Source organism: Osmerus eperlanus, chromosome 7, assembly GCF_963692335.1.
Source record: "Osmerus eperlanus chromosome 7, fOsmEpe2.1, whole genome shotgun sequence".
NCBI lineage: Eukaryota > Metazoa > Chordata > Actinopteri > Osmeriformes > Osmeridae > Osmerus > Osmerus eperlanus.
The window spans coordinates 21502608-21570855 of NC_085024.1; the positions used below are offsets into that span (position 1 = coordinate 21502608).

The window sequence follows — 68248 nt, forward strand, 5'->3', positions numbered from 1 at the left end:
CACCACTCAGCCAACTGACTCCCTAACACATGCACATGTTAGACACGTGCATGTGCTTTTATGTGTGCGTGAGTGTGTTTGTAAAGCATGTTCAGTTCCCCATTAGGTGGAACAAGACTGGGGACTGTGTGTGTGTCCATACTCCGGGAGAAGGTACCAGGACTGACCCAGACCAGGACTGACCCAGACCAGGCTGGGCTGTGCTAGGCTGTGCTGGGCTGTGCTGGGCTGGGCTGGGCTGGGCTGTGCTAGGCTGTGCTAGGCTGTGCTGGGCTGTGCTGGGCTGTGCTGGGCTGTGCTGGGCAGTGCTGGGCTGTGCTGGGCTGGGCTGGGCTGTGCTAGGCAGTGCTAGGCAGTGCTAGGCTGTGCTAGGCTGTGCTGGGCTGTGCTGGGCAGTGCTGGGCTGTGCTGGGCTGTGCTGGGCTGGGCTGGGCTGTGCTAGGCAGTGCTAGGCAGTGCTAGGCTGTGCTGGGCTGTGCTGGGCTGTGCTGGGCTGTGCTGGGCTGTGCTGGGCAGTGCTGGGCTGTGCTAGGCTGTGCTGGGCTGTGCTGGGCTGTGCTAGGCAGTGCCTCACTGGGACGCACTGACAGAGACCACTCAGAGAGAACTACAGAGACAACTTACCTTTTTCTTCAAAGCTTTTGTCAGGGAGGATGTGACGACCACAAACCCCCACAACACACAAAGCCTGTAAGGAGAGAGAGAGAGAGAGAGAGAGAGAGAGAGAGAGAGAGAGAGAGAGAGAGAGAGAGAGAGAGAGATGACAAAGTGGGAGATTAGTAGGGAGATAAGGATCTGAATAGGAAAATCCAGGAATTATGAGTTTGTTGAGTTGTTTCCTAAATGACAAATTCAAACTAAAAAGTTGTGACATTTGGTATTTTCCAGGCAAGACCGATTCACAGAAGGTGGCCTAAATAAACAGGCTGTTTTGGGAGGAAATTCTTTTAAATGTTCCAGCGGCATACCTGCGTTTGGGAACACATGCCTCGTTCTTTCCCAGGCAGGCGCGCGAGTTTTCAACAGAACAGTTTGTTTTCCCTTTCAAGCGTCTGAAGTAAACAGCTAAATCAATCTGGAAATGCCGAGGTGTTAACAAACTAATCGGTCCTAACCCCATGTTTTCCAAGCATCTCCCTGAAGCGTCCACACCACGAGGATGTGGTTTACATTTATATCCAACCATCATCACACATCTACAATCATCATGTTTAACCAGGCGCTCGCGGAGGAGAGCTTCTGGGTTTGGATGTGGTTGTCGTCTCGTGACCATGATTCCACGTGCTTGACACAAACCACAGATTGATGCATGAACAGTAGCCCACGGACCCACCACAATTCCATAAACCATCACCACAATCACAAATCCACAGGCCACATGCAACCGCTGTAATTGGTCTCGTCATCCCAGTGTGGTGCACCGCCGCGGTCTCAGGACCTCTCCCCACACTAGACTAAACAATTATCCCCAAAACTCAGACAAAGGTCTCGCGCAGCCACACACAACAGAGCCGATGAGGCCGTAATAACGACCCCCTACACGGCGTCCACGTTTCTCGCGCTGGTTGCTACAGTGGCACATTGTAGATTAAACGCAAAGACCCGAAGCGATGAAACCGGAAAGGAAACGGGGTAAAGTTCTCAAACCCAAGCAGAGAGGGGGAGCTGTGCTCGCCCCTACCTCGAGCCCCAGGGTGGATTCCGACCCCGCCGTGCAGGTTGTCGCGTGGTTTCAACTTTTACGCTAACAACTACTATAACAACCTTTCATTGAACATCGCGGCATATTTGTAGCATACGTTACTTAAATCCCCACGAAACACTGTCGAGGTAACTGGGGGGCAATTTCGGACGCGAATAACCCACAGGTTGTGGCTGTTTGGGTCAGCTTGGTTTTCTCAACAACTCACCTGAACAAAACGCCGACCCGCATACTACCACTCTGATCACTCTGAGGAGTTCCTGGGATCAATTAGCTGCTTTCAGTCTTTACCGGCCAGGCTCCTATAGTCCGTTCCTATCGGTGAGGAAACCGCTGTGCTGCGGTGTTGGGTTATTCGCGTGCGCTCTCTCTCTCTCTCTCTCTCTGTTTCTTTCTGTCTCTCCCTCTCTGTCCTCCTCGATCTGTCACACTCACCGCCCCGGAGTTTGGAGAAAGGGGAAGGTCCGATTTTTTTTCTGTCCTATACCCGACAACTTTGTTCCTATAATAAGCTGGTCTGACGTCCAGGAGATGTTTGGCCGGGAGGATGGGACACGGCACGCACCTCTCAACAGTCTCTCTCAATTTCTCGTTCTCTGTCTGTCTCGCGCCCTGACACTTTTCTTTCCCACTCACATACGTACCCTACAAAACACCGACAGCCCCATCACACACAGGCCTGCGTACGAAACTCTCTCTCGGACACACGCTCACACAACCGGAGGCACCTACTGTAAGTAATAATTACACTGAAACTCAGAGCCGCTTTCTCAGTTGCACAATCCTACACAAGAATGCTCTATTGTGCGAACTTGTTCTGATCAGTGTAATCATTTGCGCATTGTTGACAACTGCTCTGAGCTGGCAGTTCTTGGCAACAGAGCCCTCTGTGGTGGACACGCAAATGCCCCCAAAACATAAGCCTTGTTGTTGTACAACAGCAAGCATGCGATAAGAAACCCCCCTGGTCTAACTGCCCAGCAACAACACCAATGAACCATCCTGAACCACCAAACTGGTGATGAATGATTGATATAAAAGTCTTTGATGAAATCATTCTAATGCAGATTGATCTAGACTTTGAGGGCTTCTCAAACACATAACTCCACTCTCTTTCATCTCTAACAGTGAAGTGTAACCCTAACAAGTTTTTTTTATCGCTGTTTATTCCCAGAGAGGAGACCATGGTCCAGTTAACAGACTCTCCTCAGGGGGATGAGGGTGCCCGGGGCTGCCTGTCTGAAAAACCACCAAACAGGACCCCAGAGGTACCACATCAAAGAGGGAGGGGTGTGACAGGTCACGGTGGTGTATTGGTGTGTGTGTGTGCGCGCGTGTGTGAGTAGAACGTTTTTGAAAAAAAAATCAGCTCGGAAGCCTATGGGAGGAATTGCAATAAGTTTAATGACAATCTTAGTTAGGGGGGAGATCACCACTCAGAGAGCCCAGAGGAGAGGGGAGGATGGAGGGAGGAAGGGAGGAACAACAGGGTGGAGAAGTGGAGTGGAGGTGAAACACTAGAGAGCAGGGAGAGCAGAAGAGAGAGAGAGAGAGAGAGAGAGAGAGAGAGAGAGAGAGAGAGAGAGAGAGAGAGAGGAAAAAAGAGATAGAGAGAGAGGGGAAGACAAGTAAAGTGTGTGATGCGAGAGGAAAGGTTTGATGAGGTGAGGAGGAAGAGGACAAGGAGTAATGGACAGAAAAGGAGTGGGGAGGAGGGAGAGAGGGGGGAGGAGGGAGAGAGGGGGGCTGAGTTTGTGGTCATGAGCTAATATAGGGCTTTACTGTAACTCTCCCAGGAATGGCTGCTTTTCTTAGACAGCAGACATACAACACGAACACAGAGATGGTGATGGAGATTAGCTACTTCAAAGAAGCATCTAAACTGACAACTAAAGCCTAGACTAGGTTATAACCAGAAGACTTACAGTTCAGTCTGTCATAATAACATGTGATTTCTATTACTGAGAACAATGAGGACCTTACAGAATAAGCACACACACATTCACAAGACACACACACACACATGCAGTTGTTTAGGAATGTGTTTGACGATATACAAGCGTAAGAGTTTGAGTGTGTGTGGTTTGTTCAGTTACATGGCAATTACTCTGTACCAAACACCATGTCTATCAGCGAGTGCAATTAGGTAGTGGTCACTGCCATGACGAGCCACTGGGCTGTGTCACGCTCCCACCCCTGCCCGTTCATTACTGCCCCCCTCCCTGCCCACCACATCTCTAACTCTCTTTCACAATCTCTTTCATTCTACTTCCTCCTTCTCACCCTCTCCCTCCAGTATCTCAGTCAGTAATCAGAGTATGGAGGCCTGCGCTCACACACAGCTGAACACAGCCTCAAGCTACATGTCCTTATCAAACAGTGTCCACTACACACAGGAGACATGTGTCTGTCTGTCAGTACCTCGGTGTCTGGGGAAGTCTATAACTGTCGATCTGTTGTTGGTTTCGAGCTGCTGCAAAGAGTAACGACTGTGTTCCGCCTCTAGGGAGCGATAAGTCATACCAGGACTCCCCTCTCCCCCCTCCCTTCCCCCCCTCTCCCCCCTCCCTCCCCCCTCTCTCCCTCAGACGACCCCCCCACCCCCTTGAGGGCCATCTGGCCATGTGCCCTGACCCTTCCACTGCCAGATTGCTCACGCTAACGAGGTCTGGTTGAACTGGGCTGTGGGGCTGGACTGTGGGGCTGGACTGGGGGGCTGGACTGGGGGGCTGGACTGGGGATTGTGTTTGTCTGTGTTTTCATGACACCCAGAGTACGACACGCGGAGGTGGGTCTCGAACAAACACGAGTCTCTGGTGATCTTGTGGGCCCCCTGGTTAGAAGCACTCACAGTAGGAGTTGTGGAAGTGACCCAAGAGAGGAGGGGACTGAGAGAGAGAGAGTTAGATGTGGTGGGAGGAGCAGTGATTTGTCTGGGTCAGTTGGAGTCAATATTTGCTCCATTCCAGTGACCTTATAGAGTCAAGCATCAAAGCAGAGTCTGTGTGCTCTTAACAGAGTGCCCAAAAAAAAATGGCAGGAAACCCCTGATTCAGGAACAGAGAGTGTGTCTGTGCCGTCACAGGTCTGCCACACAGACTGCACCTTGAAGGTGTTGGTTTGGGGACAGGGGACAGGAGGGCAGAGGTGAGAGAGTGGGAGAGTTAGGAGGGCGGTAGGTCAAAGATGAGAAAAGAAGGGTGAGGAGAGAGGAGAGAGGAGAGGAGAGAGGAGAGGTTAAGAGGTTTAGAAGAGCAGTGTGAAGTGGAGGGTGGGCGGGTGTGTTTGTCAGGAGGGCTGTGCTGTCCTCAGAAAGGTCAGAGGGGTCACCTTCCAGTCCATGCCAGGGCAGAGCCGGTCACACCAGCAGCTTCCTAATTGGCTAACAAACCGACCCGAATGGCCTTGTTCCAATTATTCCTGACAAAGAAGGCCTTATTGGTTCCCATTCAGCACATCCATTGGGCCGTACAAGAATACTGTACATAACAACAACATACTACTCCCCCTCTCTCTCCCCCTCTCTCTCTCTCTCTCTCTCTCTTTCTGTGTGTGTGTGTGTGTGGTTATAGAACAGCTCTATTGAGCTACATATTGGGGATGAAACTTGGACACGTATAATAAACACAGGTTTTATCAATATGACCTGCTCACGCCCACTCCATAAAGTTCTACTGCTAGGTCAGCTGTAGGCAGCACCTACGAACGGCCCTGTTAAACAGGAGGATTTTGCAAGCCAGTTAATAAAGAGGGTATCCCTGCACCTGCTCCCTGTTAAACACACATCCAGCACACACACACACACATCCAGCACACACACACACACATCCAGCACACACACACACACATCCAGCTGGTTCTACTCATTGTCAATCAGTTGCGTTATGCAACTCCCCAAAAAACTCTCTCTTTTTCTCTCATATATACATACAGAAAAAGTTATGAAACAGATGACAGTATCTTAAAAAGGGTTTTCTATGTCATGTTGACCTTTAACAAATGTAACTACATGTTGCTCCAAATACCTCAGACCCAGACCAGTATGAGCCTAACAGACCCAGACCAGTATGAGCCTAACAGACCCAGACCAGTATGAGCCTGTCCTCCCTCTGTCTTGCAGGCTCAGAAGACACTTGGTCCCATCACAGTTACAGGATCAGGTTACCCCCTCCAGGAGAAGAAACACTCAAAACAAGCACAGGTCAGCGTGTGAGGTCAGCTCCTCCCCCTCCTCCTCCTCCTCCTCCTCCCCCTCCTCCCCCCCGCCTCCTCCTCCTCCTCCCCCTCCTCCCCCCCGCCTCCTCCTCCTCCCCCTCCTCCTCCTCCTCCTCCTCCCCCTCCTCCCCCCCCGCCTCCTCCTCCTCCTCCCCCTCCTCCCCCCCGCCTCCTCCTCCTCCCCCTCCTCCTCCTCCTCCTCCTCCCCCTCCTCCCCCCCCGCCTCCTCCCCCTCCTCCTCCTCCTCCTCCTCCCCCTCCTCCCCCCCGCCTCCTCCTCCTCCTCCCCCTCCTCCCCCCCGCCTCCTCCTCCTCCCCCTCCTCCTCCTCCTCCTCCTCCCCCTCCTCCCCCCCGCCTCCTCCTCCTCCTCCCCCTCCTCCCCCCCGCCTCCTCCTCCTCCCCCTCCTCCTCCTCCTCCCCCTCCTCCTCCCCCTCCTCCCCCCCGCCTCCTCCTCCCCCTCCTCCTCCCCCTCCTCCCCCCCGCCTCCTCCTCCCACACCCAAAGGCAACTCAAGTCTGAGCAGCACCGAGCCAGACTAACGGGAGCTGAGATCATTAAAGCTGGGTGGGGCTGCAAATGCAACAGTGCAGCAGTGCAGCAGTAAAGTGCAGGTGCAGTGTGTGTGTGTGTGTGTGTGTGAGTGAGTGAGTGTGTTTTGCTGGGCATAAGTAATGTTGTCTTTTCACTGTCTGGTGTACCGAAACACTGTGAGGACTTCATAAATGTGCCTCCAGTGTGTGTGTGTGTGTGTGTGTGTGTGTGTGTGTGTGTGTGTGTGTGTGTGTCATTTGGACGGCGACATGAGAAAGATCGGATGTCAGAACACGAGCACTTTCCACGCACGTTGGCATGCTCTCACGCAAGCAAATTCAAAACTGATGCAGGCCCCTCCAGCCTCTCTCTCACCTCAGTCACTCTCTAGCTCATCCACCCCTTCTTTAGCTGTCATAAAATGACCGAATTTACAGTCAGTTGTTGCAAGAGGGGTGCTTCACTGTAAATATTTGTTAACAGGATGAGAGCCAGTTTGTTCGCCTTGTCTTGTCAAACTTTTCACCTCCCTCTGAGCTTTCCCTCCCTCCCTCCTCTCCCTCTTTTTCTCTTTCCCTCCTTCGCCCCATACCTCCCTCCTCCCTTCCCTCCCTCCCTCCCTCCCTCCCTCCCTCCCTCCCTCTTCTCCCTCCTTCGCCCCATACCTCCCTCCTCCTTTCCTTCCCTCCCTCCCTCCCTCCCTCCCTCCCTCCCTCCCTCTTCTCCCTCCTTCGCCCCATACCTCCCTCCTGACATCCTTTCACCACATTTGGTAGAAAAATAAACTGCACACCATGTGAAGACACTCTCCCTGATCCAGCCCCTTCAAATCCCTCTTCCCCCCCTCATCTCCTCTCTCTCTCTACTTCTCTCTGGTGAGAGGAGGATATGAATTCAGGTCAGCTTTGTGTGTTGAACATAGCAGACATAGTATTTGAGAGTGGCCTAAAGCCAGCATTAAACTGTACTGCTGCATGAGGCATTGTGTGTGTGTGTGTGCCTTCTCTAGGCCCCCTTGGCATCTTCCTTTACAAGCTATACGTATGTGTTTATGTGATTGTGTGAGTGTGTGTGGCGCTTTCATTACCTGAGGTCCAACCAGTGCCCAAATCAAAGCAAACATCCCCATTGAAAGGTGCGAACAGCTCAAGGGAGGATTAGCATGGCGACCGAGTGACTGGGAGAGGCAGCAGCCAGACTGAGATTCTGGAGGATCTCTGACACTTTCATATAAACTGAGAACTGAGATTGTGCTGAGCTTGGCCATGCTTATTAGACTCTGAGGAGAAGGAGAAAGAAAGAGAGAGAGAGAAAGAATGAGAGAGAGAGGGTAGAGAGAGAGAGAGTAGATGTGTGTGTGATCTGTATGGGTGGGCTCAGGGGTTATAAAAACATTTTTTTTGTTATGTCTTCTTCATTTTTTATTCTTCAAGGAACTAAAGTGTAATAAATATTAAGGAATTCATGTGATTGAAGCTTTGGAATGGGCAGTTGAATTACTGTGTCTGTTTGCATCCCCTCTTCGCATTGAAGATGTGTGTGTGTGAGTGTGTGTGTGCAGGAATGTGTGTGTGTGTGTGTTTGCTAGAACGTTCACAGGAAATATCTGCCCTGCAGCCGGCGCACCTGTCAGATGAGCGGCTACACATCAGCTAATTGCCTGGCCCAATCAAACATTAGCAGTTCACACAAACGTAGACATGTACACACACCTCTCGTCACTGTCCCAGACACCCACTCCCTCAGAGAATAATCTAGAGCAGCTCTATGTGTGACTAAAGAGGTTTTTGACCGCTGGGTTCTTGATGCTGTTTGGCACCAAGTCTCACAGACCTCCTGTTATTGTGTTCTGTGGTTTTCTCTCTAAAGCTTGGCTATCAACACACACACACACACACACTCACAGTCATCCACACACACAGTCATACACACACACACACACACACACACACAGGACTTGGGGTGGGTGGGTATTTTTAACACAGTGTAAGGGAAGGGCAGAGCAAGCACACAGACTATTTTGGGAGGGCAACCTTCAATCACAGGCTGTGACAGGTTCTCAGCGACACCAGGGACAACAATGCAGCAGGAACCAAGCTTCTCTTCCTCTAGAGGGCCGGGGGTCACTGTCACCCTGCCTCCAGGAACCAGTCACCCTCCACGAGGGTGTGATAGGTTGAAAACTAACACCACTTCTGGCCCCATTTTGTGAGAAGGCTCTCCATTCAGGACAGCCCTTCCCACCTGGTCCTGGTTTACGTGTTTCCACCACCCGGAAGGCCCTTCCCACGGGAGCCCCCGGGTCAACACTGTCCCTGGCCTTACAGCAGGCTAACGCAGATACTTATCAATGCAGTACCTCCCTCGGATCCCTTTGTTTGGGTCTCTACTAACAGCCAAGTAGTCTCTCTCTCTCCCTCTCTTTCTCTCGCTTCCCGCCTGCTTGTCCCCCACCCTCTCTCTCTCTCCCTCTCTGTCTTGCTGTCACTCAAGCCCACTGGCTAAAAATAATTTCCGATGAACTCTGTGCGACTCCGACTGTAGAATGAACGATAGCTTTGTGTGTGTGTGTGTAGAGAGAGATAGGGAAGGGGTGTGTGTGTGATGGAGGTGGGAGTGCAGAGGGGGGTTGGGGGGGCAGGGGGTGGAGAAGGAATGTGAGTGGGAGGAGGGAGGCTTGATATCCTTATCAGACAGCAATGGTTCCAGCAGTGTTGGTGGTTACTAATGGTCTGTGTCACCACTGTGGCACTACCGCACTGCGCTGGCCAAAATCACCCGAAATTCACAAGAGCATTCAGGCTCCGAAAAAATAAACATTTGACCGAAAGATGAGAGAACGAGAGCCAGAGTAGAGAGATGTGGAGGCATCTCTCCTCCCCAGGCTCGGTGATGCGTCACTGGGAGGACGGAGAAGTGGATCCTCCCTGTACAGTGTCCGAGTCTCTTCCTGTTACGCAAGTCTGTGTTCGGTCAGGTCACGTGTTCAGCACGAACGCGCTCAATCGACCCTCTCTGTGTTGAACCGGAACAGGGGAGCCAAAGCCCTCTCCACCTCTGCTCCCCAGCCCAGCAGAGACAACCCCTCACAGCCCACTGAGACGACCCCCCTCACAGCCCACTACCAGCCACCCCTCACAGCCCACTACCAGCCACCCCACCAGCCACCCCTCACAGCCCACTACCAGCCACCTCACAGCCCACTACCAGCCACCTCACAGCCCACTACCAGCCACCCCTCACAGCCCACTACCAGCCACCCCTCACAGCCCACTACCAGCCACCCCACCAGCCACCCCTCACAGCCCACTACCAGCCACCTCACAGCCCACTACCAGCCACCTCACAGCCCACTACCAGCCACCCCTCACAGCCCACTACCAGCCACCCCTCACAGCCCACTACCAGCCACCCCACCAGCCACCCCTCACAGCCCACTACCAGCCACCTCACAGCCCACTACCAGCCACCTCACAGCCCACTACCAGCCACCCCTCACAGCCCACTACCAGCCACCCCTCACAGCCCACTACCAGCCACCCCTCACAGCCCACTACCAGCCACCTCTCGCCAACACGATCCGGTGAAGCGGTGCTTTGGTCCGTCCTGGTCCATGTGTGACCCCCCCTCCCTCCTCCCCCCCCACCATCCGCTCCTCCGTCGCTGTTGTGACTCATGTCCTTTCCGTTCGGTCGCTCTGCCTCAATTAAAAAAAGAGGAAAAGCTGACCTCTGCCCTGCCTCTACTGTTTCCATTAAACACACACAAAGTTTTCTCCTATTTTAGTCAAACGACCCCCCCATCTCTCTCTCTCCCCCCCCTCCCTCTCTCTCTCTCCCCCCGTGTCCTCCCTTCCTTCCAGTCTTTTAAAGGTATGGTTGCTTTTCTATTCTGATATTCTTGACAGTGAGGATTAAATAACAGGGCAGTTATCTGATTTAAGGGGTATTAACCAATCACATCTGATGCCTGACAATGCTGACACTGCATCCTGTATAAAGACACCAAAGGGGGATTACACAGAATTTGCCAACTGAGACGCAACCGAAGACTCTGAATAAAGTTACATTTTATTATAAAAATCCTCTGGGTTATTCTTTAGACTGTAACCAAGTGTGTGTACCTCGATGCACGGTTATTCTTCGTGTGTGTGTTTGTATGAGAGTGTGTGTGCACCATCATGAGTGTGTAGGTATGTACGAGTGTGTGTGTGTCTTCAGAAGTCCTCCTGGTTGCTCTGTGCGTGCGTGTATGAGAGTGTGTGTGTATGTATGTATGTATGTATGTATGTATGTATGTATGAGACTGTGTGTGTGTGTGCTCCTTCATGAGAGTGTGTAGGTATGTACGAGTGTGTGTGTCTTCAGAAGTCCTCCTGGTTGCTGCGTGTGTGTGTGTTCAGAAGTCCTCCTGGTTGCTGTGTGTGTTTGTGTGTTCAGAAGTCCTCCTGGTTGCTGTGTGTGTGTGTGTTCAGAAGTCCTCCTGGTTGCTGCGTGTGTGTGTGTGTGTGTTCAGAAGTCCTCCTGGTTGCTGTGTGTGTGTGTGTTCAGAAGTCCTCCTGGTTGCTGCGTGTGTGTGTGTGTTCAGAAGTCCTCCTGGTTGCTGTGTGTGTGTGCGCGCGTGTTCAGAAGTCCTCCTGGTTGCTGTGTGTGTGTGTGTTCAGAAGTCCTCCTGGTTGCTGCGTGTGTGTGTGTGTTCAGAAGTCCTCCTGGTTGCTGCGTGTGTCTCGTAGCTCAGTGAGCGATGTGAGGACGTCTCCTGTCAGCCTGCTGCCCAGCTGTGTGCCTCCTCTGGTCCTCACACTCACCGTCCCACTCACACACTCATTCTGCCCCACCACTGCGCACACACACACGCACACACACACACACACACACACACAGATGGAAATCTATTTAAAAACAAGCTATGGTAGGAAGTGATTAGGACATTAAAACAGGTCATTCATGATTACCGAATATGTAGTTGTACTGAGAGAGCTGTGCTGCCCGGATTTTTTTATTTAAGGTGGATCCCTGTCCACAGTCCAGGTCAGCCATGAAGCCAGCCTCACGAAACTGCCCAACCACCTTAACAGGAGACAAGAATTCAGAAGGGCTTCAGTGAGCCAGGATCAGTCGCACTGCTAACATGGAGCACAGCACCATGGGGAGGGGGAACATCAGCAGGAACAGCAGAAAGATGCGGCGGGGAGGACACTGGAACAGCCAGTTTGATTGGTGCTGACCTGCTGAGCATACGACTCGCTGTTGCCCCCTACAGGAATAACCATGACCTGCGCTGGAGACAACCACAGGGGCCTGAGAGAAAGAGAGAGAGAGAGAGAGAGAGAGAGAGAGAGAGAGAGAGAGAGAGAGAGAGAGAGAGAGAGAGAGAGAGAGAGAGAGAGAGAGAGAGAGAGAGAGAGAGAGAGAGAGAGAGAGAGAGAGAGAGAGAGAGAGAGACAGCGAAGTTACTGTGAGGACACCATGTACAGCACAAGCCTATCAGGTGTCTGGGTTAGGGTTAGGGTTAGCCTATCAGGTGTCTGGGTTAGGGTTAGGGTTAGCCTATCAGGTGTCTGGGTTAGGGTTAGGGTTAGCCTATCAGGTGTCTGGGTTAGGGTTAGGGTTAGCCTATCAGGTGTCTGGGTTAGGGTTAGGGTTAGCCTATCAGGTGTCTGGGTTAGGGTTAGGGTTAGCCTATCAGGTGTCTGGGTTAGGGTTAGGGTTAGCCTATCAGGTGTCTGGGTTAGGGTTAGGGTTAGCCTATCAGGTGTCTGGGTTAGGGTTAGGGTTAGCCTATCAGGTGTCTGGGTTAGGGTTAGGGTTAGCCTATCAGGTGTCTGGGTTAGGGTTAGGGTTAGCCTATCAGGTGTCTGGGTTAGGGTTAGGGTTAGCCTATCAGGTGTCTGGGTTAGGGTTAGGGTTAGCCTATCAGGTGTCTGGGTTAGGGTTAGGGTTAGCCTATCAGGTGTCTGGGTTAGGGTTAGGGTTAGCCTATCAGGTGTCTGGGTTAGGGTTAGGGTTAGCCTATCAGGTGTCTGGGTTAGGGTTAGGGTTAGCCTATCAGGTGTCTGGGTTAGGGTTAGGGTTAGCCTATCAGGTGTCTGGGTTAGGGTTAGGGTTAGCCTATCAGGTGTCTGGGTTAGGGTTAGGGTTAGCCTATCAGGTGTCTGGGTTAGGGTTAGGGTTAGCCTATCAGGTGTCTGGGTTAGGGTTAGGGTTAGCCTATCAGGTGTCTGGGTTAGGGTTAGGGTTAGCCTATCAGGTGTCTGGGTTAGGGTTAGGGTTAGCCTATCAGGTGTCTGGGTTAGGGTTAGGGTTAGCCTATCAGGTGTCTGGGTTAGGGTTAGGGTTAGCCTATCAGGTGTCTGGGTTAGGGTTAGGGTTAGCCTATCAGGTGTCTGGGTTAGGGTTAGCCTATCAGGTGTCTGGGTTAGGGTTAGGGTTAGCCTATCAGGTGTCTGGGTTAGGGTTAGGGTTAGCCTATCAGGTGTCTGGGTTAGGGTTAGCCTATCAGGTGTCTGGGTTAGGGTTAGGGTTAGGGTTAGCCTATCAGGTGTCTGGGTTAGGGTTAGGGTTAGCCTATCAGGTGTCTGGGTTAGGGTTAGGGTTAGCCTATCAGGTGTCTGGGTTAGGGTTAGGGTTAGCCTATCAGGTGTCTGGGTTAGGGTTAGGGTTAGCCTATCAGGTGTCTGGGTTAGGGTTAGGGTTAGCCTATCAGGTGTCTGGGTTAGGGTTAGGGTTAGCCTATCAGGTGTCTGGGTTAGGGTTAGGGTTAGCCTATCAGGTGTCTGGGTTAGGGTTAGGGTTAGCCTATCAGGTGTCTGGGTTAGGGTTAGGGTTAGCCTATCAGGTGTCTGGTGGGGGTAGTTGGGACTCACCATTTCCCTCCAAAGTTCTCCGCCAGGATGGCAATCATCCTTTCCAGAGAGCCCAGCACGGCTCTGTGGACCATGACCGGACGGTGCATCTCTCCATCAGTCCTGGGAGACACAGGGAGGTTAGACCTGCCTGTCTGTCTGTCTGCCTGTCTGTCTGCAGGGAGGCCTCAGACACCAGGTAAGACACGCTTTAGAGCAGGGGTCTTCAACCCCAGTCCTGCATGTTCTAGATGTTTCCCTGCTCCAACACACCTGGTTCAAATGAATGGGTCTTTACCAACACCAGAAGAAGCCTGGTAATGACCCATTCATCTGAACCAGGTGTGTTGGAGCAGGGAAACATCTAGAACATGCAGGACAGGGGGGTCCCTGAGGACCAGGGTTGGAGACCACTGCTTTAGACAACACAGGATCCTCAAATGTTTCTTCACAAGGCGAAGAAAATACTTCTCAAAAAACAAAGACAAAAGTTATTTACACTTCATGTTACTGCAATTGAGTTACTCAATTGGATAAGAAGGATGATTGTATTAAGACGTGATACTCACCCAACATACTGGAGGTCAAATCTGATTGGAAGCTGGAAGTCCAACTGGATTGTGGCACACTGGTGCTGTCGACCAATGGCATCCTTGATCTGAATATCGATCTAGTACCAGCAGGATGTGAGCGTGTCAGTAACAGGTCACAGGTCAGTTTGAGCTGAAGCTAGTCATTGCTAAAATGGCAATATGGTTATAAAAGATTTAGCTAAATCTGCTGATGTTCTAGACAACTTCATATTGATTAAGCAAACATGGACACAGTACATTAATATTGAAGGCGTTTATGGCCAATGAGTGAATTCTGACCAATCAACTTCCCAGATGGCTCAAGCCCCTCCCCCTGACCTTTGGCCCATAAAAGGCTCCGTCTCCTGGGTTGAGTTCCCAGCGCTGGCCGAATTGCTGCAGACTCCTTTCCAGCTGCTACTCAGACAGAATGGGAGGGAGGACATCTCCGTCAGGGCGACCACACCACACAAAACAAGTGCTCCTTGAAGACGGTGCTTCAGAGCTAATTTATCTTTATTTCATCTCAACTATCTGGTCTAATCAGGCCCAGAGCTCCTTCAGGAGGCCTCCTTTACGGTGTATTTCACATCAAGATGGTTTCCTAAGAACAGACAACGGCTCTCATCTGTGAGCTAGGCATGACACATTCCAATGCCTGCATGCTGATTGGCTAAGTGGGCTCCATTACTCAGCATGTTTAGTGTGGAATTATCCACGAGGTGTGAGTTAGTGTGAAGACCCAACTGTCTGCACACGCACACATTTACACAGCTGGGCCAAGGGCTCCCCTGTACTTCATCCTACATTCCAAGTGTGTGTGCAGGACTCGCAACTAACGTTTTTTCCTCACTGTCCCACATTTTTTCAACCTTTCAAAACCAGTTTTTTGAAACTTTTTACAAAATATATTTTTTCAACCTTTCAAAACCTCTTCCTCGAAACTTAAAAAAAAATGTTTTGGGGAAATAAGGTTTGAAAAATATTTTCTACAAATTTTCGAAAGGTTTTAAAAATATTTCCTCTCTATTCTCCTGAGCCTCCCTAGTGTGTATCTAAGTGTGTGCACCTCCTCAGTGTGTATCTAAGCGTGTGTATCTAAGCGTGTGCACCTCCTCAGTGTGTATCTAAGCATGTGCACCTCCTCAGTGTGTATCTAAGCGTGTGTATCTAAGCGTGTGCACCTCCTCAGTGTGTATCTAAGCATGTGCACCTCCTCAGTGTGTATCTAAGTGTGTGCACCTCCTCAGTGTGTATCTAAGCGTGTGTATCTAAGCGTGTGCACCTCCTCAGTGTGTATCTAAGCGTGTGTATCTAAGCGTGTGCACCTCCTCAGTGTGTATCTAAGCGTGTGCACCTCCTCAGTGTGTATCTAAGCGTGTGTATCTAAGAGTGTGCACCTCCTCAGTGTGTATCTAAGCTTGTGTATCTAAGCATGTGCACTTCTTCAGTGTGTATCTAAGCGTGTGCACCTCCTCAGTGTGTATCTAAGCGTGTGTATCTAAGCGTGTGCACCTCCTCAGCAGTGTCCCACAGCTCCGGCTGGCCCAAGTACGGGGAGGGGCGCGTGGAGAGCAGGCAGTGGAAGGAGAAGCCAAACACCTCGTACACCCTCCTGACGAAGTCCAGACACCCCAGAATCTCCTGCTCCAGCTGGGGGGAGGAAGAGAGAGAAGGGGGGAGAGACGAGGGAACAACGTTAGCATCGGAGGACAGGCGTATCGCATGCTGAGCGAGCCAGTGTTTCCCCTAAGGGGGCGCCTGGCCCCCCCAACGGCACCCCCCGCCCCCTCTGGAAGGTCAAGTTAATTTTGTATGTTTTTAAAATTTGTATTATTTTTATTTATTTTTATATAGCGCCAGATCACAAAATAAGTCATTTAAGGTTACCTTTCCTATAAAACAGGTCTATAGCTTACTCTTTTATTAAACAAACTAAATGGCCTTATGTCATTTCTGTCTCTACATGGTCCCTACACTGCGAGCCAAAAGCAGATTCTGGGAATCGCGAGGGTCAATTCTCAAGAACGAGCTGGGAGGTTCTGTCGCCGTAGCGACGGTCTATTCCTAAACGCCGGGCTGATTGAATTAGCTACATGGAGAAAAACTAATCGCTGGTACACGATCACGGGACTGGGCCACTAACAGAACCACTAACAGCCCAGCACAGACCCACTCTTCTCCTGTCGTCCCCAGGGACTTTTCCCCTGGGGACGGGCTTTAGCTTACAGGGTGAAACAGTCAGGAGGTGCACCCTATAGACGAAACAAAGCTCTCCATTCAGGAGGACTGAGGCCGTAGAGAACGAGAGTCAGGAGATCTCCTTTCAACACCTTCCAGTCCAGTGCCTCTACGAACTGACTGCTTCTTCACTTAAATCGATTTCTTCAGGTTTAGATAAAGTTTTGACCGAGTGTGTGTGTGTGTGTGTGTGTACCTGCTCAGGCGTGCAGAAGATGTGCGCGTCGTCCTGGCAGAACCTGCGGACCCGGGTGAGACCCCCCAGAGCTCCGGAGAGCTCGTTACGGTGCAGCGCCCCGAAGTCGGCCCAGCGAAGAGGCAGCTCCCTCCACGACCTGACCCGCTGCTCGAACATCAGGCTGGAGGGAAGGGTGTGAGGACGTGAGTGTGTGTGTGTGTGTGTGTGTGAGTGTGCGTGTGTAGGTGAGTCAGGTGGCTGAGCGGTTAGGGAATCGGGCTAGTAATCAGAAGGTTGCCGGTTCGATTCCTGGCAGTGCAAAATGACGTTGTGTCCTTGGGCAAGGCACTTCACCCTACTTGCCTCTGGGGAATGTCCCTGTACTTACTGTAAGTCGCTCTGGATAAGAGCGTCTGCTAAATGACTAATGTAAATGTGTGTGGGGGGGAATACTAGCATGCGTGTGTGTTGAGAGGTACAGTCACGTGTGTGTGTTCTCACCAGTGTGCGGGGCAGTTCATGGGTTTCAGAGCATAGGTCTGTGTGTTTTCTGACGTCACAGTGAACATGTTCTCACTATAGTGCTCCCAGTGCCCTGAGCGCTCCCACAATGCAGTGCTGTACAGGGTAGGGGTCACAACCTCACTGAAGCCCCGCCTCCGATACTCACTCTAGCAGATGGCAGAAGGGAGGTGAGGGAGGAGGAGGGGGAGAGTGTTATTTTGGGTAATGTAGAGTTCAGACAGTGAATAAGCAGTAATTGAGGAGTTGTTAGTATAATATCCTGACTACTGATGAGAATACTGCTGTGTTGAGGATGCAGTTAGACCTGAGTGTGTGTGTGTCAGTACCTTTATGAAGTCGGTGAGTGTGTTGTAGATGTGGGCTCCTTTAGGCAGGAAGAAACAGCTTCCAGGGCTGACCTCGTTAAAGAAGAACAACTCCTGATCCTGAGGGAGGAACAAAGACAACATCTCTCTCTCTCCCCTCCCTCCCCACGTCCCTCCCCCCTCCCCTCCCCCCCCCTCCCCTCCTCCCCCTCCCTGACGTCCCTCCCTGACGTCCCTCCCCCCTCCCCACGTCCCTCTCGCGGGCCGCACCGTTCCAATGCGGCGGTGGTCTCTCTTCCGCGCCTCTTCCTGTTCCTTCTCCCACCGTTCGCGCTCCTTCGCTCCTGGGAAGGCCACGCCCATGAGTCGCATCACGCCTGTGACCCCCGCCATCGTCACAGGAGACACCTGGACAGGGGAGAGAGAGAGGTGGAGGGAGAGAGATGGAGAGATTGGCAACATCAGAAAGAAGCAACGGGGGGGGTGAAGAGACGGAGGAAAAAGAGAGAGAATTGAAAACGGGGGGAGGAGATGGAGAGAGAGAGAGAGAGAGAGAGAGAGAGAGAGAGAGAGAGAGAGAGAGAGAGAGAGAGGATGAGAAAGGGGCAGCAGCTGATGTGTGTGTTTCCAGCGCCCTGTGTTTACAAGTGATCAGAGCAGGAAGCTGGGCCAGTGACAAAAACAACATCCTGCACCAGCTGCCGTTTCCATGGAAGCCCAGTCCGCCCAGCACCAGAGCAGTACGGAAACCCCAGACTGTCCCAGTATCAGACAGGGAGGATATTCCATCCTGCCCTCCAGTCCAGTGGTCATCACAGGGGAGAGGAGAGGGGGGGTTGAGCACACAAGCCTGTGTGCATTGGGTCTTCGCCACAGCCCCAGTTGTGGGTTTATTGTAGTTGGGACTGAACTGCCAGTTCCATGTTTGTTTACCATGTCTGACTGCCAAAGCACAATGTGCAGAGCCCCGACAGTAGAACAGACAACAAAGATAAACAATGTCTACATTCCAGGGAATAAACAAACAGTACTGCTAAGCACAGCTGGCAACAATGAATAGAATAGTTTACTAATCTAAGGTGGACTGCGATTAGCATCCAATGGAGTTCTACATCATTAGAGAAGGAGACAAACACACACACCTGGAGCATCTTGAAGGCCTTGATCAGGCCTGTGTGTGGGAGGAGAGGACCACTGCACACTCCTATGCTGTCTCCATACCTAACACACAAAACAACACATGGGACTGAGTGAGTGTTTTATTAGAGAAGTGAAGTCTTGAAAGAGGAGCAACTGTGTGCATGTGTGTGTGTGTGTGCGTGTGTCACACACCTGTAAACTGGGATGGTAGAACCTACAGTCTGCTCGTCGATCAGCTGGAGTCTTAACTTACAGTCCTAAAAACCAGAAAACAGTATTTAGACACCGTCAAACACGCACAGACACAATACACATCATCGAAGCCTGTACAATTCTATTTAGGAGTAAACACCCAGTCAAATGATAGTGTTTCACAGACACACCTTCCACCTCACATTCCTCCATGGTGAGTAATATCAAAAGATAATTACCAATGTCAACATGTTTAAACACTCAATTAGACACGCGGCAACAAGCACAGTGTTACAGAATACAGTCTAGCGCGTCATCACTGGCACTGCATTCCACTATCAACACAGATGTCGCTTCACCCAAATATTCAATAGATAAAATAACAAAATAATCACAAAATAAAGAAGGGCAGGGTGGTGTGCACTATAGAGCAAACCCTGTGTTTTATTAGAATCGGTCAAAAGCCAGCGTCATCGCACACAACCAGAGATGAATGACCTCTGACCTGGAAGAGTTCTTTGGCTTCCTGCACGCTCAGCTCCAGTCTGGAGAGAGGAAGTGGAAGCGCGGCGGCTTGCCGGCATCTCTGCTCCACCTCAGTGAGACACAGGGCACTGGGGGAAGGGTCGCAGGACAGGGCAAGAGGCAGGTCATCGACAGGTCAGGGTGGAAGCTGTAAACAGTCCTTCACTCACCTCTGACCCCTTTATGCAGATTAAAGAGGAGTGGCTTCACTGGGTTAAGGTGACATGCTGTATGCTGACTGGACCCTCACACTGTGAGATTTACTGCTTTCCCAGAGCCCTGCCTTATCCAGGAGTGTCTCTCACCTGTTCTCCAGCCTGTGGTCGCAGAAGAGCCCCGTGTCTGACGCTCCTTCCCTGCACAGCTCCGCCCCGAAACTCCCCTCCAACACCCCTCCCAGGACGCACGCCCCTGTCCTCCACAGCACCTGGAGGAGAGAGGGAAGGAACAAGGTTTTCTTCGGGTAAATGAGACCGTTCCTCGGTTTGGTGGAGCGTGAGAAGGTCCCTGAGGGGGCGTACGTGTTTGCCGTCGTCGCTGTCGAAGCCCAGCAGCTGCAGTTCACAGTCGTCCTCCAGGGGGCGCTGCAGTTCCCACAGCTCCCCGTTCACTCTGGACACCAGCGCTCCTGTAAGCCTGTGGGTGAGATGGGAGAGGAAGTTAGCAAGAGGGAACACTCAAAAACCACTGACTCATCACCATCGGCATGAGTACCAATACAGTACAGTACAATTGAATTGAATGTGTTTTTAACATACTAGTTATAGTGTATTGTATTGTATATGTTGATGATTGTAAATTTCGGGGCAATTCAGTTTTTACTTCAAGGCCGAGGTGTTCGTTGTATGGTTTCTTATCAATAAATCATTAACTACTACCACACAGGCCCTATTTCACCCTCCTCAGTGTGAATCTGCCTCCTAACAAGTGACATCTGACAACGGCCTCACTCAGGAGTATCGAAAGGTAAAAAGAATAAAAAGATTGGTGATGACAAAATCCAAACAGAAATGAAAGACTCTAAAGGTGTGTGTGTGTGTGTGTGTGGGGGGGTTTAGCCTGTATGAGGTCTTCTACATGTTGGAGGTGAGGACATGAGGGTCAGTTACCGTGCGTTCTGGGCGATGAGTAGAGGTGTGGTGAAGCCGGCTGTGGCCTTTGCTGTCCTGCCGTCAGCCAATCGGACGCTGAGGATCTCCTTGTCGCCGAGTGTTCTCCTCTCATCGCCCCGCCTCTCCTGGAGAGACTCAAACAGCCGCACGCGCTCAGACCGGCCGGGGGATTCCTGCAACTGGGGGGGGGGGGGGGGGGGGGGTTAAGTAATGAAAAAGGGGGGTGAGTTAGATTCTGAGAACCATAAATAATTATAGATAAAAATGTAAAACAATCCGCATCCACACAGAGAGAGAGACTGATGGGCAAGCAGAGAAGTTGTGAGACCAGCTAAGTCCATAACCTAAATTCTAATATGGAAGTATATGCCACATCTTTATGGTTATGCTAATACACAGCAATACAGGCACCAAGCCATGTCACACAACCAGTGCATTCTGCAAACAGCCCTGTGTGAGCTTTCAAAACAGTTCATGACATTCATTGACTGACAGGTGTGAAAGAGTAACGCGTTTGACTTAATAATACCAAGGCTAATTGGCACACAGTCCTATTAATACTACACCCCTTTTTGGTTCGCTAGCTACCCTACATATCTAAGCTGCTGTAAGTAACTGTCAAATACTAGTCAAGACTGATTTCATTCCTGTGATCCAGCTTTGTTAACCTTGCAGTGATCCAGCTTTGTTAACCTTGCACACCTTGCTATACCGCCTGTGAAAACGAAGAACCGCACGTAACGTTCGACAGATGGGAAACCGTAATAGCACAGTAACCACCATCCTCAGTCAAGGAATATCTAAAACTCCACGGTCATAACATTTTACAATCGTCCCCAACACTGCATGCGGCCATAACACCGGAAGAGTGATACAAATGAACGAGAAAGTTGATTGGACCGAACAGGAAGGAGGCGGAATCTTGTGACGCAGAGGAAAGTGCTCGTTCACGAGCCTCAGTTAGAATGCGCGCTCACTAATCAGCACATGCGGTGGATGGGCCAGATTCAGACGAGGACGCAAAAGGGACAGCTTGAAATTAACAGTAAACAAGAAAACAATATTATTTTGGTATCATACATAACTAAATATTTACTTCCGCCTACATACCGCTGCTATTATTACATGGTAATACGCAGAATAAGCCCATCCAAATTACTGTAGCTCACTGAAACGGTGCAGCGGCTAAAAATGACTGGTCATACTGGGCAACTGGTGAAGGGCTGACATCGAGCATCTCTCAAGTTGAGGACTAAGCAAGTGAAATAAAACACCAACGTTGGACTCGGAAAAAGCCAACAGCTTTGATATCGTTGTGACGGTCTTTACATTTTTAATAGCCTGTAGCTAAACTACAAAATGCTGAAACGGTCGCTCTAATAGTTGACTATTTTATTGTCCTGTCAAACTGTCTTCGGGTTGTAATTTTTTTCTCTTTCAAACTGTTTACAGTTTTAAATAACGATTAAATTGTGTTGTACCAACTTTTGTCAGTAAAGATACATTCTGACTGCAGTGGCTGTCAACGACTGATGTAACCAAGTTCTATTCTTTTGCAATACTGAGTGCAAATTATTCTTTAAAATGTTGGAATTATTTATGAAGACACAGTTTAAATACAAGTCTTATTTATAGCTATGAAAAATACACGCATTGATCTAAAGCGTGTATAATTACTTAAAACTAATACACGCTATTCTCACCAATAAACGACAAATATGGTCACATTTTAGGGACCTCGCTGGCTGTATGATCATGTGGAAGGTTTTACTAGGGCCAGTTTATATCCACTTGGGGGCGCTACGGCCTGTGTAACTAAAGCGCTTTCAATAGAGGGCTATGAGGAATCTGTTAGCAATATGACCGTCTCTGAAACAGTCGCACTTCAAACATACATACGGTCTAGCCGTGGTGGGGTGCACTGCAACAGTCAAATGCGGTTCCCAGGCACCATATCCTGCACCCTCAGAGATAACGCAACAGACACGAACTCAGTCTTCAGTAGCAAATACAAAATGTAGGGAAAATGTGCTTTTCTTGTGGAAGCGTCTCGATAGCCAGTAAAATCTATTGGCACATTAAGTATAGGGGCCGATATGACAATGTGATTGTTTAGCTAAGAATTACGTGACCGACTCCGGCTGTTAACATGTAGGCCTAGATGTGCTCAATTTACGCGAAAATTATGGTTTAAAAAAAGATCTACCCTTACACAAACATCTGGGAATCAAGAATATCGCTTTCTGTGCCAATACAGATCTACATATAGGGTGAGCGTGAGATCCAAAAAAGTCACATTCCTGGATTTTTGTGGTGTACCTGCCTTCCTTAACAGTTAGTACCGATCATTGGTAAGACTCATCTACCAGACTATATGATAAAATCCAATAATATAACTAAAGCCACAATATTAACCTACAGGATGAATAACAAATCACTGCTCCCCTCCTCTCAAATGTGCTTTAACAGCAGTCTTGTTGTTTGATAAACATGTATGATCAGGGGCAAGGACAGGAGATTTGGACCAAATGACAATATCTTCATGTATGTTATACCAAGTGTGTCAAACCCTGAAGTGTGGTAAAGGACTGTCCAACCGTGTTCATGGAGACATCGCCATGTAGGGTTGCGCTCCTACCCCAGTTATGACTAGCATGATTCATCTTGTGATCCCAGCTAAATGATTACAAACAGGCTCACTAGATTAGAGTTGAAGCTAAATCCTCCAGGGAAGATTCTCTCCATGAACAGGGTCGGGCAACACTGTTCTAGAACACAGAGGACAATATGGACGAACGTGACAGTCATTTGTTCTGTCTGGACATCACTGGATGATCTTGGCAAGAAAAAAACAAACCAAAACAAAAGACATTGTGAAGGGTGTGTGTTCACTGTGACTGTGCGAGGTAAAGAGTGTGACTTAACTAAAGAGAAGAAACCTAGAGCACCTGAAAGGACTGGACACTCAAAGATCTGTGATAAAGCATCATTGATGACAACAACAATAATATGCAATGCATCTAATCAGTAGGAGAGAGAAAAAAAAAAAACATGATACACTCAATTTCCTCACATCTTAAGCATTTTTCACCCTGGAAGTTTTCCAACAAACTTCTCAGGAACTCAAGAGTACATGACTTATTTACAAACACTTTTCAAATACATCCATCCGTGGGGTCAGTAGCTGTTAACCCTAAGCTGCAGCAGGGAGGGGGGGGGGGTTGGGGAGGGTCATCTACAGAGGGTGGATGATCTGCTACAGCAGAGGGCCATGCACACATCAGACTGGCCAGGCTGGCACTAGTTAGCTGTCACTTGGGAGGAACCAGCGTGAATCACAGGTTACATTGTTGTACAAACTGTAGAAGCAGGTTGGTGGTACTGTAGGACCAATTCAACAAAACACTGCACACATACACATTGTACTGCGGTCTTCGCATTTCCTAATTTACATTGATTTCCATTCACTTCAATGAAAGCTTGCTGCCTGTCTTCTGGTGGCATGTAGCATCTGAGTGCAGGTGACAGATCAGCATTGTGGGACAGGGGCGGAGAGACCCTCGTCCTAACCATGAACACTTGACATTGACCAAGACTTGTATGAGCATAATGGATGTTCATTGGATTCCTATCAAGTTTGCTAAATGGCGCCGTTTCCATGAGGCAAATACACAGGTGGTTTGTATTAGTTGCCTTTTACATCAATCATGGTATAAGGAGCAAGACAGACTGAAGCATGGGTAGAGTTAAGAAATAAATCGAATAACGAAAAAAGGAAAATGAAAACAAAAGGGTGAATGTGCATGAGCAAAGTATCCAGCCAATCTCGTTCCTCTCTGCCTGTCAGGCAGCAGCAGATATACGTAGAGGCAGCATGTGGAATTGAGTAACTTATTTTTTTTCTTTACACTTGACATGAAGTTCACAGCCCTCCAAAAAAGAGAAAAATGAACCAAAGTTCTAAATAACAAAGCAGTGGTGAGAGATCACATGTCAGCATATTCAATTACTCTACTTGAAACAAAGAAAAAAAAAAAAAACTGTGACCAGATGTACAGTTAAGAGTCCATGAATGACAGCGACGTTCTCCAAGAAGGTACCTTCCTCTCGTTGGGTTGAAACTCTGGATTTTATTTAAGTCAATGTACACACAGTGACCCAACTGGAGTCAGCAGGTTGAAAAGTCAAACCTACATACAGGACTCAGCTTTCACTAGGGAGTTTCTTCACAACTCGTTTTCACCTTAATATCTGTACCAACACACCTAAAGTTCACTCAGCAGAGGAAGAACTGTTTTGCAGTTTGAGTCTCAAGCTAGATGAGATGATCATCGTCCTCTTGGGAAAAAAAACGAAAGGTTCTTGAAGCAATAAAACACAAGCGACTCGGTTCAGTCTGCAGATCTTTAAACTTTAGATAATATACATGAAAAATAGACTGAAGAGTGGAAAGTTGTAAATGACGAGGAAGAAGGTTACTATCAACAATATGATACAATCTGTGAGGTGTGTGGTGGGGAACAGTAAACTGATCGTTCCAATTCAAAACCTCTTAAAGATAATCCAGACCTACTGAGAAGAGAATGATTGAATTAAGAGCGAACACACGCTAAGGGAAGTAAAGAGGTTTGGAACTCAAAACTCTGATAACTACATTACCGCTTATGACTTCAGACCCTTCATAACTCCCAGACCGCCCACCCACCCACCCACCCACCTCTCTCTCTCTCTCCCCCCCTCCTCTCTTACACTCTCTCTCTTACTCTCTCTCTCTCTGTCTCTCTCTCTCACACACACACACACACACACACACACACACACACACACACACACACACACACACACACACACACACACACACACACACACACTGTGAATGAGTTTTCACATCTTACATCAGACAGAAGCAGAGAGAAGAACTGGAATAAAAATAACCACCTGCTGTTTGTTACTGTCTGCTTGTTGTCTTCTTCCGAGTTCATCTCCCTGTTCTCAACTGAACACCCTGGGGGGGGGGGGAGGGAGGGATGAAGGGGTGGAGGGGGCAGACTTGAGTTGGACTGCATGTTTGACAAGCTTGTACTGTACAGTAGAGTGAAGAGATAAAAGGCTAATTTACATGTAGGTTTGAACATCTATTTACATTGAGCTTAAATGGAAGGAGGGAGGTGTGTCTGGGGCAGGAGAGGGTGACTAGCTGGGTTCATACCAGGAGGGCTGCACGAGCTCGGCCTCTGATGCCTAGTAAGGTGTGGGCTCTTTTGTCCAGCTTGTAGTGGGAGGGTGACACTTCAGTAGCGAGGGGGCAGGAAGGGTCTTTTGGGGGGATGGAAGGGAGCCCCCTGTCCTCGGCCGAAAGGGGGCCCAGGGCGCTTGCCCCCCCGGAACACGTGGGGGTCATGGTTGGGGTGGGTGGGGGGGCCTCGAGCTCTCAGCAGGGGTCTTTGGCTCATAGGGGCTGGAAGGATGGGGGGGCGAGGGGAGGGGTTAGGCAGGCGCAGGAGGGAGACCGGAGGGGAGGGGCGGCGGGGGTTTCGGGGCACAGCCGGGGGGCTCGTAGGGGGCCTCTGTAGAGAGGGGGCCTGTGGGCGGGGAGGGATGGTGTCACCTGAGGGGGAGGGGGGAGGAGGGGTGGAGGAGGATGTGGGAGATGGAGGAGTTATGTTGAGCCCTTCCTTCACTCTTCCTAGTAAGGGAGGGGGGGGCCCAGGGGCCCCCGGGCGATGCAGGGGGGGAGCATGACGGGGGGTGAAATGCTCTTTAACCGTACCGGAGCGGGGTAGCTTCGGAGGTTCCCCAAGGAGAGATAACATGAGGGGCACGGGCCCACCTTTACCCCCCCGCGGACCCCCAATACCCCCACGATCTGCCCCATCTGGCCGGCTGGGGGGAGGGAGGGGCAGGGGCCGGTCTACAGGGACCAGAACTCCACCCACCATGACAGCAGAGGGGGGGCCTGGGAAGTTACGATTGTGAGGCGGGGCTTGGGGCATGGGAGGTGGAGGGGGGCGAGGGATGGGGGGAGGGGGAGAGCTGAAGAAGGGGGAGGGAGGGGGAGGATGCTGGTGCAGGTGAGCGGGATGGTTCTGGGGGTTGTCCCCATGGTAACCCATCTGGAACTGGGTGGGGGGTTGACCGAGTGGGGGGGGAGGATGGCCAAGGAGGGTGTGAGGATGAGGGGGGAGGAGGTGAGGGGGAGGCGGTGGGGGCATGGGGGGGCACGTGTCGGGGGAGGCGTTGAGAGGGGGGGGGGCGCCGTGAGGGTGTGAGGGGGAAGGCGGCTCCACGTAACTCCCTTCTTCATACCACATCCCACCCCCGGGACGCCCACCTGCCCCGCCCCCGTGCCGCATGCCTCGACCAATCACGCGGATGCTCTCCACGGTCTGGATGCGCTCCCCGGGCTGCAGACGGTTGGAGTAGTTCAGTGTGTGGATGGGGGCTCCTTCTGTGCAGGGGGACACCAGGGTCTCTATGCGGTGGTACTGCCCCTCCGCGCCCTCTCGTCCCGGGGACCCACCCTGCCGTCCTCGACCCTTCTCCTCCCTGCGTCCGCCCAGCCCTCCGTCCTCGGAGCCGCTGCTGGCCTTGCGGGAGCCCGCGGACGCTCTCCTCTCCCCGGACGCTCGCTCGCCTGCGTGGAACCTCCCCTGGAGGGGATGCCCTTCCTTCTTAGCCTTCAACTCAGCGAGGGACAGAGACGAACTGCCGGACAGCTTCCTGGTCTTCAGCGCTTGCACCTCCTTGGTCTTGGCGGAGCTCTTCCCAGCAGGCACCTTCTTCCCGCCTCCGTAACTCTGTCCTTGGGAGGAGGAGGAGGAGGAGCACAGGAAGTTGCCGTCACTGCTGCTTCCTGTGGGGGTGATGACGGCGTCCCAGGGGTCACTGCGGTAGGCTGTGGGTGAAAGGTTGTGACCCCCAGGGTCACCCCCCAGGGTGTCCATGATCTCGTCCTGGGTGGGGGTACCCCCGGTCTCGTCTCTCACGGGGGTCCCGTCCACCCCCTCCCCCCCCAAGAGGGGGCTCCCGTCCCCCAGCCCCAGGCTGAAGCCAGGGTTCCCCTGGAGGAAGCTGTTGATCTTAGACTCTAAACTGGGGGGAGAGACGCAGGCAGCAGGGGCGGAGGGGGGAGGGGGGGGCGGACTACACTCTCTCTCTTTCTCCCAGTCCCTCGTTCGCCCCGTCTCTCGTTTCAGGCTGTTCCCCAGGGGGGGTTTAGAAGTGGGTGGAGCCTTCGCTGAAGAGGATTCTGGGGAAGAGCGGGAGGGGGGGGCGGAGGAGGAGGGGGGGTTTCCAGTGACACTTTGAAGCAGAGATGAAAGACCTGGGGAGAGAGAGGGGTATTCAGAGAGACAGAGACAGAGACAGAGACAGAGACAGAGACAGAGAGAGAGAGAGAGAGAGAGAGAGAGAGAGAGAGAGAGAGAGAGAGAGAGAGAGGATTTGGGAGATAATTACAGCATATACACAGTAACAAGAGAAGCCCATTAACCACATCCTTGCAATCTCAGGCATAAATTAAAATGTAAAACAATAAATTAAAAAAAAGACAAAACAAAATCTCTCAACATTTAGTACTCTTATACTGCCGCACAAATTCACAAGACAAACAAAATACAATATCCATGTGTGCCTGAGATTGTATATTTACCCACACCCAGCTCTCTCATAACGACACGCCCTTCAATGTGTGTGTGTGTGTGTGTGTGACACAAGGCCATAATCATGATACATATCCCCCCCCAATATTAAAATCTGGTCAAAATGTTCCCCCCCCCCCCAATATATTGATATAAAAATATAAATGTGCTACGCTACGACAGGCAACCACGCACGCTGTCCCAAATGATCAGAACATTTGTAATTCGGCCCCCCCAATGTTGACTCCATGGCTACGGCCTTGGTGTGACAGAGTGTGTGTGTGTGTGTCTCACCCTGAGTGCTGGTCTTGGACAGTGTGTGTGTGTGTGTCTCACCCTGAGTGCTGGTCTTGGACAGTGTGTGTGTGTGTCTCACCCTGAGTGCTGGTCTTGGACAGTGTGTGTGTGTGTGTCTCACCCTGAGTGCTGGTCTTGGACAGTGTGTGTGTGTGTGTCTCACCCTGAGTGCTGGTCTTGGACAGTGTGTGTGTGTGTGTCTCACCCTGAGTGCTGGTCTTGGACAGTGTGTGTGTGTGTGTCTCACCCTGAGTGCTGGTCTTGGACAGTGTGTGTGTGTGTGTCTCACCCTGAGTGCTGGTCTTGGACAGTGTGTGTGTGTGTGTCTCACCCTGAGTGCTGGTCTTGGACAGTGTGTGTGTGTGTGTCTCACCCTGAGTGCTGGTCTTGGACAGTGTGTGTGTGTGTGTCTCACCCTGAGTGCTGGTCTTGGACAGTGTGTGTGTGTGTGTCTCACCCTGAGTGCTGGTCTTGGACAGTGTGTGTGTGTCTCACCCTGAGTGCTGGTCTTGGACAGTGTGTGTGTGTCTCACCCTGAGTGCTGGTCTTGGACAGGGCGCTCAGGATGCCCTCAGGGGAGATGTCTACTCGAGACAGGATGCTGGCCAGGGCGGGGCTGGGCGGGGCCGGTTTGGAGGAAGATGATTGGCCAGAGGGGGTGGTGGGGGTTCTGGGAGAAGGCCGAGAGACAGGGCTCACTGCTGGGAAGGCAGAGAGAGAGAGAGGCAGGGTCAACTCACTGTTTTAACAACAACACTGACTTATCCATCCATCCATTCTCAATCTCTAACTCTCTGTTCATTTGTACGTTCGTTTGACAGAACACACACACACACACACTGTATAACACCATGACACACACACTGTATAACACCATGACACACACACACACACACACACACTATATAACACACACACACTATATAACACCATGACACACACACTGTATAACACCATGACACACGCACACACACACTATATAACACACACACACACACACACTATATAACACCATGACACACACACACTGTATATAACTCCATGACACACACACACACACACTGTATATAACTCCATGACACACACACACACACTGTATATAACTCCATGACACACACACACACACTGTATATAACTCCATGACACACACACACACTGTATATAACACCATGACACACACACACACTGTATATAACTCCATGACACACACACACACACACACACTGTATATAACTCCATGACACACACACACACACACACACACACTGTATATAACACCATGACACACACACACACTGTATATAACTCCATGACACACACACACACACACTGTATATAACTCCATGACACACACACACACACTGTATATAACTCCATGACACACACACACACACGCACACGCACACACACACACACTGTATATAACTCCATGACACACACACACACACACTGTATATAACTCCATGACACACACACACACACACACACACTGTATATAACACCATGACACACACACACACTGTATATAACTCCATGACACACACACACATACACACACTGTATATAACACCATGACACACACACACACTGTATATAACTCCATGACACACACACACACACACACTGTATATAACACCATGACACACACACACTGTATATAACTCCATGACACACGCACACACACACACACTGTATATAACTCCATGACACACACACACACCTGTGTTCTTCATGGCGGACGTGATGGAGCTCAGTATGGAGCTGATCTTGCCCAGGTCCACATTGGCCAGGTTCACCCCCAGAGAAGGGTCCAGTCCCTGGCCAGCCGAGGGGGCAGCAGCCCCTGTGGGGGCTGGGGCCGGGGCTGGGGCTGGGGCCGGGGCTGGGGGGCCCGTCTTTTTGGAGAAAGGGTCAGGGGGGGTTTTGGTGGGCGTGGGTGAAGGGGAGGGTTTGGAAGCTGCTGCTGATTGGACAGGCTTGGTTGTCTTGGAAGCGCAGGATGTCTTGTCTGTCTTGTTTTCCACTGCTGGAAACAACACAGAGAGTTAGAGCTGCACATCAGTCCTGCGCCGCTTCAAATCACGCTGGAGGAGGAAAACACGTCTGGCTCACAACCAGGAAACCTGAGCCCCGCCCGGACAGCATCCCAGCAGGATCACCCCTCCACCCCCCAGCCCCGACCCATCACCCCTCCACCCCCGACCCTCCACCCCCGACCCTCCACCCCCGACCCTCCACCTCCTGGCAGGATCACCCCTCCACCCCCGACCCTCCACCCCCGACCCTCCACCTCCTGGCAGGATCACCCCTCCACCCCCGACCCTCCACCCCCGACCCTCCACCTCCTGGCAGGATCACCCCTCCACCCCAGACCCCTCCACCCCTCCACCCCAGACCCCTCCACCCCTCCACCCCAGACCCCTCCACCCCCGACCCCTCCACCCCTCCACCCCCGACCCCTCCACCCCTCCACCCCAGACCCCTCCACCCCTCCACCCCTCCACCCCCGACCCCTCCACCCCCGACCCTCCACCTCCTGGCAGGATCACCCCTCCACCCCCGACCCTCCACCCCCGACCCTCCACCTCCTGGCAGGATCACCCCTCCACCCCAGACCCCTCCACCCCTCCACCCCAGACCCCTCCACCCCTCCACCCCAGACCCCTCCACCCCCGACCCCTCCACCCTCCACCTCCTGGCAGGATCACCCCTCCACCCCCGACCCCCCCACCCCCTTCCCCCAGCTCCGACCCCCCAGCTCACCTATGATGCTGGTGTCCGTCTCCTCCTCAGACAGCTCCATGTCCTCCAGGACTCTGTTGTCCCCGGCTCTCCCCAGCTCTCCGTCATCCATGGCCCGGCCGTCCAGCTCGGGGTCAAAGGTCATGCTGCCCCCCCGGCCGGCCCCCAGCTCCAGGAAGGGGGAGTCCGAGCCGGTGGGCGAGGGGGCGTCTTCGGAGGGCGAGGGGACGGGGGAGTCCTCGGAGCCGGGGAGTGTGGACTTGAGGGCGTCGAGCTTCCTCTTGAGGCTGGACACACGGTTGGCGAAGGTGTTGTAAGCCTGCGGAGAGAGGACGGGAGACACCTGAGAGGAGACACCTGAGAGGAGGCACCTGAGAGGAGGACCCGACAGAGGAGGACCCAACAGAGGAGGACCCGACAGAGGAGGACCCGACAGAGGAGGACCCGACAGAGGAGGACACAGAGAGAAACCACCGGAAAACCGTCTGCACTCGTGTGTTTTCGGCAGGTACTCACGTTGGCCACGATCTTGACCTCTTTGTACTGCATCTCGTAGAAGACATCCGCGTTTCCCAAAGCCTCCAACAGAGGGGGCCCTGCGCTCAGCTGGGTCTCCAGGAAGCTCACAAACTCCTGAAGCTTCAGGCTGCTGTCTTCAAAGTCCTTGGAAAACTTGTTTCCTTCTGCCTTGTCTGGGTTCAGAGAGAAACACGGTTTAGGAGTGAGTGAGAGAGAGGGAGTGAGAGTGAGAGTGAGAGAGAGGGAGTGAGTGAGAGAGTGAGAGTGAGTGAGAGAGAGTGAGAGAGAGGGAGTGAGTGAGAGGGTGAGAGAGTGAGAGAGAGAGGGAGGGTAATCTGGATGCAGAAGGAAGGTGTGGAGGTGTGAGCGACATGATGACAGAGCGTGTGACACGGTGACCCCCTCCTGACCTTTGAGTCTCTTGAGGGCTTCGGTGCTGCCGACATCCACCCTGAGAGCCGTCAGCTGCTTCTCCTTCATCTCCTCCTCCGCCACCACACGCTTGTAGCCACACAGCTGCTCTATGAACGACTGAGGCTGGAGGAGGAGACATTGTGTAAAGGTGGGGCAGAGTAAAGAGAGGGAGGAACAGTGACGAGGACAGAGGGGATATCGCTGAGCGTTTCACCTCAAAATAAACATCACCTGCATCCCAGACCACTGTGACTATTATATAGATGATAAAAAATTACTTACTGTGAACTCAGCCACTATCTTGGACTTGAGAGCAGCTTTGGGGTTGGCTGAGGCTGAGGGCAAAGCAGACATACATGAGCTGAACTACATCTGTGTGTCGAGACAAGAACGAGAAACAGACCAGATGGAGCAGAGGACAAGTATGAGGATCAAGTTTCTCTCTCTCGGAGAGGATTTACCTGGTACAGGTGTGGTCTCTTTCTCTTTGACTTTCTCTTTCTCCCTCTCTCTCTCCTTGTCCTTCTCTTTGTCTCTCTCCCTCCGTGCCAGGGTGGTTTTCAGAAGGGAGATGAGCTCTTCGGGGTAGACGCTTCTCTCCTCCCAAATGGTGAAGATCCTTTCCACTGACCTCCGTACCTTTACATCCCTGACAGGTCAGAGGTCACCGGTCAGAGGTCACGGCATGACGACTTCTCAGCAATTATCACCTTAATACATGAGTGAATGGCTACTGTTGACAGATGCGTGCGTTCAGTTTGGGTGAGTGAGTGGGGGGTGCAGCGCACTCACGTGACCAGCAGGGCGGCTCTGGGGAGAACCTCTGCGAAGGCAGGTCGGTACACTATGGCGTTTTTCCTCTTGCAGTTCTGGATGACGTCGTTGGCAAGGTAGAAGAGGTTCAGGCGGTGGTTGGTGTCCGCTAAAGTCAGGACGAGGAGGAGGAAGTTCAGAGTCATGGACAGAGTTCAGACACGAGCAGAGGCCTGCCTGCTTGTGTTTGAGTCCTGAGGGAACAGAGGCCTAATCAGTCTGAAGCCAGGCCTGCGTAACTGCAGACAGCTTGGGAGAACAGCAACCAACAGTTCCAAACACACGTTCTGGACTAAACACAGTCTCGATTGAAAATGACTTCATTTCGAACACCAAAACAAACCTATGTAACTTCGGAAGTCCACATGTCTGTATACATATCAAGCGATCAGACACTCCCTGACACCTCCATCAAACCCACACCCTCCAGCGTGCTGCAACAGATGTTCTGGTCATCACACATCTATTCAAGAACCAAGATTTGTTTCAAAGTGTTGAGATTTTCCACAGACTACTGTTCCTAAAGCCTGGACACCAGGTTTGACAGATTCAGCCAACTTCAACAACACTATACAAGGCCAACTTCTGATGCAAGCAGCTCTGTAGCGAAGATGGGTAGAAGGTGCATAGTTCCTACAGTACCAGACCGTGTTTAAAATGTAAAACCTGCAGGGTTTAAACTTTAAAGATTGAATAACTAAAGTTACATCAATTACCTATGATGTGGGTCAGATGGCTGAGCGGTTAGGGAATCGGGTTATTAATCAGAAGGTTGCCCGTTCGATTCCCGGCCGTGCTAAATGGCAAGGCACTTCACCCTACTTGCCTCGGGGGGAATGTCCCAGTACTTACTGTAAGTCGCTCTGGATAAGAGCGTCTGCTAAATGTAAATGTACCTAGTTTGTGATCCTCCCATTAAGGGTGTAAACATCGCCTCTCCTCCATCCCACCCTGAGACCTGGACCTGAGAGATAACACACAGCAACTATCAACACGAGCAACTTGTGTAATTCATGGTGAACACGTCAGGCATGGTTGGTGATGGTGTACTGTACTAGAAACCCCGCGATATAACACAGACAACAGCAAATCAGGTTTTAAAAAAATGAGAAGCTCCCCTGCTGAAAAGTGCACGGTAATGTAAAAACGTAGCTTGTCCACTGAACGAAGCTTAACACACAAAGTGCAGGCAATGGGTCTGTCAATCAAGCTTTGAGGAAAAGCACAATTCAAAAGGTCACAGTCTATACCCCTGTCAACGTAACCAACAGTGTGCATGGAGACTCCTAATCCCTGCCAATGGAGTTAGCAAAACACATGAAGACAGCTATGCTTGGGTTACGTAAGACCATGACCCCACACAGTTCCGAAGTAAAAGGTGTACTTCAAATGTAGCTAAGAGATAACTCAACCACAGGTGAGCTTCTCTACAGCTGTGATCAATGTCAAAAGCTTGAAATGACACAGCAGGTCTAACCTTGCACCAGAGGAAACCAGAAACGGATCTCATAGCCTGGCCTGCTAATAATATCCGTGTTTAACAATGCCACATTATGCACATTGGCCTTGCAAACAACAACAGTTTGAATACGAGCTGGTGGTGTGGGTAAAAACAAGAGGCATTCATAGATAGAACCTCACGAGTTGGCTATGGATAAATACATGTCGACACGGTCCCCAAAGCCAATTAAACAACCTATAAGATCGACAACGTGGTTATTTACAACGATCGGGATAAGATTTACGGGCCCTGCCACTGTACGAAGAATCATCTCTTGTCAAACTCTTGTCATACTACGTAGTTCTTCAAATGAACATAAACAGAGTAGTATTTGCAGCGATCTGACATAGTTTGTAGTTTGACTACTACAGCTTGCAAAGTGCCATCAATGTACCTCCACAGATACTTGTGTTTGTGAAGTCATGCTCTAGATATGTAGAGTTGCTGTAGAGTTGGGAAATTGATAGAAATAGACTTGAGCAAGCAAGCTCGTAGTTTATTTCATTCATCGTCTTCAATTCAAACATGTTCGGCATGGTGCTGTACCAACAAAATAAAGTATTGTAGTTAGTTTAGCTGCATGTATGGTCGAGCAATATCAGACAAGCACTAACTTTATTTTGCATATCAAAAGCCATTGCTCGTATTATAAAATTAGCTGAAAAGGCATGGCAAGGCTGCAACTGTGCTACCTGATACCAAGTAGAACTACAGGGCAAAGACATGGGGTAAACAGCAGCTAGCCTGCAGCCTACCATCTCAACGTCCTTACTGTGGTCTAGCTAGCTAGCTAGCCTAGCTCACTGTGACTTAATTTGGCAAACTTGTGGATTTAAGTTGGATTGCAATATTAAACAGGTTTGAGAATTTATAGAGACTATTGGGAGATAATGCATATCAGAGGCACCCAGCCCAGTCACAGTTCAAATAGCGTTTGTGGCCTAGACTAGTCCCTGGTACAAATACGATATCGTATCGAACATTCAAAGTCGTATGCGTTGTTTTATATGGTTTACCTGCTTGCATGAATTCTAAATTGCCTTCATAATAACATAAAACAATTACAGAATGGAAAATAAATATTGGATTACAAATGTTTAACGTTTCATTGAATCCATGTCATTTAAAATGTTCAACTCCAGCAATTAGACTGCACCGTTGAGTAGCAGGACGGTACATTGGTTTAATTCATTCTCAATGCGACGTTCGCTCCACATGACCGGTAACAAACACACTTAATTAAGGAGACATTACGACGCACCCCTAATTAAACCGCACACAAAATATAAGTGTAATTTCGCTACAGTCATTCATAAACTACTTGTATAAGATAATTAATGATATATATGCCCACAATGACACAATTAGCTCCGGACCAGTGCACCGTCGGATGGCAAAGTCGACTAAACGTACTAGCTTCCCTACTATGTACCGAGAGCTAGCTAGCTATTTGGCTAGAGTGGATTAGCTAGTTGGCTACTACTCACATTTCTTGAGCCACTTCATCCAGTATCGGACGATAAGGCTGTGGTATTTTTTGTTTTCAATGCACCAAGTAGACAGTCCTTGTATTGACTCCATAGTGTTAGAGACTCCTTGAAATCGGCGGTCCAAAGAAGCTTCCAAACCGGCGGAGGAGCCGCGAGCGCCATGGCCGCTAGCAGCTTCAGAGTCCGCCGCCATATTTCCAGTCGTCTTTGCTGTGCTTGAGCACCGCGTCTCCGTGCAGGGACTCAGCAGTTAGGATGAAGCTGCCCTTAGGTTCTCATTTGATAGTCGGAGACTTGTCAGCAGAAAGACCCAGACACTTTCCCCACATTTACCCTTTATCTGATGATTAAAAACGTTCTGTAGATTTAAAAACTCTGTACGGTGCATTCCGTTTTTATCATTGGGGAGAATAACATATCTGTGACAGACCATTTTACTACAACCCTTTGTCATATTTTTGTGAGACACCAAAAGAAGTTAAGTAAACAATTTGAATTCCCGGTCAAAAGTTTATTGTTCTGTATGTTTTCATCGCCAGCCTATGTACACTTATACAGTAACACACCTGACACAATATATGCAGTCTGAACAGAACATTTCTGTAAACGAAAAAAAAGAAAAAGAACAAATCAAAATGTTGATCGCAACAATAGGTGGTTGTTACTAATTTACATCAGGGAGGCCAAGAGCAAACGATTCATCCTAACAAGTTCACCCGTTATTTCAGCAGAACAGTGCAGAATATTTGTATTCGTACACATTATATATTTTGGGAAAAACATGACTTTGAAACACCGGTTGGAAAATGTTTTGTGTGAGGTACACTAGAGTAACATTTCAATACGACAGGACTGTCAGCCAGCGCTGAAGTTTAACTGTGTTCAAATTAAGCAAAAGCAGGCTACTTATTAACAGAGTGTAATCTGTTGGATAGTCTAAATACTGACAACCGACCAACTGGACAGTCACTCTTGATGAGAACTGCAAGCCTCACATTCACACCAGTCTCCCTCTCTCTCTCTCTACACGTTATCTTCCATTTCCATGCTTTTTAAAAATCCACCTGTTAAAAAGCTGTCAATCAACAAGGACAAGCAGTTGGCCGTTGGGGTGGGGCATGAAGGAGGGGGCAGGTTGACCTCTGAACCCTCAGCCTGTGACCCGTTCTTCAGTCGTCTGTGCTCTCCAACACACTCTGGCTGAGGGCCTGGTCCCAGTAGTGCTCGGTTCCGTGTTTCTTAAAGTGTTCTCTGGCCATGTTCTCTGTGGGACACTGCTTGAACTTCACTTCTCCAAAACTCCGCTCCTTAGCTGTGCCCTAGGGGAGGAGAGGAGAGAGGAGAGGAGAGGAGAGGGAGGAGAGAGAGAGAGGAGAGAGGAAGAAAAAAAAGAAAACTATCAACAATTGACTATCAACAATTTTCAACTAAGGTTTGTGGACACAAGGTTGATCTAGTAGACATCCCACTGAGAAGTTTGAATTGCGTGGAATTCCTCGTCTCCTCTGGAGGGGTAGCCCTGGATCCAGAAGCGCACACACACACACATAGCCTGAACACACACACACACATAGCCTGAACACACACACACACATAGCCTGAACACACACACACACATAGCCTGAACACACACACACACAGCCTGAACACACACACACATAGCCTGAACACACACACACATAGCCTGAACACACACACACATAGCCTGAACACACACACACATAGCCTGAACACACACACACACACATAGCCTGAACACACACACACATAGCCTGAACACACACACACATAGCCTGAACACACACACACATAGCCTGAACACACACACACATAGCCTGAACACACACACACATAGCCTGAACACACACACACATAGCCTGAACACACACACACATAGCCTGAACACACACACACATAGCCTGAACACACACACACATAGCCTGAACACACACACACATAGCCTGAACACACACACACATAGCCTGAACACACACACACATAGCCTGAACACACACACACATAGCCTGAACACACACACACATAGCCTGAACACACACACACATAGCCTGAACACACACACACGGGCGCGTGCACACACACCTCCCAGACCAGAGAGCATCTGTTGTTCCTCTTCGTGTCGTCGTCAGCATCTGGGTCTAACAGCAGGAAAGAGAGAAAGGACACTTAGCTCACCAGTACCTGTAGACCGAGTTGGATGTACAGCACACACACCTTACACCATTCCTACCATCTCTCTTAGAGTTGTGTTCCGGCCACTTGATTCTGTGAAGCATCAGTCTTTTAAACTTCTTCTGGGCTTTGGGACCTGCGAGACCATAAAAAACAACAACATCCGTTATTGTGGCGAGAGCACTCAGTTCCTCACAACCAATCTTCTACACGACGAGATGATGCTTGGTAGGGAACTGGAGCTGAGAAGTGTGTGTTGCTGTCATCTAAACAGTTGTGTACGTGTTGACCTCTCACCTCCCTCCACCACCACGATGTTGACGTCCCGGTGCAGCACCACGGTGCCCGTCAGGTACAGCTGGTTGGCGTTGGCCTCCACCTTGAACTTCTTAGCGGGGTTGTGGAGGTTACGAATCCTGAAGACACACACACGAGCCGGAGTCACACGTGATAGCTTATATACTCAACTGTACGCTGAGGTTTACCCTGTGAGTACACACACACAGCGACACACACATGAACACAACAACACACACCTGAACACAGCGATGTGAACCCCGTGAGTGAGATCCTCCTTGAGCTTCTTGACCTTCTTCTCCTTCCTCTGCTCTGCTGTGAGCTTACGAGCCGCATTCGCCTCCTCGTGAGCCCTGGGAACACAGAGGACACGCAGCGTGAGGGAGGCTGGGCGAGGCTGTGGGAGGCTGGGCGAGGCTAAGGGAGGCTGAGGGAGGCTGTGGGAGGCTGTGGGAGGCTGGGGGAGGCTGGGGGAGGCTGGGGGAGGCTGAGGGAGGCTGAGGGAGGCTGTGGGAGGCTGAGGGAGGCTGAGGGAGGCTGGGCGAGGCTGTGGGAGGCTGAGGGAGGCTGGGGGAGGCTGAGGGAGGCTGGGGGAGGCTGGGGGAAGCTGAGGGAGGCTGGGGGAGGCTGGGGGAGGCTGGGGGAGGCTGGGGGAGCAGCAGCTTGAGAACGCTGATCACGGGGCGACATCAGAAACATCCAGAAAGAGAGAGTGCTGACAGGCAGGCAGGCCTGGTGGAGAGCAGGAGAGAGAGAGGAGAGCAGGAGGAAACAGGGTGGAGAGCAGGAGGAAACAGGGTGGAGAGCAGGAGGAAACAGGGTGGAGAGCAGGAGAGAGGGAGGAGAGCAGGAGGAAACAGGGTGGGAGAGCAGGAGGAAACAGGGTGGAGAGCAGGAGGGGAGGAGTAACTCACTTCTGTCTCTTGGCCATCTGTGCTCTGACGTGGGCCTCCACCTTCGTGGGGTCCTGCACTGCCTCGGTTCCCAACACTCTCATCAGGTTGGAGATACGCACTATGGGGGGGGGGGGGGGGGCAGGGTTAGACAAACTGGCCTGCACATTCACTGGTCTGCACCAAGACTAGCTCACATAGTTCCACACTAACAGGTTGGCATAATGCATAACATACCAGCACATAAACAAACCATGTGAACCTATATTGGGATAGTGTGTGTGTATATGTATATGTGTGTGTGTTCTCTGTACCTTTGGGCTCTGGAGGGGGCATGAGGCCCAGGCGGACCTTCTCCTGCAGCTCCTTCTGGGCCTCCCTGCGGGTCTGTCTCCTCAACTTCTTCTGCTCCTTCTTGGTCAGGTAAACTCCCAGGGTCACCGGCTTGTCTGTGTCCACTGGGGGGAACACAAACCATCACCACTGTTACGTTAATCACGGGCCGGTATGACTCAACTGAGAAGAGGAGATGGCTTATGTGACAGCAGGAAATAGAAGAGCAGGGGTGGACAGGAAGTGGAAGAGAGCAGGGGTGGACAGGAAGTGGAATAGAGCAGGGGTGGACAGGAAGTGGAAGAGAGCAGGGGTGGACAGGAAGTGGGTGTGTACCTGGGGGGCTGATCTGAGCAGGGTGCTCCACCAGGTTGGTGACCCCGAACAACTCCATGTTGACAAACGATATCTCTTTGGATCTGAGAGATAACCTGGGAACCAAAACAGTCAATTACAAAAATCTGTATTAACAAACATTCTAATAACTCTGCATAAAACAGTGAGGATGTGATTCACTGTGTACGGCTGTGAAGGAAGCCAGGCGTCGTGTCTTACAAGTCTATGTTGGAGGGAAGGATGTAGGAGTCCCACCACTCGATGCTGGGCACCTCCCCATCGCCAAGCTCCTTCTTGGGGGCGATGAGAGCCAGCTTGGTGGACGCCTGGATGCCAGTCTTCTTAGCAGCCTGAGCGATCTCTGTCTGCAGTTTCTCCAACTGAGCCTGGGGGGACAGAGAGGAGGGGGGGGGACAGACAGAGAGGAGGGGGGGGGACAGACAGAGAGGAGGGGGGGGGACAGACAGAGAGGAGGGGGGGGGACAGACAGAGGGGGGGGGACAGAGAGGAGGGGGGGGGACAGAGAGGAGGGGGGGGGACAGACAGAGGGGGGGGACAGACAGAGGGGGGGGGGACAGAGAGGAGGGGGGGGACAGAGAGGAGGGGGGGGGACAGAGAGGAGGGGGACAGAGAGGAGGGGGGGGGACAGACAGAGGGGTGTCAGAACCATGATCCTGTCATCATCAAAACCCTGATCCATATATGACAGAGGAAGAGAGACAGAGAGAGAAAGAGACAGAGAGGGAGACAGTAAGAAATAACAGTGCGATTTCTGGATTCGGGACTCCATACCTTGGTTCGGATCCTCTGGGCGATCTTCTCAAAGCGACCCTGCTCGTGGAACTTGAAGCCCTTGCGGGGTCGCTGGGCTGGGGTCAGTGTGACCCTCTGGTCAAAGTAGGAGGTGGACTCCAGGTCGTCTCCCGGCTTCTCCTTCAGCTGCTGACGGAACTGCTCCCTTTTTACCGCTCGGATGTTGGCTACGAAAACAAACAAGCCCGGATGGTGAAAACTGAAGTGGCAGCTCTCTAAGTGGAGGGTGGGATGGTGCTAGGAGGAGGGCCGGAGGGAAGATTGTGCATGTGTCAGTACCTTTAAGAGGAAGAGTATGCGTGTGTCTGTACCTTTAAGAGGAAGAGTATGCGTGTGTCTGTACCTTTAAGAGGAAGAGTATGCGTGTGTCTGTACCTTTAAGAGGAAGAGTATGCGTGTGTCTGTAACTTTAAGAGGAAGAGTGTGCGTGTGTCTGTACCTTTAAGAGGAAGAGTATGCGTGTGTCTGTAACTTTAAGAGGAAGAGTATGCGTGTGTCTGTAACTTTAAGAGGAAGAGTATGCGTGTGTCTGTAACTTTAAGAGGAAGAGTGTGCGTGTGTCTGTACCTTTAAGAGGAAGAGTGTGCGTGTGTCTGTACCTTTAAGAGGAAGAGTGTGCGTGTGTCTGTACCTTTAAGAGGAAGAGTGTGCGTGTGTCTGTACCTTTAAGAGGAAGAGTGTGCGTGTGTCTGTACCTTTAAGAGGAAGAGTGTGCGTGTGTCTGTACCTTTAAGAGGAAGAGTGTGCGTGTGTCTGTACCTTTAAGAGTCGGCATGCGGTGTGTGAGCTCCACCTCCTTGCCGCTGGCGTCCACCGTTCGGCCCAGCTCGTCCAGGATGAGCGGGGTGGGCTTGTTCACCTCCTTAACCTCCACCTTCCTACGCAAACCCACAGAACACACCCAGCTCAGGTTAAATGAGTGTCTTTGAGCTGCAGCACATTTCCCACAGGTTCTCATCTGCCTGGAGACGTGTTGGGCACAGGAAGCCCAACTCACGGAGGAGCGATGCCCATGGCGTGCAGGTTGGCGAGCGCCACCAGGTTATGAGGTCCCGTGCTGCCCAGGGCTCCCAGGATGCCCGGCTTCATCACCAGCTGGGATTGGATCCGGGCCTGCAGCTCCGCAGCCTTGCGCGCCTTCTCGATGGCGTCGTTCATGAACGTGGCCGCCTGGGAGGGGGGGATGGACTGGGAGGCACCAGAGGAAGGGGCGGAGGGAGCGGAGAGCAGGCGCGAGGCTGGGAGGTCTGTCTGGGGCGAGGGCAAGGGCAGTCTCTGAGGAAGGGAACAATAACAGCACGGTTAGATGGTTAAGAGTTGCTCACTGAAAGGGAAAAAGCAGGTGGTGAGAATAGAAGACGTCTCCAGTACCGGTGAGTTTGGGACGGGACCAGAGAAGCTGAGCTGCTTTTTCCTCTCCTCTATCTGTTTGGTAGCTGCCTCCATCATCTGTTTGATCTAAAAAAGGAGAGACACAGACACAGAACAGTAAGTAAACAACAACAACCACACAACACCCTCCACCCTCAAACCCCTGATAGGCAGACGTCTGCCCAGGTGTGGGCCTGCTGGGTCGGTGTGAGTACCTGCATCTTGGTGAGCATGCCCGGGCTCTCTGCAGGGGGTCCAGGTATGACCTCTGGCTCCTCCACCTCCTCAAAACGAGGAACGCGTTTCCTCTTGACGGGCGCTCCCTCCACCACCTCAGCCACCTCTCGACCAACCGTCACCTCCACCTCGTCCCCAAACACATCCTGCCACACACCCCCGCCCGGCTGTGTTAGGGCCCTGGGTCTGACACCACCATCCATTACATGCATGTAACAAGCACAAGGGCATATGTCAACCTTTAGGTCTCTTTTCCGGTTCCTTTCTCCCGCTCCCTTGTTGCCACGAGCGATGCGGCTCTCCTCCAACGCTTCGAACAGCCTCTCCACAAAACCACCCGCCGACTCGTCCAGGAATGGCCTCAGCTGATCTAGAGGTGGAGGATAGTTCAGTGTAAAAAAAAAATATATATATATATATATATATATATATACAAAAAATAAAGTGTCTTTATAGTGTCTTCATTTTTTGGGTCTCACCCATAAGTTCTCGGACTAACCTGTGGTTTTCCTCTTATCCAGGCCCTTTCCTACGCAGTGCAGCGCCGCAGTGACCACGGTGGGCTCCGAGAAACCCAACACCTTCTTCACGGTCCGCTCCACCCATGGCCGGAGCTCCTCCACCTCCCGCTTGGGAAGCGACATCTGCGGCGCACAACAACAACAGAGAAGGCTTCAGTGGAAGCGATAGTTTGCCATCTTGTTCAGTTTTACAACGTGCTTTTCCAACGCAATCCCCGTTATATAGTAAATCGTGCCATAACCACATAAGCCAAGTTTCATAGCGAGTGGAGAAACTTTCAGCTAAATTCCATGTTGTTGACAAGCTAGCTGTTCGTAGCTAGCAAGCTAGTGTGGCTCAAACTTCTAACCTACTAACCAGAGAAGTGTTGTCTGCTAGCACTGCGTTAGCAAGCTAGCTAGTCTAGATAGCAACATCGTGATTACATATTAACGTCTTTAAGGATCCCAAGATAGTTACTGTAGCTAACGACTTTGGGAAAACAGCTTCAAGCAGGTTTCAGAAGCAGGAAGTCAGAATAGATTATAAATTTAACATGATGCACCCCTCGAGCTAAATAAGCCGACTGTATACAACCTACCTCGCTAACTAACGCTAACTAGCTAGAGCTAGCATTGTTGCTGATTAGCGTGGGAGCTAAGCTAGCTATAGCTACCTAACAAAACGAAACAAGAATAATTGTATAAATCAGACACTCACCTAGCAACTCCTTTCTTCGCAACTTGTGGTAAAAAAACAGAATGTCCGAAAACGTGTAACGACACAAGTTTGCTCTGTGCATCAAATGTAAAACTTTCTCACTTGCGGCGTTCGCACGACGTTTAGAACAGCGACCCGGAACGAGAAGTGCTTGGCTTCTTCATTCTATTAGAAATCCCCAAAACTATGCTGCCCTCTTTCCCAAAATCAAAGCACTACAAGAGTATTCAAAACTACATTTATTGGCTCGGCAAAGTCAACTGATTGTGTGCATAGGGACTCCTGCTTGGACCTGTATTTACAGTTGATGATAACAGAAATAAATAGTCAAACAGGCCAAAATCTTGGTTGTTTAGTCGTTAATGTTAACAGATAAATAATTGGTCTGTCATATTTGTTCCCTATGGATAATGTAATGTAACATGTCTTTCTCAACAAAACAATTCTGGAAACGGGAGAGATCTCTTGGAGTTCCTTTTTTCTTTCTTTCTTTCCTCAGCATGATTTGGGTCATGATGGTGTGGTTGGAGTAATGTGGTTGGAGGGCCGCAGGGTGCCCAGGGCTACCCCAGTCAACCAGATTACATGCTGCAACCCCCCCCCCCCCCCTCCTGCTCTGCCCCCTCCCTCTCTCTCACTCTGTCTCTCTCTCTCTGTTCAATATCAATGGGGGTTTTTTCATGAAAAAAGGATGCTCCTCTTTCTGATTCTGGTATTCAAACCAGTAATGCTCACTTGATCTCTCCCACTCCCTCTCTCCCCTTCTCCTTCTCTCCCCTTCTCTCTCTTCCTCAGTCTCTCTCCCCCAAGTCTGTCCCACATCACTGCTGTCCCCACCCCATCCTCAACCCACTTGATCATAACCCCCCCCCCCCTCCCCACCCCCCATCTTCCTTGTTGCCGTGACACCTCACATGCTGGGTGGGTTCTCATTTGCTCTCAGTTATGTAAGATCATCTCAATATGACATTACTACAAACGCACACACACACACAAGCACACACACACAAGCACACACACACACAATGGCTTATTCATTCCGCAACACAGAGTGCATGGCACTGTTTGGAATGTGTGAGCATTAAACACAGCATTCTTTTTAAAGGGATTCCAAGCAATACACTTTTCGTTGGGATTTACTCAGGAAAATTACCGTTGAGTGTTTTGTTTTATTTTATTTGCAAAGGTTTACATGAAAGAAATGGGTTATTCTGTTTTTAGATGCACTAGCAGTCAGTTAATTTCTTATTGTGACATTTGTCGATGTGAAAATGTGTTTGGCTTGACACATGTTGTGCAATTTTACACATTCTGTCTTGAATCTGTGTTACCTAATACACACAGATAGAGTGGTACTCTTTCATTCATCAGATAAGGTGGTGTTTCATCATGCTGACCCAGATCTGGTTGTCTGGTAGGGGCGGTAAATCAACCCAAACAGTTCCAGTACCATGGGACCGGCCTTTATTCCCCACCAAGAAATAGCCGGTGTGTGTGTGTGTGTGTCAGAGCACATGCAAAAAATCAATTTACATTCTGAACCGTAGTCACACTCCACCCCCCTTGCCCCTCCATCCCCCTTGCCCCTCCACCTGCCTCTCTTTCATCCTCCTCCACCCCCTTGCCCCTCCACCCCCTTGCCCCTCCACCTGCCTCTCTTTCACCCTTCTCCACCCCTTGCCCCTCCACCTGCCTCTCTTTCATCCTCCTCCACCCCTTGTTCCTCCACCTGCCTCTCTTCTCTTTTTCCTCATTCTCTCCTCTCCTTACCACCTGTCTTCTTGTCACAACCCCCTTCTGTCCTCATCCTCCCTTTCCTGGGTCTCCCTTTCTAATTTACTCTCTTTATGTCACTTCCCCCATCCCCCCTCCCCCTCTCCTTTAATAATTGAGTGGCCATGTAAGATGGCTGCCCTATGAACAGGCTCAGGATGCTGTATTCAGGCCAGGGGATCTGATGGGGATGTTATTAGCCTGTAGCACGGTTCTGTCCCAAATATCCCACACGTGTGTCCTTGAAAATGTGGCTCACCTACCTTTACTGGGTCCCCTGCTGATGACATCACAATCAGGGGGGCTGTGGGGAGAACAGCCTTCCCACCCCACCAAGGTCCCCCATTCCAGTAAGCCACTGCACTATTCGTTCTTGTTTTCGGCACAGCTTAGACTGAACATTTATATTGTAGATGAAGGTTGTTTTGAAACCAGTCAGCATTTAAGCCTTGGGGACATAGATGAGTAAGAAAAGTGTATTTGTGTGTTGTGTGTGTGCACGCATGCAGAAGGGCAGGGGGAGTTGTAGAATAAGTGAGTAAGCACATCACTGTCTCATTCCCTCCCTGACCCCCCCCCCCCCACACACACACACACACACACACACACACACAGAAAAGGGACACAAACTGTCACCCTAGCAGATGGGAATAGACAACAATTAGCAATGAGTTTGGAAGTACTGATCGAAAAGAAGAAAACCACAAACTCAGGGATTGAAATGACGGTGAGAGTATTTCGTGCAGGCTGATGGATGCACACACATGCTCCAGTAATACGTGTTTGCATTTGTGCTCATGGCTTAGCACTAAGTAATGAAATACCAATGTATTTACAGCTTTCTGGCATTGTGTATGTGTATATATACAAAATTAATTAACCATTATGTAATTTTAAACAACAGTGAAGTCTAAGATAGTGATATGTGATTAAGGTCAAATAAAATACAACAAAGAAAGTAAAATTAACAGAAACATTTTTTTGAAACAACCCATGTTTCATTTCTACTTCCCAAAATGTGAGTGTGAGGTCATGTTGTGTCTTGTTGTCGCCCTCCACACATCCTCCTCCTCGGGGCCCTGGTGTCTATCCTTGGGAGGAGAGGGGGAGGGCTGCACGCTTCTAAAAACTGCATGGATACAAGGGGGGGTCGAGGGGGAGGGAGGCGGTCTTTGTTGTTACGTAGTACAGTCAGTGTGTCAGACACAGGCCCGTCACAGAATCAGCCAGTCAGTGTGTCAGACACAGGCCCGTCACAGAATCAGCCAGTCAGTGTGTCAGACACAGGCCCGTCACAGAATCAGCCAGTCAGTGTGTCAGACACAGGCCTGTCACAGAATCAGCCAGTCAGTGTGTCAGACACAGGCCTGTCACAGAATCAGCCAGTCAGTGTGTCAGACACAGGCCCATCACAGAATCAGCCAGTCAGTGTGTCAGATTGAGTGTGTGCTGTTTGTGTGTGGAGGGGGGGTGGTGTTGCACGTGATTTGTGTGTGTGTCTGTGTGTGTGTCTTTGTGTGTGTGTCTGTGTGTGTGTGTCTGTGCGTAAGAGATCCTCCTTAACCCTCGTGCTGCCTTCGGGTCACATGACCCAAAGGTTCATAACGAACCATCGTTGTGTTTACCCAATTTTACCCAATACAAAAACAAATAAAAATAATTTTCTTTTAACCTTGGCAATGTGGGGGGTCTGAGACAGCCCAACGGTTACATACTGTTTTTGTATGCGGTAAAGTTGTCGCAATACGACGGTGGGTCACAATGACTGATGGGTCAGAACGACCCGAAGATAACACAAGGGTTAAGGGAGAGTTTTATCCTGCTTCAGTAACAAAGAATCAAAACCACACCCTTCCAAACTCTCTGTCTCCCTACACATTCCCCCTGCTACCTGCTGGGATGGGCTCCTAGGGTGGAACGTGGAATACAATTTCAAAACTAGTGTCAGACACTCAGATTCTACGTGCTCCTAGATCTTTCTTTGCAGCTTTGCTGCAGTATTTCCAGTGGTACATTTTAAAACGTGTGAACAAAATTAAGGGTGAAATAAAGAGATTTAATTAGCTTTTTTGTGGTTAACCAAAGGAAGCAGGGAGCTTTGCTCTGACGGTGTCGTCGAGGGAGCGCTGCGTGGATCAGAGGCTTTCTAACCCTCCTTCACTGATCCTCACGTACAGTCTGAGGGATCTGAGAAGGCTACAGATCACAGGGTCACTGTTGCCCACACTGCCGCTGTCCAGGAGAGGCATCCAGCAGGGAACAGACTCAGACTGGGGGGGTATTCAGGTTAGGCTCCCGGTACATCCTCCCTCCTTCCACACTGAGCGTTGCCGTGGTTATTTATGAATAGACGTTTTTGATTGAACTTCCTCTGATGTTGATCAGAGCAGCTAAAATCCCAACCCCCTCCCTCTCTAGAGCTTCCAGGCTAATCCAGGCCCAGCTCAACACGACCCACGACCTCACACTCACAACAAGATAGGACTCTTTCACATCACGAGTGCCGACTGATACACATGTGTAGCACACATGGAGGAATGAGGCTCATGGCAGTGATGTGTGGTCGACAAACAAACAACCAATCCAAATGCACGTGTGTGTGGGTGAGATGGAGCAGCTGGGAGGGGGATGGATGGGCCAGCGCCCCACCCCCCTCCTCCTCCACCCAGATTACTGAGGCTCAGGGTGACACACCCACCTCCCCCCTTTCCTCACCCTGCCCCCCCCGACCCTCCACATTCACTCACACTCCAAATGTACAGCCTCTAATCTGCCCCCCGTGGAGTCACATCTGTTTAGGGAGAGACGTTCCCCTTAACTGTACACACATCCTCTCATAATCAGACTACACACACACACACGCATTCACTCAACAGACACGCAACACACATTCACACACTCACAGGGAGAAATAAACTAGCCCAATCTGTATTTTTGTTTTTCACAAAATGTGTAATTTATTAAAAGATTTCCTTTTTCCATTATTGTTTAAAAAAAGTAGTCTGAAGAATAATACCACAAAAAGATGCAGTGAGAGAAGAGAGGAAGACAGCGAAGGAAAGGCTGGAAGGAGAGGAGAGGCAGGGGTGTGCAGCAGAGGGGGAGGAGAGAGGAGAGGCAGGGGTGTGCAGCAGAGGGGGAGGAGAGAGGAGGAGAGGCAGGGGTGTGCAGCAGAGGGGGAGGAGAGAGGAGAGGCAGGGGTGTGCAGCAGAGGGGGAGGAGAGAGGAGGAGAGGCAGGGGTGTGCAGCAGAGGGGGAGGAGAGAGGAGGAGAAGAGGAGGAGAGGCAGAGGTGTGCAGCAGAGGGGGAGGAGAGAGGAGGAGAAGAGGCAGGGGTGTGCAGCAGAGGGGGAGGAGAGAGGAGGAGAAGAGGCAGGGGTGTGCAGCAGAGGGGGAGGAGAGAGGAGGAGAAGAGGAGGAGAGGCAGGGGTGTGCAGCAGAGTGGGGGAGGAGAGAGGGAGAGGTGGGAGGGGAGACTACAGTCTGCTACTATTGTACAATATGAAAAAGGCAGTCGAAATAAACAAGACTTATTATTTCTGACCAATCAGCAGTGGTCTCTGCAGTAGAAAATATACATGGAGAAGACAACAAAAAAAATAAGTGCAATTGGTTTCTGTCACATGACAGTCATAGAAACCCAGGAGCAGGACAGGAAGCAGCCCTAACAACAGACCCAGGGGCAGATTCAACAGACTCCCCCATCAGTCAAGGATGGGAAGGGCTGGATGCATTTGATCCCAGATCTGATAGGGTTCTGTAGCGACGTCTCTGTACCTATACAGAGCTGCTCGTGACTCCGGATTCAAAAGTGAGTATTGTTGCAGGAATTTGCAGGAAGATGAGATACATCAGAACGTCAATATTTTCACAAACTCTTCCTTTCAAGGTGTTGGTAAATATTTTTCAAGAGTTGTTGTAATTTCAAACAGATACTTTTGTTTTGAAGCATTATCAGGTTAAATTCATACCATATAGCAGCTGAATATGTCGGTGCAGATGTTCCTCTCCCTGCCGCACTCTGCAAGTGGTTTCGTTTTATACACTTCTCAAACATAAAAATGACACAAGATAGTTCTCCATTCAATTATACTGGATGAAACTTACAGCCTGCCCCAGAGATGGGCCCAAATTAACCACAGCACATCACTGCCGTTAATGAGAGTAAAGGATGCAGTCTTGTATTTATGTTGGTGTTTTAAGGAGATTGAGCCCAACAAGCAAATGGAAGCCAAAGTATAGAATGAAGACTGAAGGAGACTAACTGTCTGTGTACTGTCTTTGTATGACATACAGGCAAACAATCACAATAGAAAATGCGTTGAAAGCAATAAATGCTTTTCTGTACATATTCTGTTTGGTAAAGGCACAGTAGTCCGATAGTCTATTCATACATTTTTGTACCCTTCTGTTTTCCCTTGTTAGTGATAAAGACCACAAACTAACCACTACAGCATTGTCCCCTGCCACCTCTCAGAGCCACAAGCCAAACAATGACATGTGCACAGAGAGAACATCAGCTGCCTTTTCGAATAAATACAAACAAATAAATAAATGCAGCATCAAAATCAACAATACAAATGAAATAAATTAAACTGTGGGCCTTCCTGTCTGTGAGTGGTTGTTGTCTCTCTGGCTGGTCGTGTGTGTATGATGAAGCCAGCCCTGACCACAGCGCAGTACTGTTTACCCTGCCCACTGGTGACCGCTGGAAACCTGCCGATGTCTAGGTCTGTTTTTATGATTCATTTTTATCCACAGCAACTGATTCAATAGATCTGTGACTTCCTGTCGCCAGTGTTCTTTGTGATGTCACATCCCTTGTTCCTTTGTCACAAATCTGTCAGCCAGGTCCCAAAGCAGGTCTCGGTTTACATTCTGGGTTGATGACATCATTGATCCTTTGTGTGTGTGTGTCTGTGTGTGGTGTCAAGAGACTCTCAGTCTCTTTGACGCACACACACACACTGTGTTCTGTACAAGACTTCTTCAAATCACTTGAAGACGTTTCATTCATGACTCGTCTTGTCGTTGTCACTGCCACTGCATCTACTTCCTGTCACAGGCGGTGATGTCACACTGATGTGTTGGCATGACGATGTCGGAGCGTCGCTCCTCGGGAACAGAGCCAGGCTGTCCCAGGCCGGAGGGTCTCTCTGATCACCACACACACCCTAACCCTGGCTGTAGCTCTGATCACCACACACACCCTAACCCTGGCTGTAGCTCTGATCACCACACACACCCTAACCCTGGCTGTAGCTCTGATCACCACACACACCCTAACCCTGGCTGTAGCTCTGATCACCACACACACCCTAACCCTGGCTGTAGCTCTGATCACCACACACACCCTAACCCTGGCTGTAGCTCTGATCACCACACACACCCTAACCCTGGCTGTAGCTCTGATCACCACACACACCCTAACCCTGGCTGTAGCTCTGATCACCACACACACCCTAACCCTGGCTGTAGCTCTGATCACCACACACACCCTAACCCTGGCTGTAGCTCTGATCACCACACACACCCTAACCCTGGCTGTAGCTCTGATCACCACACACACCCTAACCCTGGCTGTAGCTCTGATCACCACACACACCCTAACCCTGGCTGTAGCTCTGAAGTAGTCAGCTTCGGTGGAGAGACCACATCTAAGGAGCGGTAAACATTGATTCCATTGATTCCAGGAGGAGATTCTTATTCTGTCTGAAACACCCCCCACTTCCCTAGCAACCACGCCCCCCACTTCCCTAGCAACCACGCCCCCCACTTCCCTAGCAACCACGCCCCAAACATCAATGACCCTGTTTGTTTTAGGGAGCATTCTGGATGTTTTATTTTCCATTTATTGAAGCCAGTTAAACAAACGGACTCTTTAAGCAGGAGCTGCTAACCTTTCCTGTTCTCCTGCAAGGTGATTCATTATGCTCAGAATATTTATATTCTTAATAAATTGTGATTATCAACACAGATTGTATTAACATGGACTCATAATCCTAACTCAGTTTCACCAAATGTTTCATACAAAACATCCTGTCCATCCTTTTAGGAACTATGAACAACTTCACAGTACACCTGTAACCCCTCCATCCTCCTCTCTCCTCCTCACAGCAGCTTTGGTGTGGGCATAGTCACGCCAGCCTGCTCCTTCTGGGCATGCTCAGTGCGTTAGGTCTCACAGGGGGCGGAGCAGACTGTGGTCTTGGGGGCGGGCCGGCTCGAAGGCTTGACTGTGACCGCAGACGGCTGGCTGCGTCCCTGACAGCTCTCTGAGGTCATGCTCTCTGCCTGCTGCCTGGCAACAGGCTGGATGTGGCACCCCATTGGCTGCTGCTGGTTTTGGGAATCGTTGTAAGGTGTGGTGGACGAGATGGAGCAGTCTTGTGTCGCTGGACTGCCCCTGCTGGTGGACGGGGGGAGGGCAGGGACCGTCTGTGTTCCCTTCTGGTCTCTGGGTTTGCCCCTGTGAGAGGAGCAGGGTTTAGTGGGGGAGAAGATGGGCGCCAGGTGGACCCAGGTCAGGCTGGGCTCAGACCAGCCGCTGGCTTTGAAGCAGGACGTTTCTCCCTCTCTTTCTCCCTCTCTTTCTCCCTCTCTTTCTCGGCTCTCATCCTCCTTCTCCTTCCTGTTGTTCCCCTGCCGGCTGGCGCTGGAGAGGTTGTGCGCGGTCTGGAGCCCCCCCTGGAGCCCCCCACCAGCCCAGGGGAGAGCGGGGCGCTCCTCTTCCTCCTCCCCCTGCCCTCCTCCGTCCTCTTCTCCGTCCTCTCCTCCGCTGGGGCGGGGTTGTTTACGGAGGGCGGGGGGAGGGGCGGCGGGCTCGGACTCCGGCCAGCTGAGTCTGCGTTTCTGGAGGAGCGAGGGGAGGGAGAAAGAGGGGGGGAGAGAAGGGGAGAGAGAGGGGGAGAGAAGGGGAGAGAGAGGGGGTTTAAAGAGGGGGAGAGAGAGGGGGTTTAAAGAGGGGGAGAGAGGGGGGGAGAGAGAGGGGGTTTAAAGAGGGGGAGAGAGAGGGGGAGAGAGAGGGGGTTTAAAGAGGGGGAGAGAGAGGGGGGAGAGAGGGGGTTTAAAGAGGGGGAGAAAGAGGGGGAGAAAGAGGGGGGGGAGAGGGGGGGGAGAGAGGGGGGGGAGAGAGGGGGGGAGAGAGGGGGGGGAGAGAGGGGGGAGAGAGGGGGTTTAAAGAGGGGGAGAAAGAGGGGGGGGGAGAGAGGGGGAGAGAGAGGGGGTTTAAGGAGGGGGAAAGAGAGGGGGAGAGAGAGGGGGGAGAGAGGGGGTTTAAAGAGGGGGAGAGAGAGGGGGAGAGAGAGGGGGTTTAAAGAGGGGGAAAGAGAGGGGGAAAGAGAGGGGGAGAGAGAGGGGGTTTAAAGAGGGGGAGAAAGAGGGGGGGGAGAGAGGGGGAGAGAGAGGGGGTTTAAAGAGGGGGAGAGAGAGGGGGAGAGAGAGGGGGGAGAGAGGGGGTTTAAAGAGGGGGAAAGAGAGGGGGAGAGAGAGGGGGGAGAGAGGGGGTTTAAAGAGGGGGAGAAAGAGGGGGGGGGAGAGAGGGGGAGAGAGAGGGGGTTTAAAGAGGGGGAAAGAGAGGGGAGAGAGAGGGGGTTTAAAGAGGGGGAGAGAGAGGGGGAGAGAGAGGGGGAGAGAGAGACAGGAAAACAGGGTAAGTGTCCAAAACCTTTGTCTGTTTTCAACAGTTTTGTCAGCGTAAACATGGAGCAACAGCAGTCCACTGACCTTGACTGGAATGTGCCGCTGGTCCCTGTGCTTGTGTGAGGGGGTGCAGCTGGAAGCCCCTGGTGTGGGGGATCGCTCAGGGGGGGCCGAGACGGCGGGGGGCGGGGGGGCTCGGGGGGACACGTGTGGAAACCACAGCTTCAACATCATTTCCACCTGCAGCAGGGTGTTCAGGTGCTTCTCCCTGCAGAGAGAGAGAGATGAATGCCACAGAGGTTAGAGGGTCTCAGGAGGAGAGGGGGGAGGTGGAGGAGAGGAGAGGGGAGGGGAGGGGAGGGGAGGGGAGGGGAGGGGGAGGGGGAGGGGGAGGAGAGGGGAGGGGGAGGTGGAGGGGAGGAGGAGGAGGAGAGGGGAGGGGGAGGTGGAGGAGAGGGGAGGGGAGGAGAGGGGAGGGGGAGGTGGAGTGGTTCTTACCCGCCATTTGGTCTCCGTAGAACCCCTACGATCCTCTGGATTCTGTCCATAGCAACGCTCTGCTGGAAACTACTCAGACCTGTCAATCAAAGTGATACAACTGAGTCACATATACTGAATATTTTTGCCTGAATCAAACACACAAAAACACACACACACACTGCACAGACACACGCGGAGCCCACCACGATCGAAGCGTCCTCTCTTCAGTCCGTGCAGCAACTCCAGCAGCGGTCTGACGAAGCCTTGCAGCTCCGCACACTGAAGCAGAGAAGAAGAACAGAGTCTAAACACACAGACCACACCCCTCTCCTCCACCTGTACACTGCTGTCTAAACACACAGACCACACCCCTCTCCTCCACCTGTAGCCTGCTGTCTAAACACACAGACCACACCCCTCTCCTCCACCTGTACACTGCTGTCTAAACACACAGACCACAGCCCTCTCCTCCACCTGTACACTGCTGTCTAAACACACAGACCACACCCCTCTCCTCCACCTGTACACTGCTGTCTAAACACACAGACCACACCCCTCTCCTCCACCTGTACCCTGCTGTCTAAACACACAGACCACACCCCTCTCCTCCACCTGTACCCTGCTGTCTAAACACACAGACCACACCCCTCTCCTCCACCTGTACACTGCTGTCTAAACACACAGACCACACCCCTCTCCTCCACCTGTACCCTGCTGTCTAAACACACAGACCACAGACCACACCCCTCTCCTCCACCTGTACCCTGCTGTCTAAACACACAGACCACACCCCTCTCCTCCACCTGTACCCTGCTGTCTAAACACACAGACCACACCCCTCCCCTTCTCCTCCACTCTGACTATCCCACCTTCTGAGTGAAGACCTGGTCTCCCTCTGTCTTCTCCTTCTCCCTCTCCTCATCCTTGGGTTTCGTGACCTCCGACCCCTGGAAGCCCTTGACCTCCGCGTGGCCGGCGAAGCCGTCGCACGCCCACTGTGACCCGGGCCGGCCCAGCCTATCGGCCTCCTCCTCCGTGGCCCCGCCCACGTCGCCCAGGGCGACGGCGTGGGAGCGCTCCGTCAGAAAGACGTCTGCGTCATCTTCCGCCTGCTCCGAGTCGCTGAACAGGAAACTGTCGCTGGAGCTCAGCGAATCAAAGGAAGGCTGGCTGGAAGTGCTTCCTTGTGACTGCATCCCTACAGGCACACAGTTAGAATGATGACACTGCATTAAAGAGAGTTTATTTACTGTACATGGTACACAGAGAGAGAGAGAGAGAGAGAGAGAGAGAGAGAGAGAGAGAGAGAGAGGGAGAGAGATAGAGAGAGAGAGAGAGAGAGGAAGAGGGAGAGAGAGAGAGGGAGACAAAAACACCCTCATCCCCAAATGAAAACGCCCAATTCAAAATGGTGGATGAGGCAGTGGCCTAGTTTAACGTGGTGCAGAGTATCACTGGGATGGGGGGTAGGGAGTGGGCACAGTGGTGGAGCATGTCTGGCTTCCACTGAGGAGAGCAGGCGGGAGGCTGAAAGTAAAACATGAGGGGGAAGGGTGTTTGTAGAGTAAGCAGGAGTGAATTGGAAAAAACGACAGGCAGTCTCTCTCTCTCACACTCATTCATTCTCTCTTTAACTCTTACTTGCTCTTTTGCTCAATTGCACTCTCTCTCTCTCTCTCTCTCTCTCTCTTCCTCCGCCTCAGGCGTCCTGTAGCCCCTCCCCTCTGTCTCGTTCTCTCCACCCTCCCCTCTGAACCACACTCGCCCCCCTCTTTCCCCTCAGTATTTCTGTAAACCCTGCATCTCTTATTCTCCTTTCCGACGCCTCTCCCCACCCCTCCAAGCACTCATCCAGAGGGAGGCCATGCTGCCCTGCTACGCTACGATCTAACACACTGGGAAGCCATACCTGTCCTGTACACACAAAGACACAGATTGTTTATCTAGCCAGGACGCTGGGTACAGATGTCTATGCATACACACAGGCGATAAACTGCAAACATAACGGGACCTTTCCTGCCATGTGTACACACACACACACACACACACACACACACACACACACACACACACACACACACTGGTATTGATCCACTCCTGTTTGAGTTTCGGTGGGACAGAACGCACTGATTTACCAGGTCCACAGAGTAACAACAACACAACTGTCCTCAGACTAGTGTTTTCTTGGAGCATGATGTCTAATCGCTGTTTCTCTAGGAGAGTATAGGGCTGGCAGCCGGAGATTTGAACACTGCTACGATCACTTCCTCTTGAACTGGTAGTGTCAAAATCTACCGCTGGCATTCACTAGTGTTGTTCGTTTTTTTTCCCTCACTCCTTTTCATGTTATGCCTTTGCTTCAGTTCAGATTATTAAACGCATTCTGCGTTGTTTATATTATATTTTTGTACAGCAGATAATAAAGAACCAGAAGATCCCAGTTCTAACCGTATTTCAGCGGTTAGGAGCCCACTAAGGAACCAGACACAGTGCAACAATGTCGAAACTACGATACTACATAATTACATGTAGGCTATATACAGATACGATACAGGCAAGATAAGATTTGTAGTTTTTAAAATCAGATAAGTGGTTTGAATGTAGGCCTATATTCGATTTAGACGAATAACAAATCATTAGGAATCCCACTGGATTTGTCCAATGTAACAAAGCACATTCCTGTGTAGTCTAGCCGATTTCAAAAAGTAATAGTCTGTTACTCACCTATGACACTTCTTCAAAAACCCCAGCAGTTAAATCATCTGCAGTTACCAGAAATGTTGTAACGTCCCTTTCCGTTCTTGTAACGATAATACCGTCCACACTCTCCAACCTCCGGGATCGGGACCAGTATCCCCTCACACACAACCCGGCTGCTCATTGGCTTGTCTCTTCACGAGCTCGTTCCATCCACGGTTTACGAGCGTCAACATGTGCATGGTTACACGTGACCGCGAGTTGTGCGTGCCATATTCGGCCAGTCATTGGCTGCTTGACTGACAGAAACGCATGCTACTGGACAACCTATTCAGCCCGTTACTGCAATACTTGTCGTTGATTGGTGGTTTCCTCAGGCTCTCAGAGTCCTGCCCATACATGTGGCGCTCGTGTGTGTACTACGGCTGAGAGCAGAGACGCTACGGTGGCGTCATCAGAACATAGATATGTTACCCGCACAAGTGCACAATGCTCTGTGAATTTATTGTACAAACAAATGTGTATCATCATTGTACACATTTGTCGAATGTCATGTAATTGTCCGAACTATTTATCTAGCCTAACACTCAATAATCAACGATTCAGTTCATGTGGATTCATCAATAGGCCAGCTCACCAATCCAGGATTCTACTTTCAGACTCACACAGCGGGCCAATACCGAATACCTATTTCCTCACGTGCGGGGTCGGCGAAACCACCGCCCCTGTGAAGGAGACACAGCTGTAATAAACCGTATAGCTCGTGACCCCACACCTTGATTATTTTCTTGATATAGCTGAAACACAAAATGAATGCTAAATGAACAGGTCCACATAACAGGTTATCAACACAGTCTGATTACTAATGATAAAACAATCTTTACTTTCAGTTCAAAGACATTTATTTAGAATTTCTCATAAAACAGCCCTAGACTATTATCACTATTTTACATGACATCAATTCCTTTACTGTTAAAAACCAGCTAACTCAGTTCTAGTTATCAATCCTAGGCATTATATTTACATTTAGTCATTTAGCAGACGCTCTTATCCAGAGCGACTTACAGTAAGTACAGGGACATTCCCCCCAAGGCAAGTAGGGTGAAGTGCCTTGCCAAAGGACACAACGTCATTATGCACAGCCAGGGATTGAACCGGCAACCTTCTGATTAATAGCCCGATTCCCTAACCGCTCAGCCATCTGACCCCCATATATGAGTAGGATTCCTCCTGAGTAGGCCTTACCAAGAGAACAAGATTCTACACGTTGAGGTTTTCTACCTCATACATAATCCAGTGAACTGTGTGAACCCAATGAACCGTCCCCAACAAACAAAACATATCAAATCATCAAAAATACACCCCATCTACCCAGTCCTTATGTAATCTAATATAACAACAAATTATTTTTTCACTGCAACAAAAAAGAAAATCAGATTTAGTTTGGTATCTTTAGATTCACAAGAGAGAAACTCTTGTATGTGTGTTGCGTGAGTAACAAAGTAGGTCTTTACAATCCTCCCCCCACACAACCATCACTATGGTGTACAAACTTACTGACCTCCTTCTTCAACATATAGCTTCAACCAGAGCCACGTAAAGAGACCGCTTCAACCAAGCCTGTCATTGTGCCTGATGTCAAAAGCCTGGCTCATGTATATTACCATACAATTTAACATTCTCCGTTTTCCTACACAGATTAAACTATGATTAGGTATATTAATAAAAAAATATGAATAATTAAAAAACAATATTAAAGTTTAGACAGTGCATTAACTGTTTCGTAAGTGCAGATACGACTTCACCTTGTATTGTTGACTATTGGGATTACAATAAAGAAATACTTGAGATGTAGCAGTATGTTTTGGGCCAGAGCGTTTAATAACCTTTGTGTGCTGTTCTGAAAGGCACGAGGAGCCACTCAGTCAATTTACACAAGCAGTCCTCCCCCTAACAGCATTCCAAAGCAATACGAACTCAGTGACCCCCTTCTGGGTTCCTCTGGGTTCACATGGGATAAAGACCCCCCTCCCTATCCTACCACCCCTCCCTACCCTTTCACCCTTCCCCCATACTCAGAGACAGGGTATTTTCCTCTTGTTGCTACAAGGGTTAAACTGGTATATACTGGATCATCTGGTAGGATTCCTCAAGAGCAAGCTGGTACTGCAACCGACCTTGGTGAGAGTTCAACACACCCAATCTGTCTTGGGTGGAATGCAAATTCCAAGAGTTTCAACCAGGTTCCATGAAAAGGAGATCATTCGTTTCAAAACAAGATAATTAGCCTATAGATATGAGAGTTCTGGTAGCCTACATGACGCTGTGACAAGGAGGAGTTTTGGCTTAGGAGAAACTGTTATGGTGGATGTCCTCAAACACCCTCACTGGATAAATGCCAGTATAGTGACCATGAGTGACCCTTGAAACATGATCCCATGTCATGCTTTCCAAAACAAGATAAGTAGTCTAGTTACTTCTATCCTTAACTTTTACCGTTCGTTGGCTATTTTGCAACAATATGTGTCATTCGCACTCCTGAAACAACATTTCCAAGAATTTTCAGATTACTCAGTGTCCGTCAGGACTGTGGCAACAAAGGGTGGTGTTTGTAGGTAGGAAAATATAGAAGGCCGGGTCGCCAGGTGTAAGATTACATCTGTAAAAAAAAAAACGGCCAGTTAAGTAGGCAGGATTCATAAAGTCGTTCTCCCCGTCTCGGATAATCACAACCTATACTATTCTTTCCCAGAACAGACAGCATTTAGGAGAACACAGCATCTAGATTTCCTCTCACGTGTTGTCAGCCGGCCACACAAATCTTGAACGTGCATGAATGCTCAAGTCTGCGCTTGTGAATGGGAGAGAAGTAGCCTAACATAAAAAATTATAAAACCGGAAAGCCGGAAACACAGCAACCGCCTATCACTGTTCTTTTAACATCTGATTCAACTGAAAATACGACATGTCATTACATACTGTATATGTATGCAAATACATTCAACAACATGGTCACTTGAAAATGAAGCGCTTTCTCTGGAAACATCGGGTATGTTCGCAACAGCCATTGTAGCGTGGCCTACAAGACTAGTGGTAGGTTCTGCTGGTTTTGTGAATGAAAATAATCCACGCCTCTCATGTGAATTCTTCCAATAGTGTTGGCAGATAAACATTTGTACCACCCCCTTAACAACCTGACCGACCAATGCGATGCGGTTGAAGGTCTTCTGCGTTGCATAACATCATGTCAACGTTTTCACGTTTGAGAGAACCAGCGTACAGTGTGGCCAAGAGATTCATATGGAGACACAAACATACATATTCAAACGGGTTGATCAATGGATAGAAAATATGTCCAGCAAACTTAAAAAAAAATATATATACTTGAAAGACCTAGGTACACCAACCCCCCTAAACGTATAGCCTAAAATCAATCTTTAAGATAGCATTTTGACACTAAAATTGTAAAGTGGAAAAATTGACCTGAAAAGACTATCAAACATCGATCTTAACATATTTTAATACAGTAGACCCAACACTTGCATGCGAAGAACAGCACGCTCAATAATGTAGCTACGTTTTCTGCTCTGCTCTGGAGCCTCTTGGTCTCAGAGACAGGGTATTTTCCACGTCTCTTCCAAGTTTCCCCTCTGAGGTGACAGACAGGACATGCTAGTCGATGGATAGAAGTAGTCACTGTAGGGTCTAGTAGCGGCGGCTAAAAGCTTTTTTTTATTAAATTTTGCGGCGGGCAAAAGCTTCTCTTTAAACACTAAAATGTACTGACGTGGTCTACTCGAAAGTTTAGTATTTTGCTGTGGTTGTGGCGCCCCCGTGTGTCGAGGTTTGCCCTTGTAATTCACTCCTTTTATTATTTGCGTCAATTAATTACAAAACACCCATTTTGTAATTTAAGTAGTAATTTAAGTAGCAAATTTTTTTTTTTAATTTTTATTATCTGATTGTTGCAGCCTACTGGCCTAGCCAGCGCTGTCCACAGCATTAATTGTAGCCTACATCCAATAAAACTAGACCTGTCCAAGACCTGTTTTTACCAGCACTCAACCAATTAAACGTCAACAATTTAATTACTAGTAAGCTTCATTGTGTCATTTGTTTGTTCGTCTTCTCACTAAGGGTACTTATGGTCTTGTATAATTCGATTCCAAAATCGATGGTTCAATTTTGAGTCCTCGGACTTAACAGCTGATCGCCCAAAGAACCAAGCAGCACTTTAGCCCAGCACGTCACCCAACCGCTCTCGCGGTAATAGCGTGGGTGTGCAGTATTTAGACTGATGAGTGAGTTTAACTAATGCTACTCAGCTACTCAACTCCTTTAGTACGGTAGAAACAGAGCTTATCCTGTGTTTGCCGGCGTCACCCCCTCCATGGCTTCACTGCCTCAGTTCTACTGATCAGGGCCTCATGACTGACTCAGAACTTGTTCACCGCTTAACTGAACATGCGCTCAGCTGGAAACGAACGAACGTACATGTGGCACGCACACGTTTGTGTGTATGTATAGATATAGTGTATGTATACATACATACACTACATGTCTTCCCAAATGTATGGATGAGCCTGTGTATTCACAAATACACACACACACACACACACACACACACACACACACACACACACACACACACACACACACACACACACACACACACACACACACCTCTACAAAACGTTTCTGCTCCTATTTGAATTATTCATTTTCACTCAGGGGTCATCCTGTTGAGAAACTAATAATCAATTCAAAATAAAATGTAAGATATTAAATCTATCACTTTCCCTTGATGTGTACTTTATTTTTCTTTCTTAACAAAGAAAGCAAAATTGCTTTCTTATTCACTCTGTCACACACACATACACACACACAAGTCTCTATTCTCAACTTCATTATTCTCACTCTCCCCCTCTCCTCTCACTCTCCCCCTCTCCTCTCACTCTCCCCCTCTCCTCTCACTCTCCCCCTCTCCTCTCACTCTCCCCCTCTCCTCTCAGGCTCCCACTGACCCCCCTTTCCACCCCCCTCCCCCCTGCCCTCACCAACTGTTGTGTCACCCTTTCTGTTCACTGACTAATGCTGGATTCATTCCCGCACACTTGCTTGCTTCGGCATTCCTCAGTTCTCTCTCTCCTCTTTGTCTGTCTGTCTTTCTCCTTCTCACTCTCCATCTCTGTTTCTGTGAGGCGTGCACTTGTTCCCTGAACATCAGCTTGATCAGCACACTGGCTGCTAGCTTGAAGTTATTTACAGAGTTCTAGAAGCAGGCGGGAACCCATTGGACCTGATAGCCTCTCTTGCTCTCCTCATCCCTCCATCTGCGACCAACTTTCTACCTCATTTGTCTGTGTGTGAGCTGTCATGGACTCTGTGGGACTCTCTCTCTCTCTAATACTTCTGGTTTTGCAATGGACACACATCCAGGCTGTTGGTAAGATGTTTATCACTATAATCAATGTGAGAACGGTTCACTTATCATTTTCGTTGGGGTGTGATGCTGTTATCTTTTATTAATCTAGTGGTACAAAATAAGTAGCTTTGCAGTAATAGCATTTACATTTTTCATTGTAAAATGCTGACTTGCTAGTAGAAGTTGTTTTCAAGATAGGGGATAGTAATGATTTATTTAGTAGTGAAGTTATAATTTAATGCTGTTGAATTTAATTTGTTTAGGGGGGATTGAATGAAACATTAAGAATTAGTGAAGAACTTCATTGAGGTGTATCATACAATCTCAATCATACAGACAGCATGCAGTAAATACTGATACAATCCTCTCTCTTCACTTTCAGAGACTTACTGGGCCTACAGAGGTACATTCTTGTGTGTGTGTCTCTCTCTCTCTCTCTCTCTCTCTCTCTCTCTCTCTCTCTCTCTCTCTCCGTCTCTCTTTCTTCCTCTTTTTCTACCTCTTTCTTTCTCTTTTCTACCTTGATTTCTCTGCATTAGTTACAGTTGACCATGCCCGTCTCCCAGACACACGGGAGAGTAAACAGGGTGGGGGAGCGGAGGAGAAGAATAAGAGGGGGAGGAAAAAAAGAAAGAAACGGCAGGTGCATGAGGATGGAGAGATGGACGGGGGGGTGGAGGTTAGAGGAGAGAAGGAGGGAAATGGGGGGGTGGAGGAGAGAAGGAGGGAGATGGGGGGGTTAGAGGAGAGAAGGAGGGAGATGGGTGGAGGTTAGAGGAGAGAAGGAGGGAGATGGGGGGGTTAGAGGAGAGAAGGAAGGAGATGGGTGGAGGTTAGAGGAGAGAAGGAGGGAGATGGGGGGAGGTTAGAGGAGAGAAGGAGGGAAATGGGGGGGGTGGAGGAGAGAAGGAGGGAGATGGGTGGAGGTTAGAGGAGAGAAGGAGGGAGATGGGGGGGGTGGAGGAGAGAAGGAGGGAGATGGGTGGAGGTTAGAGGAGAGAAGGAGGGAGATGGGTGGAGGTTAGAGGAGAGAAGGAGGGAGATGGGGGGAGGTTAGAGGAGAGAAGGAGGGAGATGGGGGGGGTGGAGGTTAGAGGAGAGAAGGAGGGAGATGGGGGGAGGTTAGAGGAGAGAAGGAGGGAGATGGGACGGGATGAGACGAAAGGATAGAAAGTTGTGGCTGGTGTTTCATTGTCACACGGCACAATAAGCCATGTGTTTATTCAACACTGGACACACACTGGCAGCCTAGTGTGTGAACAATGACTCTGCAGACCTGAATAGAACATGGCTTACACTGGTGTCTTTTCACCACAGAACATGTAGTATACTCTATGATACCATCTCTGCCAGGACAGACCAGGGTGAACCTTCTGATATCAGACAGAGATGCACAGACCAGCTGACTTGAGATGCTGTTTCCCAGATATTTCATGGTCGTTTGTCGCTGTGGTTGAACTGTGATGAGCAGTTATGGTGGTTGAAGTGTGAGCTTAGAGAAGTATTTCACAGCTGCTCGGTCATTAGAAATTGACAGCTTCTGTGTGTGTGGGTGTATGTGTGTGTGTATACGTGTGTTTGTGTGTGTGTGTTTTGTTGTTCCCAGTTGTATTACGACAGCGACAGCGTGGTACGAGAGGTGAAGCTAGGCAATATAATTATATTAGATTATTGTTGCTTGCTTTTTTTCTACAGGTACACTATTGCACTTTTGAGGTTCATGTTGTTTAATTTGTAACTTGTTTAACTACTTGCTCTTATGGTTCTTCCCATTGGCACTTATTTGCTTTTCACAATGTATGCTTCATGTTTGGCTACTCGCAATGTTTGGGGCTATCTCGTTGTTATGATGTGACCTATGCTCTTTTGTAAAGCTCTCTCTTGGAAGTCGATTTGGATAAAATCGTCTGCTAAATGAATAAATGTAAATGTAATGTAACACAGACACACAACGTTTGGTTCACAGTTACCATGGGGACCTCCATGACAACCCACTGTGGAGCTGTGGGCTAAAGTCTGGGGCTTTTTTGGGGAGCTAGCTAGGCCCGACGGGGTGGCAAACAGGCCCTTTAATCCTGCAGGAGAGGGAATTCCCCCATAGCTCACTGTAATGTGTTGGTTTGTGTTCCTGACTTCTCGGAAACAGCCATTGTGATGTTATGAAGGTTACAGGTCCACATTCAGGAGGTAGGAATGAGGGAGAGATCGTTGAGCGGTTTTTCTTTTGGCAAAGAGATGTTGATAGCTCCTGTCTGAACCATGGATATGATGTTTTGATCACGCATGAATATCTACTGATGAAATATCTTGCAAATTATCCTTTTCCGGCTTGTAAGTATTAAACAGCAGGCTTAAAATGATCTGAAGTCCTTGTTTGTCGGTTCATTGGGCGCTACATCAATTCATGTCCCTTCACCCAAAAAGGATTTCTACTAAGCTGAGTTCCAGCTGCAGTCTTTGTGCTCTGTGTCTCTCCTCACAGAGTCTTTCAAACTCTCCTTTCCGACTTACTCTTTCTTTTTCTTGTCATTTATTCTGTGACTTAGTTGACTATTCAGTGATAGTTTTTCTTTTTCACTCATAGCTTTTCTGTCCTCCCTCCCTGCTTGGTAAAAAAAAAAATTCTATCTATCTCTATCTCCCTCTATCTCTCTCTATCTCTCTCTATCTCCCTCTATCTCCCTCCTTTCCATCTGTCTCACCCTAGTTTTCTTTTTTCAGTTATTCGTTCATTTATCCTGTAAGATACTTTTGTTTATCCTGACCACTCAGCATGACTCTAGTTCCTGTCCTGTAGTTTCTCTCTCTTGTTGACCTCACAACCTCTCTACCCCTCTTACCCTACCCCACTCTGTGCCCCTCAATCTCTCTCTGCTCCCATCTCTCTGCTCCCCTCAACAGCCCAATTAGTAGGAGGTTTATGTGTGTCACATCACAAGCACAATACACCGTCAGGAATGCATGACGAAACACTGGCTCTCACGTTCTCACACTCACACACACCCTCTCTAACGTTCTAATACTTAACACACACCCTCTCTATCGTTCTAATACTTAACACACACCCTCTCTATCATTCTAATACTTAACACACACCCTCTCTATCGTTCTAATACTTAACACACACCCTCTCTATCATTCTAATACTTAACACACACCCTCTCTATCATTCTAATACTTAACACACACCCTCTCTATCATTCTAATACTTAACACACACCCTCTCTATCATTCTAATACTTAACACACACCCTCTCTAACAGTCTAACACTCTCACAAACATTCTCTCTGTGTTTCCAACGTGCTACAGAAGTCCTGGTCTTACTCATTTGTCATCTTATGTTCTGTCACGCTCCCTTTCACCTCACTTTCATTGTGTTGTGTATCACTGGCATGTAGCAAGTAGCAACCATCTTAACCCTTGTGCTGCCTTCGGGTCACATGACCCAAAGGTTCATAACGAACCATCGTTGTGTTTACCCAATTTTACCCAATACAAAAACAAATAAAAATAATTTTCTTTTAACTTTCGCAATGTGGGGGGGTCTGAGACAGCCCAACGGTTAAAAGAAAATGCTTCACTTTGTATGCGTTAAATTTGTCGCAATACGACGGTGGGTCACAATGACTGATGGGTCAGAATGACCCGAAGATAACACAAAAGTTAAGGCATAATTAGTGACTGCTGTGAAAACAGTCCCTCAAAACACAGCGTGACCAGCTCCCCTCCCGCAGGTTCTGCTGGTCAGTCTAAGTGGCCAGAGTATTTTCCTGATTGTGGCGGATCAACCCAGTCTCCTGTTGATGTGGAAACGACCCAGAGCCAGTATGTCCCCAGTCTGGGTCCAGTGATCCCATTAGGATACAGCCAATCAGGCAACGTGCCCTTCAGTCTGTCCAACAACGGACACACAGGTAACTACAGCAACCACACGGCACACTCACATGTCACCTGGCAACACACCACCCAAGTCAATCCAGGTTGCTACTGCAGAATTTACTGATGGTAAAAAGAAGAAGAAGGTCTGAGATGAAGGAACGCCGACCCACACAGCATCCCTGACGTCTTAGTACCTCTGACTTATATCAATGTCCTGAAGTTGTGTCTACCCACTTGGTTTGCATCCCCCCCTCCCTTCCCCACGCTGCCTCCAGTGATGGTCCCTCTCCCCCCCTGGATGGGTCTGGGCGGGCTGCCCGCTCTCTACACGGCCGTGCAGCTGCACCTGCACTGGGGCAACGGGGCTGCAGGGGCTTCAGGGGCTGCAGGGAGCGAACACACGCTCAACGGACAGAGGACGGCCGCGGAGGTACGGAGGAGTGTGCACGTGTGTGTGCACTTGTGTGTGCACGTGTGTGTGTACGTGTGTGTGCACGTGTGTGTGCATCCCTGTGTGTGTATCCCTGTGTGTGTATCCCTGTGTGTGTATCCTTGTGTGTGTATCTCTGTGTGTGTATTCCTGTGTGTGTATCTCTGTGTGTGTATCTCTGTGTGTGTATCTCTGTGTGTGTATCCCTGTGTGTGTATCCCTGTGTGTGTATCTCTGCGTGTGTATTCCTGTGTGTGTATCTCTGTGTGTGTATTCCTGTGTGTGTATCTCTGTGTGTGTATCTCTGTGTGTGCACACGTGAGGAACACTGAGAGATAAGGGAGCAGGCTAGCCTGAAAACTAATCAGCTTCCTGCTGGTGAAAGACACACTTTCGTAGACATTTGCCCTTTCACTGATGAGCATTTTATTTAAGTTAATTTGAGAATAGTTAATGTCAGATTAAAATTGTTGAAAAGATTAAGGATTAGGATCATTTTGTGAACCTGAGCGGTTAGGGAATTGGACTAGTAATCTGAAGGTTGCCAGTTCGATTCCCGGCCGTGCCAAATGACGTCGTGTCCTTGGGCAAGGCACTTCACCCTACTTGCCTCGGGGGAATGTCCCTGTACTTACTGTAAGTCGCTCTGGATAAAAGCGTCTGCTAAATGACTAAATGCAGATCCTGGTGCCAACAAGCCATTATAATGAGATTTTACATTTACTTCAATAAAAAATCGACCACACTGTGTATGCTCACCAGCACACACAGTAGGCGAGCACATTCTCACCCTCTCTCCCTCTCTCCCTCTCTCCCTCTCTCCCTCTCTGCCTCTCTCCCTCTCTCCCTCTCTCCCTCTCTCCCTCTCCTCCCTCTTTCCCTCTCTCCCTCTCTCCCTCTCTCCCTCTCTCCCTCTTTCTCTCCCTCTCTCCCTCTCCTTCTTTCCTTCTTTCCCTCTCTCCCTCTCTCCCTCTCTCCCTCTCCCTCTCCATCCCTCTCTCCCTTTCTCCCTCCCTCTCTCCCTCTCTCCCTCTCTCCCTCTCACCCTCTCCCTCTCCCTCTCCCTCTCCCTCTCCCTCTCCCTCTCCCTCTCCCTCTCCCTCTCCCTCTCCCTCTCCCTCTCCCTCTCCCTCTCTCCCTCCCTCTCTCCCTTTCCCCCTCTCCCTCTCCCTCTCCCTCTCCCTCCCTCTCTCCCTTTCCCCCTCTCCCTCTCCCTCTCCCTCTCTCCCTCTTCCAGCATGAAGCAAGTGAAGCAGCTTTTTTCATACACTGGAAACAACAAAAGACATGCTCATAACACAAACACACACACACACAAACACACACAAACACTCACACACACTCTCTAACTAGTGGAGCTGTCCCTTCTCATTCCAGCTGCATGTGGTGCACTTCAACTCGGAGCTGTACCCCAACATGACGGAAGCTATGACTCAGAGGGATGGTCTGGCAGTGCTGGGGGTGCTTATAGAGGTACGACCTACTGGAACAGGTCATGACTGTTTAATATGAGTATGAGACTCTGGATGCTAATGCACTTTTGACTTTGCAGACCGGTGAGGAGACCAATCAGGGGTTTGGGAACATCCTTAACTACCTGGGCCGTGTCAGATATGCAGGTGAGAGCCAGCTGTCAATCAAACTGCAGGCTAGCCAATCAATGCACAGGGACACTTCTTCTATCTCTCACAGAATAGTGCCACTAGGATTTGATGGTGTTTCCTGTAAACACTGCTGGGATCTTAACCGGCTAACCGCACATACAGTCTACCGCACATAACGGCTCTGGGAATGGACTGTGTATTCCAATGTGAAGTACCTTTTTCCCTCCCTCCCTCCCTCCCTCCCTCCCTCCCTCCCTCCCTCCCTCCCTCCTGTGATAGGCCAGAGGGTTTCCATCCCAGCCTTCGACGTGCAGTCGCTCCTCCCCACAGACCTGGGCCGCTACTTCCGCTACAACGGCTCCCTGACCACACCCCCCTGCTTCGAGAGCGTGCTCTGGACTGTCTTCGCTGAGACGGTGAAAATCTCAGAGGCCCAGGTGAGGAGGGAGGGAGGGGGGAGGGAGGGGGGATGGGAGGGAGGGAGGGAGGGAGGGAGGGAGGGGGGAGGGAGGGAGGATGGGAGGCGGGGAGGGAGGGGGGAGGGAGGGAGGGTTGAAGGAGAGGTGTGAAACAGATCCCTCATCTACGGAGGACCAGGGTAAACGCTGGGCTCCTTTACTTTGTCTTCTCTTCCTCTCCCCTTCCCTCCTCTCCCCTCTCCTCTCCTCCTCTCCTCCTCTCCTCTCTCCTCCTCCAGCTTCTGAAGCTGGAGACTGTGCTATACTCCAGCAAGCCGGGCGACTCAGACCGTCTGATCTTAGAGGACAACTACCGGACAATCCAACCACTCAACTTGAGGACTGTGCTCTCCTCCTTCCCAACAGGTCAGAGAGAGGGAGGAGGGAGGAAGGAGGAGGGAGGAGGGAGGAGGGAGGAGGGAGGAGGGAGGAGGGAGGAGGGAGGGACTGTGCTCTCCTCCTTCCCAACAGATCAGAGGGAGGGAGGGAGGAGGGAGAGATTTATTTTCAAAAATATTTTTTCAACTTTTCGAAAAGTTTTTTTGACACTTCGAAACACTTCAATTTTTTTTTCAAAACTATTTTTCGAAGATATTCTTCTTGTTGCCTTCTGCCTTGCTCCATGGTAGTTTCGTAGACTAGCTTACTTTTATTGAGCGTGGTAGCCAGGA

General features: G+C 50.0%; 6 protein-coding genes across 13 annotated transcripts in view; 1 reads left to right on the top strand and 5 right to left on the bottom strand.

The window, feature by feature from the left end:
- Positions 1–2369, bottom strand: part of LOC134023974 (ADAMTS-like protein 4) — a 4859-nt gene extending 2490 nt beyond the window's left edge. The window contains exons 1-2 of the mRNA XM_062466330.1: positions 1911–2369; positions 625–688 (exon numbers count right to left, since the gene is read on the bottom strand). Coding sequence (XP_062322314.1) covers positions 625–688; positions 1911–1933 — 87 coding nt within the window. The 5' untranslated portion in view covers positions 1934–2369. The remainder of the gene's footprint in view (positions 1–624; positions 689–1910) is intronic.
- An 8434-nt stretch (positions 2370–10803) lies between these two features.
- Positions 10804–20970, bottom strand: tars2 (threonyl-tRNA synthetase 2, mitochondrial). Its single transcript, XM_062465958.1, has 19 exons — positions 20786–20970; positions 20081–20262; positions 19493–19607; positions 19277–19398; positions 18952–19060; positions 18447–18511; positions 18257–18335; positions 17385–17522; positions 17136–17234; positions 16786–16955; positions 16303–16465; positions 15381–15518; positions 14205–14282; positions 13863–13963; positions 13315–13416; positions 11677–11749; positions 11404–11518; positions 11113–11288; positions 10804–11038 (listed from the first exon to the last, which is right to left on the bottom strand). Exons 1-18 carry the CDS (start codon positions 20864–20866, stop codon positions 11146–11148), a joined length of 2073 nt encoding a protein of 690 aa, XP_062321942.1. The 5' UTR covers positions 20867–20970; the 3' UTR covers positions 10804–11038; positions 11113–11145.
- A 4126-nt stretch (positions 20971–25096) lies between these two features.
- Positions 25097–35883, bottom strand: rprd2b (regulation of nuclear pre-mRNA domain containing 2b). 3 transcript variants are annotated; one of them, XM_062465961.1, is made up of 10 exons: positions 35497–35883; positions 32488–32617; positions 32157–32344; positions 31978–32030; positions 31692–31818; positions 31279–31454; positions 30784–31081; positions 29741–30043; positions 28554–28721; positions 25097–27407 (listed from the first exon to the last, which is right to left on the bottom strand). In XM_062465961.1, exons 1-10 carry the CDS (start codon positions 35690–35692, stop codon positions 25375–25377), a joined length of 3672 nt encoding a protein of 1223 aa, XP_062321945.1. In that variant the 5' UTR covers positions 35693–35883; the 3' UTR covers positions 25097–25374. The 3 variants fall into 3 exon arrangements, with proteins under 3 accessions (XP_062321945.1, XP_062321944.1, XP_062321943.1); XM_062465960.1 differs by having other exon boundaries at positions 28554–28718; positions 29741–30046; XM_062465959.1 differs by having other exon boundaries at positions 29741–30046.
- A 112-nt stretch (positions 35884–35995) lies between these two features.
- Positions 35996–43372, bottom strand: prpf3 (PRP3 pre-mRNA processing factor 3 homolog (yeast)). 2 transcript variants are annotated; one of them, XM_062465963.1, is made up of 17 exons: positions 43191–43372; positions 42469–42613; positions 42209–42339; positions 41948–42115; positions 41733–41819; positions 41359–41636; positions 41121–41239; positions 40341–40528; positions 39768–39934; positions 39549–39643; positions 39194–39337; positions 38901–39000; positions 38226–38339; positions 37987–38105; positions 37748–37825; positions 37609–37655; positions 35996–36818 (listed from the first exon to the last, which is right to left on the bottom strand). In XM_062465963.1, exons 2-17 carry the CDS (start codon positions 42611–42613, stop codon positions 36669–36671), a joined length of 2130 nt encoding a protein of 709 aa, XP_062321947.1. In that variant the 5' UTR covers positions 43191–43372; the 3' UTR covers positions 35996–36668. The 2 variants fall into 2 exon arrangements, with proteins under 2 accessions (XP_062321947.1, XP_062321946.1); XM_062465962.1 differs by having other exon boundaries at positions 37600–37655; positions 43191–43370.
- Positions 43373–50733: 7361 nt separating this feature from the next.
- On the bottom strand, positions 50734–56349 carry LOC134023675 (circadian-associated transcriptional repressor-like). Its single transcript, XM_062465965.1, has 6 exons — positions 55808–56349; positions 53953–54281; positions 53287–53362; positions 53102–53180; positions 52688–52871; positions 50734–51814 (listed from the first exon to the last, which is right to left on the bottom strand). The coding sequence occupies exons 2-6, from the start codon at positions 54277–54279 to the stop codon at positions 51137–51139; spliced, it is 1344 nt and encodes a 447-aa protein (XP_062321949.1). The 5' UTR covers positions 54280–54281; positions 55808–56349; the 3' UTR covers positions 50734–51136.
- Positions 56350–60909: 4560 nt separating this feature from the next.
- Positions 60910–68248, top strand: part of ca14 (carbonic anhydrase XIV) — a 14592-nt gene continuing 7253 nt past the window's right edge. For 4 of the 5 annotated variants that reach the window (XM_062465967.1, XM_062465966.1, XM_062465969.1 and 1 more), the window contains exons 1-8: positions 60910–61226; positions 61588–61608; positions 64941–65120; positions 65361–65515; positions 66893–66988; positions 67068–67134; positions 67399–67556; positions 67817–67943. In XM_062465967.1, coding sequence (XP_062321951.1) covers positions 61157–61226; positions 61588–61608; positions 64941–65120; positions 65361–65515; positions 66893–66988; positions 67068–67134; positions 67399–67556; positions 67817–67943 — 874 coding nt within the window. In that variant the 5' untranslated portion in view covers positions 60910–61156. The remainder of the gene's footprint in view (positions 61227–61587; positions 61609–64940; positions 65121–65360; positions 65516–66892; positions 66989–67067; positions 67135–67398; positions 67557–67816; positions 67944–68248) is intronic. The other variant, XM_062465970.1, reaches the window with a different exon arrangement.

Excerpts from the sequence above, each read along its gene's own strand:
- tars2 (XM_062465958.1), bottom strand. The coding sequence starts at position 20,866 with ATGGTGGTTACTGTGCTATTACGGTTTCCCATCTGTCGAACGTTACGT. Across the intron at positions 13,964-14,204 it reads GAGCCTTTTATGGGCCAAAG|ATCGATATTCAGATCAAGGA; the intron begins GTCAGGGGGAGG and ends TGCTGGTACTAG. Across the intron at positions 11,519-11,676 it reads GCGAGTCGTATGCTCAGCAG|GTGGTTGGGCAGTTTCGTGA; the intron begins GTCAGCACCAAT and ends TCTCCTGTTAAG.
- rprd2b (XM_062465959.1), bottom strand. The coding sequence starts at position 35,692 with ATGGCGGCGGACTCTGAAGCTGCTAGCGGCCATGGCGCTCGCGGCTCC. Across the intron at positions 32,031-32,156 it reads AGAGACCACACCTGTACCAG|CCTCAGCCAACCCCAAAGCT; the intron begins GTAAATCCTCTC and ends CTTTGCCCTCAG. Across the intron at positions 27,408-28,553 it reads GTCCAAGACCAGCACTCAGG|GTCTTTCATCTCTGCTTCAA; the intron begins GTGAGACACACA and ends CTCTCTCCCCAG.
- prpf3 (XM_062465962.1), bottom strand. The coding sequence starts at position 42,613 with ATGTCGCTTCCCAAGCGGGAGGTGGAGGAGCTCCGGCCATGGGTGGAG. Across the intron at positions 41,240-41,358 it reads GCCATGGGCATCGCTCCTCC|GAAGGTGGAGGTTAAGGAGG; the intron begins GTGAGTTGGGCT and ends GGGTTTGCGTAG. Across the intron at positions 39,644-39,767 it reads CTTCCCTCCAACATAGACTT|GTTATCTCTCAGATCCAAAG; the intron begins GTAAGACACGAC and ends TTTGGTTCCCAG.
- LOC134023675 (XM_062465965.1), bottom strand. The coding sequence starts at position 54,279 with ATGCAGTCACAAGGAAGCACTTCCAGCCAGCCTTCCTTTGATTCGCTG. Across the intron at positions 53,363-53,952 it reads ACCAGGTCTTCACTCAGAAG|TGTGCGGAGCTGCAAGGCTT; the intron begins GTGGGATAGTCA and ends TCTCTGCTTCAG. Across the intron at positions 51,815-52,687 it reads AGCGGCACATTCCAGTCAAG|AAACGCAGACTCAGCTGGCC; the intron begins GTCAGTGGACTG and ends TCGCTCCTCCAG.